The 72089-nt window shown below is 35.2% G+C and overlaps 3 long non-coding RNA genes across 4 annotated transcripts; 1 reads left to right on the top strand and 2 right to left on the bottom strand.

The window, feature by feature from the left end:
• Positions 1–21179: 21179 nt before the first annotated feature.
• On the bottom strand, positions 21180–33143 carry LOC127844774 (uncharacterized). Of its 2 annotated transcripts, XR_008032887.1 has the most exons (7): positions 32499–33143; positions 30970–31043; positions 27680–27774; positions 27267–27452; positions 25551–26329; positions 24712–24850; positions 21180–24082 (listed from the first exon to the last, which is right to left on the bottom strand). It is a non-coding gene; the product is annotated as an uncharacterized LOC127844774 (long non-coding RNA). The 2 variants fall into 2 exon arrangements; XR_008032888.1 differs by lacking the exon at positions 27680–27774 and having other exon boundaries at positions 30970–31020.
• Positions 33144–35266: 2123 nt separating this feature from the next.
• On the top strand, positions 35267–36950 carry LOC127844779 (uncharacterized). Its single transcript, XR_008032893.1, has 3 exons — positions 35267–35446; positions 35953–36349; positions 36494–36950. It is a non-coding gene; the product is annotated as an uncharacterized LOC127844779 (long non-coding RNA).
• A 152-nt stretch (positions 36951–37102) lies between these two features.
• LOC127844778 (uncharacterized) lies at positions 37103–45040 on the bottom strand. The gene is made up of 4 exons (XR_008032892.1): positions 44682–45040; positions 43185–43250; positions 38385–39274; positions 37103–37785 (listed from the first exon to the last, which is right to left on the bottom strand). It is a non-coding gene; the product is annotated as an uncharacterized LOC127844778 (long non-coding RNA).
• Positions 45041–72089: the final 27049 nt, after the last annotated feature.

Here is a 72089-nt window from a genome sequence, read left to right as displayed (position 1 = left end):
TAGTCCCTGTACAGACTACACAGGCTAATCTGGGACCACACTTAACGCACATCCATCAAGCCCAGTTTTTCCCAGAGCTAGGCTCAAATACTAGTAAACAATTCAAACTGATCCCTCAACATTGTTTCATTCATACATCGTACATTAAAACAATCACAAATAATTACTATCACACTGATAAGAAAAGAACACTAGCTGTGATTATTTGATAAAGTAAAACTCTTTGGTTGCTCACTTGTAAAGATTCCCAAATAAAAAGCAATAGATACAAAACACTTGTTGGAAATGGTGAGCTATGCAATTCATTATGAATATTAGTTACCCCATATATTTTACCGCAATGAAGAAAGTGAGCATTATACACATATTGATACAGGAAAGTTTATTTATTTACCTTATTTAAGAAAAGGTAAATTGCTGAATATGTGATTTATCAATTAAATTAAAATAGCACACCAAGCAATAATCTAAAGAAAAATATATGGATGAAAATAATACTTATACTTGTATCAAACAGGGCTAGAATAATTTGTATTTTGTAAAAACTACTGAATTGGGGAAAGGTTTAGCATTTGATAATATCTACTATTATCATTCCAAAAAATTATTGCCTAAAGGACAAACAATATACGTGGGTTTCAATTCCTCAAAATGCTCTATACAATATTTATTAATTGATCATTGCCCATGTGCATGTTATAATCTGCAATTAATACTTAGGTGACATGTTCCGTGTAAAATACAAAATGGAGCCTCGTTCTGGAAAAAAGGCCGTTATGCATGTTCGTTAATTGCCGTCCCAAATTAGACTGTGCAGTTCGCACAGGCTAATCATGGACGACACTTTGCGATAACACAAACTTGTATTTTATAAAAGACTGCCTTTAAACGCAAAATTGCATAAAAGCGTTAAGTGGCGTCTCTGATAAGTCTGTGTAGACTACACAGGCTAATTCGATACGAAACTTTAAGCATATGCATTAAGCCCAGTTTTCCCAGGTCGTAGGTCAATGTTTCAACAAGGTTCCTGTCTCAACTGACTGTGACCAGGTGTCGACTAGTTACATAGTGTTCCACCGATTGTCGTCTTGGATTTTCTCACAGACCATATAACTATGCCTTCTGTTAAGTCGCAGTTCAAATAATAGACATGTTCAGTAAGTATTTATTAACGTTAAAATATACTAAATCATTTTTGTGTTCAATGCTATACCCTCTAAAGAATGGAACGTCATTTATTTGAAGACACAATTCTCTGTATGGGCACTTGCCATGACTTTATTTTTTAATATTTCTGTGTGCATGTGGTAGGGAAAGCATTGTTGTATACTACAAATTCAGTGTTTTGCTTATAGGTTGGACTACATGAGATTTTGACAGATGGCGGGAAACCCTCATCAACTGGAGATCAGCCGGTAAAAAGGTGGCCTTAAAACAGTGACCGTTGATTCGCGTCGAGTTCTTTCTTACATACTGGATGACCTATCTTTTTTATTGTGTAAATCCATTCGGCTTGGCATGCTCTTTAAGAAAAGGTGTGGGTATGGGGGTGTCTACGCGCAAAAGTTTGACTTTATTTTTCGTTGAAGTTGTCGGTGTTACATTGAATTTGTTAAGCAAATCTTTTGGTATATTGTGACCTAAACTAACTTTAGGTAAAAATGAAAAATCATCTTCCGACATTTTCCGCCTAACCTGGATTTTCGCTAAGAATGGACTTCCTTGAAACGACAAATACAATAACATATGCCTGTATGCACTGAACAGGCTAACCCGGGACGAAACTGTACGCACATGCATTAAACCCAGTTTTCCGAAAAAGAGGCCAATTTTATGTTTGAATGTTGGGAAAGTGTACACAAATAACCATTGCAACAGGAGTATTAACTTGTAAATCCACGGATATATTTTTATGCATCTAATATACTGGTATATAAATATAAAACATAAAAAAACACATTATTACAGTCAGTTTACGTGTTCATTAATAATGTCTACACTAGCCACACTCATATAATGTCAATTGATTAGTATGTATATATTGTAAAACAGCAGTTTCATATCTCGTTTGAACAGCTATTATATACCCTGAATTTAAATCATAGTATATACCCGCAGAGATGAATTCATGCATATTGTTGTTCTCAGAGACATTCTATTTTACCTCTAACCGAATACATGTTTTTAATTGCAAATATGAGATCATAAGCTGCCGTGTATTAATAGTAACACGGCTCCTTATTCGCTGCGCACGGTGTAATAGGGTTAGTAAAATTCACTCTCATTTACTTTCCTGTATCACAGCGTGCGGGGTAAGTACAATTGCGTGAAATGAATTAATCTTATCGAGTCAACTGCATTCTCCCGCAAAATCATATAAACAGGACGAAAGTAAGGTATATTGTTTTTGAAGGCGTCATTCAAACAGGGGACAGGATCACGTGACTTTGATGGATTCCCAGTTAAAAGTTAATGAATGAAAACACACCGGTGGTGATTTTTTCAAATAACTTTTTAAAATATGTTTTATTAAGAATTTCAACTAGTGCTTAAAATAAATATTTTATGCTGCTTATGGCAATGGGAAAAACATAAAAATTACTTTATTTGATAAGCGTGCTCCTGAAAAAAGTCGTTGTGTACTGCACGGTTATGCTGCACGCAACTTGAAATGTTGTTACCGATTTCAAGCGTATTCAAGGACTTATTCTTATACCTTAAGAAATCTTTTATGCACGAAATAGTTTTACAAATGTATTGCAATAACTTAAGATATTAAAGAAAAAATCCTAACGGTGTGTTTGCATTATGTCCAGCCCGTGTGTAACTCCCTGAAAACCCCATTTAATTTGCACCCTGTTCAATGCTACTGACTGTGTGTGAAAAGCTACGGGCCTTATATAGAGCAAGATATGTGTTTGTCAGAAACACTATGTCCCCTTCTGTGCCGCTTTGAAGCTATATATTTGACCTTTGACCTTGAAGGATGACCTTAACCTTGACCTTTGACCACTCAAAATGTGCAGCTCCATGAGATACACATGCATGCCAAATATCAAGTTTCTATCTTCAATATTGCAAAAGTTATGGCAAATGTTAAAGTTTGACGCAAACACACAAACAAACAAAGCAACAAAGCAACAAACCAACAGACAGGGCAAAAACAATATGTCCCCCACTATAGTGGTGGGGGACATACAAATACATTGTCAACATGCTTTGCAAAGAAATAAAGAGTATTATGTAAGGTGAGATAATTTTCCATATAAGCTTCGAGGGTTTTCACGTGCAGTCGGCAACGTTAAAACAATAAGGTTAATGTTTGTCATGTTATCGCGTTGTATGCTGGAGAAATAAAGGTACTCGATTAAATAAATTCATGACACGGTTTCTTATTGACCTCGCACAATGTGATACAGCTTAATATGTTTAATGGGCTAACTAAGAAGCCATATAACTAATTATCTTGTCTACAATAAATTTTAAATATCTTGAATTAGCGATAACAGTTATTATGTGCATCATTAGAAAGGTATGGAAGAAGAAAACATCCTCTCTATATTGTCGAAAAAGTGCCTGGCAAAACCATCGAATAATTCAAGAAGGTATATTTGCTGCATTATGCTGTTTTACAAGAATTAATTGTTAACACATATGCCTGTTCTTTAGTGCAACATTTTAAATGTTGCTTTAAGCGCATTCTTTTCATTAGTGTATTTTAAGTTTAAGATTCAACAACTTTAATGTGCTATCTGTAACTTTCACTCCCTTTTATGTAAAAAACCCGCACCCTCCTCTTGAATAGAATATTGTCTCCGCATCTGGTGTCCCACTCGCCCCATACTCGCCTCTATTCCCAACGCCACTTCATCTAACACAGAATCATGTCACCGCGTCTCGTTAACTTCGCGCCCAATATTACCCACGCTACCTACTCTAACACATAATAACGTCACCGCGTCTGGTTTCTTAGTCGCCCACTTCTCGCCTCCTACACCTCCCCTTATAAATGATTATGCACTCGCGCCTGATGTCCTACTCGCCCATACAACATGGAGCTGGGGGACACAAGCCTCTCCGCGCTATCGTCAAACGCACTACTCATCTAATGTTTCAAATGATTTCTCACAGTGTTCCACGTCGAGCCGTTGCAGCCGGAGCCGGCGGATCGCAGTGCGACTGCGAGGTTTGCTCAGCGTGAATACCGGACTGTCGGTCATATCCGGGAGGAAGCGCCGTTTGCTGCGCGTCCGGGCATGAGGTCCGTTTCGAGTGCTTCCGGAGGGACAACAGACCAATGGTGCTCGTCCGGGAGCGGCGAAAGCGCCACCGGAACCAGAAGCGCCGCTCTTCGGTGTGTACCTGTCATAAACAAATGACCTTGTAAAGTTAACGGTCTAAAATTACAACGCATGGACCAACATTGATAAATGAACTCAATCTAACACTCTAGACTTTGTCACAGCTTAATGGGACTGGTAAACAGATAAATGAGACAGCAAATAAAATGTGGTATATTGAAAAAGATAGCATTCATGCTATTTAAACAAACGAAACAAAACATATGAATAGTTCGTTTTGTTTCTTGATAGGTAAATCAATAGCGTTTGTAACGTTTTTGTCGATAAATTGGAAAACACATGCTTTTGCCTCCCTGACGGGTTCCTTGCCCGATCGATAGTGGTTCCGAGATCAATCCTCGATGGCGAACGCGGCTTGTTGAGTTGCGATACATTTCACGAAGTGCGAGAAGGGTGTTAGTATCAATGACTGGATCAGGATCATAAACACCGGAAATTGATAAAAGTTTGTGAAATAGTCTATCGTGCCATACCCTGTCAAAGGCCTGACGAGCGTCCTGAAAACATAGATATACACTTGATCCCAGCTCCTTTGCATCGTATAGACATTTGCGAAGACTAAAGCTAGTCATTATGCAACCAAGCCCGTCCTAAAATCCACCTTGTAACTTACTGATAGAAGCGAGTATACCGTCCTTGCACCGGCTTAATAAAATCGATTCATAAAGCTTAAGCAGCGTTGACGATAGTGTAATTGCTCGGTAATTATTAAGCTGGTCTCGCCGCTTTCGCCCGACTTTAAACAGTGTAATAATCTCACCTTCCTTCAGTTTGTCAGGTCTGCTCCACTTCCTGTCTAACAACATACTCCCAGTGTGAATCGAAGTCCGGGGAGCTTGAAGGGGTGTACAGGTCTTTAAAGTATTTCGCCCACTGCTCCGTTATTTCCTCCCGGCTTCTGTACATATTCCCATCGAAGTTGATGCCACCTTCTATGTCGGCACCGGATCCCCGTTTCCTTAAGTTTACTGTCCGACAGAAACTCACTCTGTCATGTACAGAGTCATATTCGAGTTTATGGTCAAGTTCTGTCATAAATTGTTCACCGCACCGCCGCATGGCCCTCCGGAAATGTGCTTTAACCGCATTATACTCACGATATTCCTTGTGCTGTGCGCCCCGTGATCTACCAGCGCTGCATCACGCGGCACGTGACGAGCTCATAATTATGCGCATGTAGTTCCGTGAGCTCCTTTGTCCAGAACGGTTTCAAATGACTCCTTTTACGTTTAGTGGGGAAACATGTATTGGTACAATTACGCATACTGCTACACAGCACCGAATACAATTCATTCGCATCTATAGCTCTATTTGTAACAACTTTAGATAATGTTTCACACATGATTTATACTTGTACACAAAGTGACTGTGAAATAAACAAAATATGCAACCTATTTATTCTGTGTTTGTTCGTCCGTCGTTGTCTAACACCTTCAATTGTTTGTGTAAGAATAGGCGTTCATTACGTTTTCTGTAATGTAAAGTTGTTGTCATAGGTGTGAAACCATTGTTTAAGTAAATATTTAGAACAAGACAAATGAACATAGTTAATTCAGGGTACAGACTTTGATACTAGCATAAGAATGGTAATTAAATGATAAAATAAAAATAAAGTTAAAAGCAAAAGCAGATATTCACTTTTCATAAAAAAACTGCCATGTTCTGACATCTTACACATTTTCGCTAATAGATGATCCCCTAGACTAGTAAATTTAAAATCACAAAATTATTTTCCGGCTAGAGATGTTTGTTTGAAAGCAATTTTCACATAAAATATATTAATAAAAACAACACAGTTTTAGACTAAACCATTTACTTTTTAATAAGAATTGTTTGCCTCTACATGAAATCGTACAGAGTTTCGCTTATAAATATTTCCGGACGAATTTTAGCTAAAGTCACAAATTTTATTTCAGCAAGAGCTTTTACATTACATTAAAAATGATACTTTAATAAGAAATAATAATAAAGAAATAATAAATCTTTAGAAAACAAAGATATGTACTATTCAATAAAAAAAATCTGTCTAGGTATTGAATCCTATACATTTTGTTAATGGGTATATCTGTAACTATATAATTTTTTTATAAAGAAATAATAATGTCTTTTTCAAAGGTAGATATCTGATTTTCAAAGAAATTGTATATCTCGGTCATAAATCTTTAAAATTTCGCTAATTAACATCTGCGGAATTATTAACGCTAAAATCATAAAGTTTACTTCAGGCTGCGGAAATGACCTTTATAATTATCTTCGAATAATAACATTCAATAAATAAATAATTGTGTTTTAAGCAAAGGCATAACTGAAAGGATTTATTTATAAAAAAAATACAGCAAATTCGGCCTTAAACAGTACGTGAAGAATTTGACAGATAACAGCGATCTACATGTCACCCATATAAATGAAAGTCTTTCAGTGTCAACTTAATAAATGGAAATTGCAGCTATTAAGCAAAACTCGTCCCACCTTTTGTAAGCCTAGTAAGCTGATTGGGTTTGAGTGCTTGGACACACGCCGGGTCCTCACATAATACAGCATCGGCTGCGTAAAGACCTTTGTATTTTCGGAATACCCACACACGTCACGTGAAGGTTATTTAATAACAAGTTTAGATAAACCCTGGAATATTTACATGATCTGCAATGTTTTTTAAACCAGTATTTTTTTACATGCTTTATTTGATGATGGTTCTACATGTTATGTAATAAATTGGTTTAAGTAAAACAGTGCAACCATAGTTTATCTTTATTTGCTTTATAATTTATGAATGTTAATGAACTATATTCCATTACTTTCTTAGAATTTGAATTATAAAATATGAGAAAGGTACACATTTTATTGAAATGTTTTATAAATTAATGATCTTCTTACATACTCAAATAGAGCAATCTCGATGAATATGTAAGGATACCAAATTCAAGATGTTAGCTTTATTGTAAGTGCATTACCATGCCGGGGGGACTACTTGGCTATGTTTGGAAGTCAATCCAGCAGCTGTTCTCTCCCTTTAATTCTTCAAAGAAGCGAACTGACTATTTTCCCAAAATGATTCATAAAAGAAATAACACTCTTGTCTAAGCATATTGCGATTGTAAAGCGTGTACAGGTTTATTCAATATAAAAATGTTCAGCAGATCAAAAACATGTTTGCATTCTTCTCGATTGTTAAAAGGAATTGTTACGTTTATGAATGATCATAAATTAAAATTGATAATATTAAACACATCTGGAACGATCTTCAACGGCGAAAGCAATGCGTGTTAGAATTGACTTATGTTTTTGGATTATTTGTACACTATTCCAAATGCATACATAATTATTGTATTATATTAAAACATGTAAACGCAGATCTATCAGTATATGGACAGGTTTTTGCATCTGGTACAATAGTTGTTGATTTCTGTTATTTAATTTGATTTGACATTATTTGTCATTATCAATGATGTTTTCACTTACTATAATAAAAAAACATATTGATAAGTGTCAATGAGTCTCGTTCTGGTAAAACCGGGCATAATGCATGCTCTGTCCGCAAAGGCTTATCACGGGCGACACTTTCTGCCTAGAGTGGATTTTCGTTTAAAAGAGACCTTCTTTAAACGAAACATTCCTTAAAGTGAAAAGTTTCATTCCTGCTAAGCCTATGCGGACTGCACGGGTTGATCTGTGACGGCAGTTTACACTCATTCATTCAGCCCAGTTACCCCAGATTGCGAGTCTACTATACTTTAAAATTAAGGTATTCTTTTGAAAACAAATACCTTCCGAGTATTCTTACGCAAGCAATGTTAAATACACAGATATCACTGGAACAAGCACTTATTGAGATAAGTATACAACTTGATTAACTGTGAAAACAGAAGTCAATAAGTGTGACCCCTGTCTGGGGATCACAGGCCAACATACACCATGCTGTTGGTTACATAGACGCTAACAAGTGGCACATGTAAAACGTATCGTATCTCTACAGGAGACTCAAACCATTCTGTTTTAAACAGCTGTTATAAAGACCTTAGTTTACTAAAATATTTTTTAATATTAATTCTTAATCAACATCTCTTTGAAGTGTATTTAATGAGCACAAAAGACGATCAATTATGGACTTAACAATAACTCAGTTCCTACCAGGACCATTCTTGGTCTGTAAATTAATAGAGTAACAAAATGTCAAAATGTCTTCTTTTAATTGTTAATGTATCGCTCAAATGTTTTTATTTCCGAAACGGGCACCCAGCTTGAGAAGCTTAAAATTGATTTGTAAAATTATCATTGGATTTATCAGTGGATGACATATAAATGATGATTTTTGTTGCAAAATAAGTATTTGTTCCATGTGAGTAATAAAAAGATGATAAATGGAGCATAATCCGATTACGTAAACATAATATGACCATGAACGTTTTATTTAACATGTTTACGCTCAGAGCACACATATACATCGTATTGTCGCATTCTCCTTGCCTTGCATAGAGTGAAATTGAACGTTGTGCCATAGAGTTCTTAGTTTTTACATTGTTAATAACAAAGTGGTAGTGTCGGTTGAACCAGCGTGGTAAAAGTTGTTTCCGATCAAGGGCGTCTAGAGCTTAGTTGTCACTATACATAACATATAGAGGTACGTGCGTGGTTAAAATAGTTGTCGCTATACAGAGCATATAGAGCTACGTGTGTGGTTACAATAGTTGTCAATATACAGAGCATATAGAGGTACGTGCGTGGTTACAATAGTTGTCACTATACAGAGCATATAGAGCTATGTGCGTGGTAACAATAGTTGTCACTATACAGAGCATATAGAGCTATGTGCGTGGTTACAATAGTTGTCACTATACAGAGCATATAGAGCTACGTGCGTGGTTACAGTAGTTGTCACTATACAGAGCATATAGAGCTACGTGCGTTATAAAACTAATTGTCACTATACAGAACATATAGAGCTATGTGCGTGGTTACAATAGTTGTCACTATACAGAGCATATAGAGCTATGTGCGTGATTACAATAGTTGTCGCTATACAGAGCATATAGAGCTACGTGCGTGGTTACAATAGTTGTCGCTATAGAGAGCATATAGAGCTACGTGCGTGGTTATAATAGTTGTCACTATACAGAGTATATAGAGCTACGTGCGTGGTAACAATAGTTGTCACTATACAGAGCATATAGAGCTATGTGCGTGGTGACAATAGTTGTCTATATAGAGAGCATAAAGGGGTACGTGCGTGGTTACAATAGTTGTCACTATACAGAGCATATAGAGGTACGTGTGTGGTTACAATAGTTGTCACTATACAGAGCATATAGAGGTACGTGCGTGATTACAATAGTTGTCACTATACAGAGCATATAGAGCTACGTGCGTGGTGACAATAGTTGTCACTATACAGAGCATATAGAGCTACGTGCGTGGTTACAATAGTTGTCGCTATACAGAGCATATAGAGCTACGTGCGTGGTTACAATAGTTGTCACTATACAGAGCATATAGAGCTACTTGCGTGGTTACAATAGTTGTCACTATACAGAGCATACAGAGCTATGTGCGTGGTTACACTAGTTGTCACTATACAGAGCATATAGAGGTACGTGCGTGGTTACAATAGTTGTCACTATACAGAGCATATAGAGGTACGTGTGTGGTTACAATAGTTGTCACTATACAGAGCATATAGAGCTATGTGCGTGGTTACAATAGTTGTCACTATACAGAGCATATAGAGGTACGTGCGTGGTTACAATAGTTGTCACTATACAGAGCATATAGAGGTACGTGCGTGGTAACAATAGTTGTTACTATACAGAGCATATAGAGCTACGTGCGTGGTTACAATAGTTGTCACTATACAGAGCATATAGAGCTACGTGCGTGGTTACAATAGTTGTCGCTATACAGAGCATATAGAGCTACGTGCGTGGTGACAATAGTTGTCACTATACAGAGCATATAGAGCTACGTACGTGGTTACAATAGTTGTCACTATACAGAGCATATAGAGCTATGTGCGTGGTTACACTAGTTGTCACTATACAGAGCATATAGAGCTACGTGCGTGGTTACACTAGTTGTCACTATACAGAGCATATAGAGCTACGTAAAGGCTACAACAGTTGTCGCTATACAGAGCATAGAGAGCCACGTGCGTGGTTACCATAGTTGTCACTATACAGAACATATAGAACTATGTGCGTGGTTACAATAGTTGTCACTATACAGAGCATATAGAGCTATGTGCGTGGTTAGCCTAGTAACCAAATCGCTAGACAGAGCATATCAAGCTACGTGCGTAACACTAATTGTCGCTATACATAGCGCGTTAAGGCTACGTGCGTGGTTACAGTAGTTGTCACTTTACAGAGCATATAGAGCTACGTGCATGGTTACAGTAGTTGTCACTTTACAGAGCATATAGAGCTACGTGCGTGGTTACACGCTATACATGTCGCTATACAGAGCATATAGAGCTACGTGCGTAACACTAATTGCCGCTATACATAGCGCGTTAAGGCTACGTGCGTGGTTACACTGGTTGTCACTATGCAGAGCATATAGATCTACGTGCGTGGTTACACTAGCTGTCACTATGCCGAGCATATAAAGCTACGTGCGTGGTTACAAAAGTTGTCACTAGACAGAGCATATAGAGCTGCGTGCGTGGTAACACTAGTTGTCGCTATACAGAGCATTTAACGCTACGTAGGTGGTTAAAATATATGTCAATATACAGAGCATAGAGAGCTATGTGCGTGGTTACAATAGTTGTCACTATACAGAGCATATAGAGCTACGTGCGTGGTTACAATAGTTGTCACTATACAGAGCATATAGAGCAACGTGCGTGGTTACACTAGTTGTCGCTAGACAGAGCATATAGAGCTTCGTGTTTGGTAACAATAGTTGTCGCTATACAGAGCATATAACGCTACGTGCGTGGTAAAATAGTTGTCGATATACCGATACAGAACATATAGAGCTACGTACGTGGTTGAAATAGTTGTCGCTATGTATACAGAGCATAAATAGGTACGTTCGTAGTTACAATAGTTGTCGCTATATAGTGCATATAGAGCTACGTGTATGGTTACAATAGTTGTCTTTATACAGTGCATATAAAGCTACGTGCCTGGTAACAATAATTGTCGCTGTACAACTTTTGTTACTTTTGTAAATTTTGGCTTGTACATTGTATTACTACTTTACTATACAAAATGTTATAAGACTGTGTACGACGCGCGTTGAACTAGAGCCAAACTTTCTGCTTTGATATAAAGAGCACTATCTATGTTCATGTGTGTTGTCCATATGATTTACTTTTCTAACTTTATTTTATAACGATATTGTCCACTTTTGAAAATAAAATGAATTTACGGTGTTTACAAACCAACCAAGCCGAAAGTGAAACTGGATACATTACGTTTTGCGATGTAAACACTAAATATTTGTTCAGTTTAAGAAAGCGAAACGATTTCAGAAGATAAACTATCTATGCAATACAGACTATAATTCTACGTTCTCGTCCTTTCGTGCTCCTTAACTATTTATACCGCTGTACATATGCAGTACTAAATAAGTCTCAATGCATACAATTTTAACTGTGTACCCCCCCTACATGCATGGCTAATAACTACCTACCTGGATTATTAGATGCAAATTCACTTTTTACAGGTATACTAGATTATGAAAGACTGACACCTCATCTCCAGAGGCGTAGTGAAAGTATTCGGCGCCCGTGTACAATCTATAAATTGTGCGCACCACCCATCTCCTCATGAATCATTGGAATATAGCATGCGGTGCCATTGAAAAATAAGAGCACAATAGTCGATAACATAATAACACTATCACCAAACAAGGCAAAGGTCTACGACGCACAACGGACGACGCACGATGGAAAAAAAGGCGAACACAAGCGACACGATATGAAAATAATTTGGAGGAAACTAAATGTATACTTTTACAACGACAACAATGATGATATTAAGTCTTTTTTTCAACAGCCACCCAATGCGCCCATTAAAAAATTCTTCATACTTAATTGATTTTTTTCGGCCCCATGCCCTCAAAGTTGTCAATGATAGCATCAAAATCTATTGTTCAACTGTTTCCTTAGTTTAAGTGCAATATCACAGAGGCGATCTGTCCCACCGATGCCCTGAGATTTGAGAGAATTGGCTTAAGTTTGCCAAAGTAACGCCGCTCACAACTAGCTATTGATACTGAAATGGTTAAAATAATTTGCAGAGAAATGCGCAAATTGGGAAGACATCATTACCATACGACTCAATGAAAGAAATACGTTTCAAAGGTGTCGATGGTAAGGCATATTACCTCTCGTAGTAAGCTACATTGTTCAGTCCTCAATCTGGTTGAACAGTTCTTTGCATTCAATATCATTGCCAAAACAATTTGCTTAATCAAAGAAATTACGTTATCTTTCAATGTAAATGCGAAAACATCGCCACTTTATTACGGCAATATGTGAATATGTAAAACACACACATGGATTCTTCACGTGAAGATTGAGCACATTCTTACAAAATACGGCCGCATTAAATCGCCGATCTCTTCTTTATATAAAACGTTCAATAGATTGAACCTAAACCACCTATCTACTTATTCTTTACAAAACATACTTTCTTAAATGGACATTTTCACGTTCTGGAAAATTGACAAAATTAAAAAACAAGTGTTTCAGACTCGCACATTTTCGTTGTAGTTATGATATTTGTGAGGAAACAGTAATACTGTACATTCACCATGCTCTAAAATATCCAGTATAGGCATCTTTTGACGATTTAAAAACCTGAAAATTATGAAGCGCTGCAACATCGATCAAATATAGTTTTTACTGGTTCCCGCTATCATGCACTCTAAGGCAACACTTTTATATTATGTTCGTTTTTACTAAGATCCGTGGGGGGGGGGGGGGTAACTTCCTATATACGGGTATGGAGGAAAATATGGGGGGGGGGGTGTTTTTCGACTACCATTATAGATATGGGTATGGTTTTGAGCATCTAAGTATAGATATGTGTATTGCAATCAGAAATTTGCTTGTATATTAATGCATAACGAATTTTGCTTGTGTAAAAATGCATATAGATTTGCAAGTATCAGTATCAAAATGGATATGATAGATTTCATTATTGTATATAGATGGGTATAAAAAAGTAAAGTTCAGTAGAGAAAGATGCAGAAACTTGACTGTTTTTATCGGTTTGTACAATTTTGACGGACGGGATTGTGTGCATATTTTCATTTCCTGTGGAAGAATGCAGTTTGCTGGTTGACGGTAAAACGGCCTCATTATTAGGCTGTACAGATCGCCCAGGGCCCGGTTTAATGAGAGCGACCATGGTCGAGTAAGTATGGTTGTACCAGCGAATAATCGTCGTGCGACGATAACCGGGTTTAATGGAGAGCGACGATCGTCAGTCGACCGCGCGTTGTTCGACGTACTGTCGAGCGACCGCAGTCCACCCCTCACACCACGACTGCTTGTCGCTTGACTGTTCGTCGCTTGACGCTTTGTCGGCAACCAAAACCCGTGCAAAATGACTGACCACTCCGTTGTGCGAACACAGTCACGGCAACTTGCTCCTTGAACGCGACGAGTGGTCAGTTGGCGGACGACGAGCGTCGGTCGACCACTCAGTCGCGCGACTACAGTAGGATGTTGTAGTTTTTCATTCAACCGGCCCCAGGTTGGCCGATAAGCTTCGGGGCGCAGGACTTCGCCACGCCGTCTGTATCGCTTCCATTGGTTTTCTCGGAAGTAACGATTGGGGAGGCTATAGCTGCGTTTGAGTCGCAATCGCCGCGTTTGGTGATCCCTGATTTACTAGTGGCAACGGTGTCGCTAATGGAATGGGCAGTGGTGGGAGAATGTACCTCAGATGGATGCAGTTTTGACTGGTCAAAATTTCCTGGACTTAACGGGAACAGTCAACAACGTTTGAACCAATGGATCACGTTCTCAATCTTTGTGACATCTTCCCAACATTTTCGGAAAATAACTGGAATTTGCCTTTTATTGAAACTTGGGCCTAGATATTCTGTTAGCCAGTACTTAACTTTTCTTGTGTTGAAATGGGTCCGCTTTTTCAAAGGTATCGTATACAAATGGGTCTGCTTTTTCAAAAATCTTGTATAAAAATGGGTCACATTTCGGAAGTCTCAGTGAGACACCCCTACCCTAAAATTTGGGTAGTTGACCCCCCCCCTCCCCCCCGGGCTAAACTCGTTTAACAATTTGTGTACGTAGGTCGGCTTTTGTTTTGTTATTTATAAGGAATTTTTGTCCCGACTTCAATAAAATTGTTCAATGACAGAGATGTTTTAAATCATTTTGTTACATTATTTCTTTATATGAAAACCTTTATTGAAAAAAATACAGCGGTTTAACCTGGAATACCAAGTGCCGGCACCTACAATTAAGTTTGGTGGACTAGTTTGGTTGGTAACTAGTGGAAACAAACAACACTTTATTTGCGTAATGTTCATTTCACCGTATAAAAGCATTATAACCCTTGACTAAACAATGTGTCGCTATCTATTCCCGTGCTCGTCTGTGAAAGGTCATCCTCTAAATTCAAGGTCAAGGTCATTAATTTTCGTTTCAATACGTCACTTCGTCACGCCTGGTTGAATTGTTATTTACCTTCGGATCAGTATTCCACTCGATGACTTATGATGGTAGAAATACTAACGAACTGTATGTTTTGTGGCTAGAATTTGCTAACTTTACATGAATCATTCATGCACAATACAATTCGGCAATGCTTTTTTTTAATTTTCGTTTCAATACGTCACTTCACCACGCCTGCTTGAATTGTTATTTAACTTCGGATCAGTATTTCCCTCGATGACTAATGATGGTAGAAATACTAAAGAACTGTATGTTTTAGTGGCTAGAGTCTGCTAACTTTGCATGAACAATACAATTCGGCAATGCTTTTCATTCAAGTAAGCCTTACTCACAACTGTTCTACTTACGCGTGGGCCAAGCGAATGTATCACAATTGCTTTAGAAAACTAAGAAAAAGCACCTCTCTAAAATGCGTGTCTTTCTCTGGCTTTGTCTCAGAACGCGTGCATCGCTGTCGTATTTCCAGAAAGAGGCCACCGGTAAGCTCAGAACCGGTTCTTCATTGGCTGGTCCCCATTCGCTCTATCTGGAAGACTGGTGGAAGTCAAACACAAATACAATGAATCCTCTTCGGGCGCCCTCTCATGATGGCGTCTGGGGCAAATTGCCCCCCTCCCCTGCCCTTCCCTCGCTACGCCTCTGCTCATCTCCCCAATTATACTTTGTGTGGCTCATTCTCAGCACAAACCCATTCAGAGAGAAAACTTCGGTGTAAAAAGACCACTGGATTTGACAATTCTGACTGACCAAGAAAAAGACCACTGGATTTGACAATTCTGGCTGACCAAGAAATGTTATCAGTTAATATAAATAACACTTCCAGTTAAAAATACATTGTATATTAAATATGACATTGTCTTACAAAGAAAATAATACAAAGGTTGATATTTTCAATATTGACCGTTACAATTTGATACTGTTTAAGCTTCTCAGTATACTGTGTCTTAACCCTTTACCACTTAGATATGTTTTTTTAACACATTTGTAGTCCCTAAAAAAGATAAATTTATTTAAAGACCGATCTTATTGGATTAAAGTTTTAAAGGCTTTATTTCCAAAAATAGATACTGCAGCAACTCGCAGGCTGTTCTGGTTTTATGCTCTTTGCACATGGCCATTTTTACTTTGCTTCTGAGTGGGAAAGGGTTAAAATAAAAAATCCTAAATTATGCAGTAGAAACATACATATTTTTATTACCAGTTTTACAAGTATATATTCATATAGCATAATATATTTTTATTAATGGTCAACTAATTTAAGTTTACTGATAGATCTATGGTTTGATTTGAGTTTTTTCTATTGGAACCAAGTTTACATCACATTAGCTAGAGACGTAGACATCTATGTATCTGCACAGGGACCTATACAAATTTGTTTGTATAGGTCCCTGATCTGCATAAGCTAATTGCTTGTCTGTAAGCACTTTATAAATCATGGATTACAATTTTACTGAGTCAGCCTAAATATTTATATTAAAAGTGTTTAAGCAGAGATTTACATGTGTACATTTTAATTGAAGATGCAGCACGATTATAAGGATAAATGTATAAATTAATAACGAATCAATAACAAAAACAAATAGTGCATTTTTTCAGTTTTTTTGTGAAAGGATTTGAAGCAATTGTGTGTTTGTGAACTATAATTTATGAAAATTTGAATTAATAGATCAAACTTTGAATGGGCATCATTTAGTTGATTTTCTCAGACAAAACTGTTAATTTCCTATTCAGAATGTATTATTGTAATAGTCATTCTATTATTACAAGAAGTACAACAAGCTATTTTCCATGACTTTTTAATTAATAGTATTTGTAATGGCATATTTTATCATTCGACTGAATTTATAAACTGTGTTCATGCAAGCATGGACAAGGTTTCATTTTTTTGACTATTAAAAAATCATATTAAACATGAAATTTTGATGTAGCATAGGTTTTACATGCAAGTGTCTATTACACTTATAAATTATAAGGAAAAATGCCCCGCCCCTTGGAAGCCATGTTTTGCAAGCAAACGTAACCATTTTCAAACTCATCCAAGATATCATTGAGACAAATCTTCTGACCAAATTTCATGAAGATTGGACAATAAATGTGACCCCTAGAGTGTTAACTAAGTTTTACTAAAGCCATATATAGCCATATCAGGAAAAATGCCCCGCCCTCTGGTGACAATGTTTTTTAAGCAACCTTTTTAAACCCAACCGTCGTATCCAGAAAACACATGATCTGACCAAATTTCATGAAGATTGGACCAAAAATGTGACTTCTAGAGTGTTCATATGTTTTCACTGTAAACAAATAGAGAAAACTGCCCCGCCCCCTGGCGGTCATGTTTTTTCACCGATCTGGACCATTTTCAATCCTGTCTGAGATATTAATGAAACCAATGTTTTAAGCAAGTTTCATGATGATTGGGCAACAATTGTGACTTCAAGAGTGTTCACAAGGTTTCTCTATAGCCATATAAGGAATACTGCCCCGCCCCCTGGTGGCCATGTTTTCCAACGGACCAGAACCATTTTTGAACTTGACCAACATATCATTTAGACAAACATTTTGACAAGGTTACATGAAGATTGGGCATCAAATGTGACTTCTACAGTGTTCACAAGGTTTTTCTTTTTTTTAACCTATTTTGACCCAGCATGACCCAGTTCGAACTCAGTCGAGGTATCAATGGGACAAATGTTCTGACCAAGTTTCATGAAGATCGGACAATAAATGTGGCCTCTTGAGTGTTCACAAGGCAAAATGTGCACGCCGCACTACTCACGATGGACAAGAAGGGATTACAGAAGCTCACCATGAGCACGTTGTGCTCAGGCGAGCTATAAAACACCATGTGTGTCAGACGTCCCACAGATGTCATGGCAATAGGAAATTCATGGAAAATTTCACACTTGAAGGAGGTGTATGTAGAAGGGTTCGATATAAGGAGAACTTATACTGCCTTGCTATATGAGCTAGCTTTTATAGCGACACAGTAGTTTCTGCCTGATTTGGAACCGGGAGGTTCCGGGTTCGATTTCCATGGTTGTCGGGGATTTTTCTGGCTGGGTTACACAAGTATTGTTGATTTGGGGCTAATAATCCTGGAGCCAAAATTGACCCAGGTTTAAGGCCGAGGCCAAATAAGCATGATCCTGCTATACACTGAACAAGTATTGGTTCTACCGAAGAAACAGGATTGAGTGTTCTAGTAAGCTTCAGCCTTTCAGTGCAAGTTATCTAAAATTAATAACTACCCGTATTTGTTGAAATAAACATTCTGCACAGATTCAATTATTTATTTTACCTGTATGTAAGAATCTTTCCAATCCTGAAGGTCAGTTAACTACTTCAAAAGCACCATAACTATGAAAAAAAATTATTGTTTTGAATATTGCGTTCTTCAAAAATAATGCCGATGATAATTCGACACGATTAGGAATCATAAGATATTTCTAAATTTCATTTTCGCTAACAATTCCAATACCAATTCAATTGCTTTGAACACAGTTGAAAATAACACTCTTACACTGAGGAAACGTTCTACATACTATATTTCCACTGTTTTTTTCCCCAAGCATCCTAGGGATTTAAACATTTTCTCTGACTTTTGTAAATATGCAGCCATATTGATAATAGTTAAAAACGGCGACCATTAGACCAGAGGCAGATTCAAGCGATCAATCGTCTGCTGATCCAGAGTACTTAAGCAGCTACGCCCAAAAATATAGGTCATGTGATATTTGAGAAAATACTTGATGCAATAAAAGTTCAGTTTTTTACATCCATCATTTAACCAGCTACTCTCCATTAAAAGAAATGCTACCAACGGTTAAGGTCTCATTATAAAGTGTCCAACATTAAAACGAATCTGTAGTACACAACAATGCTTTTTCTACCAAATTTTCAGATGAATATTCCACCCTAAAGTCATGGTAACAGTCCTACTCGGTTACTCCTTTCTCCATAGATTCAACAAGAATAGGGCTAATCTATTCAACTGTTCAGGGGTCATTATCAAAGTGGTGTGAAACGCTGATCACTGTTAGACGTGATAACATGATGGTGGCCATATCTAATTACAAGATACTGGTGTAGAATGCTAAGAATTCAGAGGGTTAAACATTGCTCACACACTAAATGAATAATTTGATAGTAGAAAAATACAGGGGTATGCAATTTATTAGGTATCAAAAAGTTAATATTAATTAACTAAAGCACATTTTAATAAAGAGCATCGTGCTTGTATTTGAATGCTGGATTAAAATATAAAGAACAGATCAGAACGTGTACATAGTATTATTGAATTGAACAACATATTAATATTAATATTAATTAAACTATGTTATGGAAAGTATATATATACACACTTGGGGACTTTTTTAACGCATCACTTTTCAAACTTGAATATCTAAGTTATGAGTAAAGATATTGATTCAAATTTTTACAATCATTTGACTAAATAGTCTACGCAAGCTCACGATAAAATCATTCATCCGTGACGAATGGACGCTTTAGCACGTGGGGTAGGTGTGGTTCCATATTTTTGCACGTGGAAATGTTGAAACGCAATTTAATTCTAGTTTTATTTCAATTGAATTAATTTAAGTGGATTCTTACACAAGGAAAACATAAAATTAATTTACAAAACAATATAGCTTGTATGAATATTCAGGAGCGCAATCGCCCACTTTGCATTTTACAGGCTACCTTTACCACTTGCTAAAGCGTCCGATCGTCACGGATGAATGATTTTATAGTTAGCTTGCACATATTGTAGTCAAATGACCACATATGCAATTTTAAATAAAAATATTTACTCATTACTGAGATATGTAAGATTTAAAAGTGTTGCGTTAGAAAAATCACCAAGTGTAGTAAAAGGCGATATACATGTTATTCCAATTTAATTTCAATGTCACAATTCTAGGTAAGTTTTTACACATGAAAAACATAACATCAATTAAAGAAAACAATATGGCTCGTATGAATATTCAGGAGTGAAACGGCTCAATCTGCATGTTGCAAGCCGGTCAGTTATTAATACGTGTAAGTTTTTGCGTTTTACTTTTCACATTGTTATTATTTAAAGTTGTACGAGTTTGCGAAATTGACTTTTGAAGTGACGTATTTAATTTGTTAAGTTTTAGATTTTGTTGTTTTTCAATTTCAATTAAATTTTCAGGAATAATCAGATGTGTTGAATTATTCTTGGTCCAAACACAAGCCGTTCAAATTTAAGGGAGATATATATTGATCTGATTAGGTGATGCGTTAGAAAAGTCTCCAAGTGTATGCGAACAGTATACAATGATCTCAGAGCATAATTATAATTATGATATATATTATCAAATTATTCAGAAGTAAACAATTGAATATTCCTTATTTTTTCAATGTACAGCTATAAATGTTCATATAAACAAGTTGAAATAGCATAAATAGTATGGCACATAAATTTTATAGAATTCTTGTCAATTTATAATAGAAATTTATAATTTTTATAGAATGATAAGCTGCTATATACATGTATATTTAGTACTGTCATGATTGTAACCCAAACTTTTCTAGCAAGGAAATTTCATGGAAAAAACATAAATTTTTACTCCAAATACTTCACCTTTGTAATTCAGATAACAAATGTTCACATAATATACATACCGGGTAACTATGTTACTAATCAGTAAATTAAAAAACAAATTTTTTAACATCAACTTTACAAGAATTATCAGCATGGGTATCCAGCATGATATTTGCTAGTGGAGTGTTGAACTGGTCTTAAAATACCAAAATGTCGTCAACATGAATTTTCCAAATATAACACCTGGGTTCATTTATTATCGCCAAGCAGGTTGTTGTCATCCTGACAGGGGAGTGTGCTTTATGACCACAGAACAGTTAACACTAATTAGTTCTGCTGATAAGCTGATGGCTTAAATCTAGCCGTCCTGGGAGTAACTTGGTAGGGGTGGTAAGTGCCCATACATGAAATTATGTCAACCAATAAATGGTGTTGATTTATTCAGAAAGTAAAGCATATTGCACTGCACAACTGCAATATTAAGTATATTGTAACTTCGACAGACAAAACACTGGTTATAGAAATAGTGGACGAAAATAAACAAGAAAATAAACATGAGTAATGGAATGTGCTTTGTCTTATAACAACAACAATGCGAGACTATACACAATATTTCATTTAATTAGCAATACAAAATTAACAAATCACAATAACTTAAACAGACACCCGTTTACAGTTTAGAGAAACATGTACATGTTTACTATAACAAGAGCACCCAATAATGGGTGCCACGCTCGGATGCGGGTGCAGTTTTGAATGAATGAAAGCTTGTACGAATTAGTTTTTTTCAAGAGGTCACTGCAACCTTGACCTTTGACCTAGTGACCGCAAAATAGGTGTGGCGTGTAGAACTCATCAATGTGCATCTACATATGAAGTTTCAAAGTTTTAGGTGGAAGCACTTTAATTTTAGAGCAAAATTTAAAGGTTTTAGCACGACGCGGACGTCGGACGACACAACGAGCTGGCTATGACAATACCTCGTTTTTTTTCCGAAAACAACCGAGCTAAAAATACCCTTAACAGTAATGTCAAATATTGAAGATATTTACAAAAGCAATTAAAAAGAAGTCTACATAAGAGTTTATACACCCTATATCTACTAATGAAAAATGTTTATTTAACGTAAATGAAAAAAATCACACATGATTGAAGCATTTAATCTTAAATTACAAACATAGTCCAATACCAATAAGCTTGTTTGATAACATTTTTGGGGGCTAAGCATGCATACAAATTATTGCAAATTTTGTATTTTGTTTTCTATTTATCAATTTGATATATCTAAACATGACACACAATTTATACATATAAAGTCATTTTCAGTCGTTCAACAAAAGAACAAACATGTCACATGCATTCAATAAAAGTTCAATATAAACAACCACAATTTTAGGGAAATCTGTATTTAAGACATACGTGTATGCTGAAGTTTTAAACTGGAAGAATTACGGAAATTGAACCCCAGTGAATTCACTCCACTGACAGCTATGTTGACTGGTCAACGTTACACAAACTGTAACAAAACTAGTTAAATGACACAATTCTCTAATAGCAGTAGATCTACGTCAATACTTATCAAGTACTTTAAATACAAGTACAATATTATTGTTGAAATATACACATTTCATAAACGTCACATTTACACAACTTTACACATTGTGTGATCTTGCAAATGTAATTTTTCAAATAAAGTCATTACTGATGCATTTTGTTATTACACTTGGTGTTTATGTAACAATAAGTATCACATTTTACCTAAACTATTACTTCCTGAAACAAGCATATATTTTCTGAAGTGTTTATTCCACAAAACCCTTTTAGACATTCACCTATAGCCGAGTATATAGTGCGAAATAATTAGAAATGTATTTACTTGTTATGTAGAGTTGTAAAACACAATTATTATTTAACAAAATAGATATCTTTTGCAAATAATAGTACTCGCTTATATTGCCAATAGAGGCCATTGCAATTCTTGGCAATTGTTAGCATATGACATCACTCTCCCTTAATTTTAATTCAAATTTCAAGGTATTATTTTTTCTTTAGTTTATGTAAAAAATACATTTTAAATAGTTGCTAAAATTCATTCGATGAAAAACATTGCATATAACAAGGTGTTTATATTGCCTTAACTATCTTTTTCTCTTCAAAATATGTCATGCTGCATTATTTAAACAGTTTAATACGTATATGAGCATTTACACAAGAAATGTTGTTTTAGAACAATTGTTTGTACAAATAAATGTAAACAGTGAGTTTATCTTATAAAAATGGCAACATTAAATAAACAGTTTACACTGAACATACAATTGTTTCGCAGTTGCTCTATGTATACATGGCAAAACAGACCTATATACAGTGATCAGAAATCTTGGTTAAGTTACATGTGTACTCACTGATTTAAGAGGGTTGTCTAAATGTGCATATACAAATATATGGCATTATAAACTATTATGACCAAAAACAAACTTTAAAACTTACCAGCATGTAAGTATTTGATATAACAACACAAACTAACAATCATAACTTTTGCCATTTTTCATAAAATACTTTCATCTTTGTTTAATTCTCATTTACATGAAAAGCTTTCCCAATAACACAATTCATGCTCTTATCATTTAACAAATCACAGCCATTGAAATCAACCAAGTACTGGTAGTAAATACAGAATCAATCATGTTAGGTAGATTAAATGATTTTTCCCAGAATTTATTTATACATGTATTCCGATGAAATATTATGCTACTAAACAAGATTCTTGATCGAATACTGACCCGGGTGAGCCAATCGACTTATATTGTTTCAGAAAGATTGATAGACAGACAATTCCGATATTTCATAACTCTAAGCCTTTCTGAAGAATTTGTTTAAGTAGCACATCTATATTACTGGTAAAAACAGAAAACATGAACATGTATCATTACAGGAAAATACTTAAATATTTTCTCAATTTTATCCAATTTACCACCATCATTTAAACAGCGTTGACAATCTTAAAATAAAATGTTATCATTATCAGGATCAAAGTCTGTAGTGAAAGTTTCATAATACAGACAAAGACATTGGATAGACTTGTTATATGTGTGCTTATGATAATAATGTACATACTATATTTCACCAAAACTTTTAACATAAAATGACTGACAGTATCATAATTCCCATAAAACATATACTTGTGTTTTCCTTTGAACACAACTTGGCTGGTCACATACAAAACGTGGCTGTCCACATGACTTTCTGGCTTTCCACTTTAATTGTTGTGATATGTCATTCTGCCATTTCGATGTCAACAAGCTCATTTATTTTCCATCCGTCACAAAATTCAAAGATAAAACCTGTCAGAGTAAGTGCTGAACATACCAGGAGGTATGTAGAGTCTAGCACATCTTAAACAGTATATATCTCTGAGCTTCTCAGGTTTGACTGAGGAAAATATGGTAACCACTGCTGCAACAGGCTGTAATTCTGATTGGCCAGTTTTCTTTCTTCCATGGGTGTCTGATAAAAGAAAGACACATTACTGAAAAGTCAGTTTTTTATTATATTTTTGATACAGATGAAAAAAATTAACAAGCACTGCCTGCCGTAGGGTGTTAAAACATATCTGATTTGAATCCAGAGAGGAAATAATGGTCCTGAGACTATTGATAAAATAACAATCGACTATACATATTAAAGGTGAAGTGTAACCTCTTAATATACAAATACTATGGGATGGGATTTGATAAAGATAATTTTTTGCCATTCGAAAAATAGTTAATAATGACAATAAGCTGATGGCCCAAAACACGTGCATTGAGCAAGAGTTTTTATGAGAAAACTCATATCTCTTTTGTGAAGTAGGAAACAAGAGTTGGTCACCATGGTCACGGACGCATCCACATTTGTCTTGTGTCACAAAACTCCACTAATGTCATAGAGAGTGAAAAAAGTTACACAGGAGGGTAAGTTCATATGATGGAACATATCTTTGATTTCATCACATAAGACGCAATACTCTTAGTAGACAAACAAATCCGTTAGCTGATGCGAAAGACATATGGACGGACTATGTTAAATCTACATGCAACCACCCATCGCTTTAATTGGTGCCATGCAAAAAGCATGCACATGACTTGAAAACTCACCCAAGGTTCTCTATGTTCATAGACTGAGGGTCATGCACCATGGCGATGACAGAATATCAAGACGATTATTGCAGCTGATGTTTGTGCCTTGTGTGCAAATGCCTCCGGAGAAGACTCTACGCTTTGCAATCAGAGTTTTCTGGAAATAAAGTCAATCATGTGTCAAACGAGACAATACTAGCATGATTTGGACATTTTTTTTTCAAGACTCCCAAGTACTGGTTCAACCCGGCCACACTTGTGATTTTCTTAATAAGCCATAAACTTTCATATAAACAAGGTAAAATAAAGAGGCTTAACTAAAGCCTTGTGTCCACGAAGTTCCAGAGTTGGAAAGCCTCTTAAAACTTAACATACAGTCAATGCAATCACGCCAAATATTAGAAATTAGTTTAATTTTTTGTTTGTTGGTTATGACCAATTTTTTTTGAAGAGTTTTTATATACAAATAATATACTTTTTCTGACAAAAGTGGTATATATATTTGATGATTCACCAAATACAACACATTTTGAAAAAGTTGATTTACATAAGTTGGGGAAAATCACTAAGAGGTGGATATCACCTAATAGTTAAAATGGTCGCGTCCATGCAGATTTATTAGCGTCTATTTCGTATTAATATTCGCTCTATATCTCTACTTTACTCACAACAAAATTTCTTAGCGGGATCACAAAACTACAGCTCCCGCTAAGAAAATACGTGGCGAGTCAAGTCGAGATATAAGCGTATATTAATACAAAACAAATACTAATCACTTTCTTACTGTTATGGCTGGAAATAAATCGGCATTTAAAAATTAATAAAACTAGTAAAGGCTATAAAACAGCGAACCATACCAGTCTTGGCATGGACGTCGCCATCTTGACTTGCACGTGATTACCCCCCCCCTGATCACTTCTTCCTTGCCATTGATGCCATGTTGTTCAGTCATCTTGTTAACTGCAAATGACGGAGAATACTGCAGGAAAATGTTCAAAGATAGATTCCAGTTCTGTAATAAATCCGTTTGCAGTAAAAAAACATATTGAGATTTCTTTAAAGGGAAAGAGGTTATTCTTTCTGCAGACATTGTGTTTACTGAGAAAGATAGTGACATATTTAAAGGAAAATGCTTAAGACCTGTTCTGCAGTCATTTTGTTTTAAGATATAGTGGTCATCGAGTTCTCAATATATTTTTACAAACATTATTAAAACCAATAAAATACAGTTTATGGAATAACCTAAAATAATTAAAATAATAAAAATTAAGGACATAAAATAAAAAAACTGCCTCTATTTGGATTCCAAACTGGGGTAATTTATATTTGTATTCAAGGCAGTAAAAGCATATTGCGATACTATACACTATGTACCGCAATATATTGGTATAAGTTGTAGTCATATGTTTATTCATTTAAAATTGTTGCCATTTTTTTAGTAATGCAAATGAGGTCTGTCAACTTACCCACACAATCTGTGAACAAGTCCCTTTAAGATCTTACATTTTCTTACTGCCGTGAACATTTAAGCTGATGTGACCTTAAACCTGACTCCCAGGTGTGTACAGTGGTCAAGTCAAGGTGGCAGCTGATAATTTCATTGCTTGGCACCGAGTGGTTTTAGGTAATCCTCGACCTAGTTAGGAGAAGAGAAATCATAGGAAAGATAAATCAAAGCAAAGTCAAATATATCAATATATTTAGATTTTTTTTGAAACACATGTTATTTAGATATATTTTGAAACAAAAATAATGTTTTCATAACGTGTTTGAGGCAAAATGTTAAGAAATACATGTTTTGATGTTTGCCATTATTACAATAGTTATCATGCATATGCATCTGTGGTGTTAATATATTGTGCTATATAACGCTTTTACATTGAAATTAACAAATATTTTCAATAACTCCATTAGGTTTTATTTAAAACAATCCATACAGAGCGGACGGTGCAATAGACTGCGGTGCGTAGTTATTTATAATATAAGTTACACAGCCTCTGAATTCCCATGTATGATGAGATACAGAGAAAGTCCATTAATATTTGCAAGAGAGTCGTGACTGGGCCAATGATAAGTTAGAGCTTTGTCATAAAATGTCAACTAACCCTCAACCCACACTCCATGGGGTTCACACAATTGAAGTTTCATTATAATTGCCTTGAGAAATATGGACATGGTTTAATCAAATACAATACAATCCTTTAACATTATATGCAGACAAAGCACCACTCTGAATGACTAACCTTCACAAAAATGACTCCATTATTATGACTGTGAAAATTTAGTAAAATGTATGTGTGAAATGTATCCACTTCGATAAGCCTGTGCAATCTGCACAGGCTAATCAATGACTACACTCTGCCTAAACCAGATTTTTGCAAGAAAAGACTACCTAAATACAAAAAAAAATACCATTAAAGCGGAAAGTGTCGTCCCAGATCAGCCTGTGTGGACGACACTTTAGGCACATGCGTTTTCTTAGAGAAAAGCTCCATTGTAATTATTCAGTCAACAATTAAAGGAAACATTCACCAAAGGTGAGTCTCAATATAAGTTTTTTCCAAGCCTCATACATTTGAAAGAGCTCAGCAATGGCACTGTTGATTGTTGAATTGTGGGTGTTGTTGCTGCTTTTGCTGCTGCATATGTTGCTATTGAGACTGAAGCAGCAATATCTGCATGTCTTACTGTTGTGACCTCTATTTCTCTCTGTGGCACTTCATCTTTAGCTTCGGTTGTTACACAAGAGACTGACGGACCTTTAAACATGAATGAAAAGAAAACATGCAAATTTGTCTCAAATTAAACGCCACGCGTATTTCAAGTTTACTGACCAAAACACTCTTTATTCCTTAAATGTTAATATTTTCTTTTAAAACAATCTCAAAGTTCCTTAGTAGATAACAATCTAAATGGTTCTGCATTGAAAATCCTCTGAAAGTTGTTAATTGAAACAAGAGATTCATAATGGCCCTAAAGCGCTTACCTGAGTTAAACATTAAACTTTGGTAGAAGACTCGACCTGTTGCAAGATCGGAATTCAATTTTGAACTTTGCTTAGATATTGTCAAGATGAACATTCTGAAAAAGTTTCATCAAGATTGAGACATGTATGTGACTTCTACTGCGGAAACAAGGATTTCAAAAGATTAACTAGTGGATGCGTGTCACATAAATTAAAACACCTAAAATGAAAAGATAAACATTTTGACAAAGTGTCATCAAATCAACTCATAAATGTGGCCTTTAGAGTAGCAAGAAGATTTTTCTACTATAATAACTAGTGACCTAGTTTTTGGATGCACAATCCCTCATTCCAACTTGTCATTGTCAAGATATGCATTCTCTCAAAGTTTTATCAAGATTGAGTCATAAATGTGGCCTCTATATTGGCATCAAGGGTTTCTGAAGATTTGACCTGGTGACAGGGTTACATAGTTTTTGGATGCAAGTGACCTCGATACAAAATCAGCCTATATATTGTCCAGATAAACATTCTTACCATCTAATGCAAAGGCAAAAATACAAGTGACCCCTTCATATAAATGGCAGTTTTATTACGATTATTACCTTTTATATGGAACTTGATTTTGTAAAGAGATAAAAAGTCAGTTTGCTTGGTGCCTATAGATAATTTATATGTTGTTGCTCTTGATGGTCAATTTTAATTTAAGGGTTTAGCGTGAAACTGTTGTATCTTCTTCACATTTCTATATGAAATGCAATAGTTTCACACTTATTGAAATAAGATATACTGGTAAATTAAGTGAAGTGCAGAAAACTGAGTTTGCATTTGGGTTTAACCAATTTGTTACAGCTTGATTACATAGAGGATATTTGTTGGATCCGGTGGATTATCGATTTTAATTCACGAGTGATCATAGAAAATAATATTTTCACGAGTGGCGCAGCCACGAGTGAAAATATATGTTTTCTATGATCACGAGTGAATTAAAGTCGATAATCCACCGAATCCAACAAATTTTCTTTTTATTTAATGCATTTTTCACAGTTTATATACATTGTTCAAGAGTTTAACTAACGAATTTTGCTGGGATAATGACGTCATTTCGTAAAAAAAATGACGTCATTTCACAGTAAACAATGAAAATTATCGATAATTCTCACTGATAATTTTCACTGTTTGAAACAGTGAAATTATCAGTTTTAATTCACTGATATTTCTCTATAAACCACCGGAAAGCATTAAATAAATCAAAGTATTAAAGTTATAAGGGCCACATTCTGTGAAAATTGGGCTTAATGCACGTCCAGTCTGCACAGGATATTTAGGGACACAACTTTTGGCCAAGACAGGATTTTCATGTAGAAGAGACATCCTTAAACAAAAAATTCCCCAAAAGTGGAAAGTGTCGTCCATTATAAGCCTGTGCAGACTGCACAGGCTAATCTGGGGCGAGACTTAAACCAGCACGTGCATTAAGACCAGTTTTCCCAGAACTAGTCTTATTATGAATGGGCCTCATGGATGGTGGTCACAGCTGTGCCACAGTGATCCCTTTTCCAATGGCAAGGGACTTACCTCAGTTGTTTTATATATATTTATTTGGGGCTGTTATTCGGCCCCTTTTAAAATGTAACAAAATATAGATTTTTCCAAAATGAATAAAATTAACAATTGAAGGATTCCAAAACAAATATATTTTTTTTGCAATATTAAGTTCATTTTCCTAATCAGCTCTACAAGTTGAAACATAGCAAATGTAATATTGAACACACTTTTATCCCCAATATTAAAGCAATTGTTAGTAAAAACAACCACAACACCAATTTCTCCATTTTACTTAAAACAACACAGTTTTTCAGAATCCAAAGGGCCCCAGCCCCAATCCAAAAGTGGTGAAACAAGCAAATTCGTTGAATTTATATCCCCCACCAATATCAAAATTGTGACAGAGGGATAGACTGACAGACAACGCCAATTCTATATCCCTCCACCTTTTAGTGCGGGAAGAGGGGGGGGGGAGAATAATTAATGTAAATGTACAAGAAACTAAGAATAGTTGGTGAACATGGGCCCAACATGTGTGTATTATAAGTATTTGGGAAAAATCAAAAACTTACAACATAACATTTTAGGCATATATTTTATTAATGAAATGCATTTATGTACAAACAAGTTTCATTAAAATGCACAAAAGAAGTTCCACAATATGCTTCTGGACACAAAAGTTTTCTGGATGGATGGACAACGCCAAAACAATATCCTCCTCCAGATAAAATTATGACAGAAGGAAGGACAGACAAGTCAGCGACAATATGCTCTCGCTTGTTGGAGCACAAAATCTCTAACCTGTAATTTCTAAGTACAAAGATGTATACATAATTCTGGAAAAAATGCTGGTCAGTTAAGGGTTTTAGCATAGGACCTTACATGAAGCATTTGTGTAACCTTGACCCTTGCATATAGTATATTGTGAGACGTTGACCTTAACCTTAGACATGAGCCTTAACCCTAGACATGAATCTTACATACGACACACAGCAAGGAAGAAGATGGAAAAGAATTATAGAAGGTCAAAACAGAATCCACTGAGCATAGTAAAATAATGGCTAAGCAGTAAATATTTCTACAAATGTGTGACCTTTGATGTGTGACCTTGACTTGGGTCACAAACGCATAGGTCTTGCACTGCCTGATATTTGAGGACAATTACGTCAGGCCATTTTGTGAATCAATTTAGTATGGCAGAATCCTTACCAAATAAGGCATATTTAATCAAAATGTGTGATTTTGATCTTTGTGTAAGACTTTGACCACGCGCCTAGCAACCTGGATCTTATATTTGACACTCAGCTTGATACTGGTGAACAATTGGACAGTTATTACAGAATCCCTTGATGCATAGTAAAGAAATGACTAAATAATGTGTGACCTTGACCTTAGCCCCTAGCAATATAAGTGTTGAATGTGAAGCACCTCCAGATGATTGGCAACAACTATGGCAAGTTTCATGGCTCTGGCTCATGTGTTAAATAAAGATGCAGCCCTAAGCTTATATTATAAAGCATTTTTTTCAAGATACAAAGGGTCATAACTCCATTATTAACAAATAGTGTACAATGTCCATTTGGGGTGCATCATCCTCTTATCCATATACATACTCATACCAAATTTCAATGAAATCACTTCCAAGATATAGCTCCAGACACAAAAGTGCCAGATGGACTGAAGGACGGACGGATGGACAGACAACGCCAATACAATATCCCTCCGCCTATGGCGGGTGATAACAAACTATTACTGGGACTTACCTGTTGAGATGTATTGCCTGTGTTGCAGTTGGGTAACATTTTTCTCTGGGACTGAAATTGTAAGGATAAGGTCCCTGTGAACAGATAGAAAGATCTTAACAAATCCCAGAAATATATTCAATGCATTCGGAAATGGCATCAGTTACATGGACCAAATATGAAACCAAGGGGTGTTGTGGTTTAACCAAATGTTTTTTCGAAGGTTTTACCTATATCAGTCAATGACCACAAGGGCCAGGTGCATTAATCAAACAAACTCTGTAGATGACCTCTAGATTATTCTCCATACCAAATATGGAACACTTGGGCTTTGAAGTTGCAGACAAAGATTTGTTGTCCCTAAATATGTTTATGTAAAACTGGGAAATCCTAGGGCTAAGCCAGTTGATCCCAGAGACATAATTTGGTAATATTTTGAGAGGACTCACTTTACACTGTTGCACACCAAACATTAAACCTCTTGGCTATGGGTTTCAAAAACGAAGAAAACAAGATGTGTTTGTGAAACACAATGTCCCCCTATATGACGTTTGACCTTGAAGGATGACCTTGACTGTGTGAAGGATGACCTTGATCTTTCACCACTCAAAATGTGCAGCTCCATGAGATACACATGCATGCCAAATATCAAGTTGCTATCTTAAATATTGAAAAAGTATTCATAAAATAAGTGATTTGGGCCACATATATTTAACCTCTGACCTTGAAGGATGACCTTGACCTTTCACCACTCAAAATGTGCAGCTCCATGAGATACACATGCATGCCAAATATCAAGTAACTATCTTCAATATTGCAAAAGTATTCATAAAATGAGCGATTTTGGCCACATATATTTGACCTCTGACCTTGAAGGATGACCTTTACCTTGAACTTTCACAACTCAAAATGTGCAGCTTCATGAGATACACATGCATGTCAAATATGAAGTTGCTATCTTCAATATAGCAAAAGTTATTGCAAAATGTTAAAGTTGGCGCAAACAGACCAACAGACAGACCAACAGACAGGGCAAAAACAATATGTCCCCCACTACTATAGTGGGGGACATAAAAATGAACACCCAATAAACATTCCTGTGAGGTTTCATTTAATTCTTTCATGTGCTTCAGGAGAAAATGTCCCTTGACAAAAAGTTGACAAACAGAAATACATAGCAAAAGGATGGACAGCAGATATCATGGTATCCAAAATGCATCCACAGTTTCAGGCCTCTAGTAGCAAAAAAAACTGTCAAAAAACATCACTTCAATTATGTCAAAGATATCAAATCAAAATATGGAGGTTCCCAAGTTCACATGCTTTTTTAAATAACTGCAAAGTTTCAATCCCTCTTGCACAATACTTTTTTTAGCTAGGGCGGCCACACAAGTGAAAGAGATGGACGAAAGGATGGAAGGACAGACAAAATCACAGATGAGGGCAAATCTTTATACCCCCCCCCTTACCTCATATAGTGGGGACATTAATATCCATACTCTACCAAAAATTATTTGGATGACTGTGAAACTGTTTGCATAACAACCTACCTTGTAGATGAGGTAGTCTTGGCCCCTAAGCAGGGAAGTTTGGAGTTCCATGGATAGACTGGCTGTACCCTGGGGGTAAGAGCTTTACCCAAAATTCCTGACCCAAGAGCTTGCCACCTTTACCAAGCCATTGTCCTTGGATGTCCAGAAGGCCTGTTGTTGTTCAGCTGTGTAAAGATGTGTGATTGAATGGGGTCCTGTAGGAACCAGAAAATCTAGAAAATCCCGGAATTTTATCAGTTTTTAATAGACCTCTACACAAACAAGAGCTGTCAGAGGACAGCACGCTCGGCTATTCGAGTGCTTGACAGTATAACGTAATCCATCAGGGGGAAATTGTTCATATTCAATAAGGTCAAGGTAATATAGTCATATTCTAAGTGGAAGAGGACCATAATTGAAACATATTATTGATCCCTTATGTTTTAAAGAAGTTGTACTTCATAGACGATTCTGAGTTCAGGTATATTTTCTACAATCTCTTTAACATTTGTAAAGACATAAAACAAACTAATAAGATTTTATTTTAAGTTTGATAGCAATAGCTTGGGTGGGATGGTTGGACAATCCTTCCAAAATAAAGTAAATAAATATTTGTGGATTTTTTTACTATGTTTCAAAGAAAAAAAATCTTTTTGGGTGTGGGGGGGGGGTTGGGTGGGGGTAGAGAGAGGGGGTATAATGTGGGTGTGTGGTCATTTATTAGATGATCTTTCAAAAATAAAAAAAAGGAAAAAAATATTTTTTTTTTTATTAATTTTTTTTTTTTTGGGGGGGGGGGATTCTGGGGTGGGGCGTGGGGGATGGTTTTGGTGGAGTCATTGTGTTATGTCAGGTAAGTGTTGTTATGTCAAAGTATGAATCAAATCTGATCCTTAATAAAGAAGTTATGGCAATTTAATTAAAATTTATTAATTTGACCTTGAGTCAAGGTCAATCAAAGGTCAATGTCAAATTTAACTTGCCAGGTACAGTACCCTCATGATAATTAGAAAGTATTTGAAGTTTGAAAGCAATAGCCTTGATACTTAAGAAGTAAAGTGGATCCAAACACAAAATTTAACAAAATATCCCAAGTTACGAAGACAAAAAGCGCCATAATTCCATTAAAATGCCAACCAGAGTTATGCAACTTGCCCTGTACAGTTCCCTTATGACAGTTTTCCAAGTCTGAAAGCAATAGCTATGATACTTAAGGAGTAAAATGGACCAAAACACAAAACTTAACCACATGTTTAATTATCTAAGTATAAAAGGGGCCATAATTCTGTCAAAATGCCATTAAGAGTTACATAACTTGGCCTGCACAGTCCCCTTACGATAGTTAGTGAGTGTTGCAAGTATGTAAACAATAGCTTTGATACTTTAGGAATAAAGTGAACCTAAACACAAAACTTCACCAAAGTTTCAATTTTCTACATATAAAAAGGGAACATAGTTCTTACAAAATGCTTGATATAGTTGTCTGCTCTTGATTATAGATTGTGGTCATGTTGGTCAAGATGTATGAAAAATATCAAAGCAATATTACAATGAACATAGAAAATATTTGATGTGGTACGCAAACTTTAACATAGATTTATCAATAGTATGCATATTCTAAGTGGAAAAAGAGCCATAATTCTTACAAAATGCCTGTTACAGTTGTCTGCTCCTGTTTATAGATTGGGGTCATGTTGGTAAAGAAGTATACTCAATATGAAAGCAATATGTTAAGGGACATAACAAATATTTGAGGTGGTACGCAAACTTTAACATAAATTTATCAATAATATGCATATTCTAAGTGAAAAAAGGACCATAATTCTTACAAAATGCTTTCACTTCTTTATATTGATAAAGTTGTCCGCTCTTATTTATAGGTTGGGTTCATGTTGCTTAAGAAGTATGCAAAATATAAAAGCAGAATCATTGAGAGAATGGACATGAACATTTATTTCATGACCATTCAATTAACAAGTTATATGGCTGACCATATCCCAAAGCAAAATATGTTTTTTTTTTAAATTCTTTGAAGAAAACAATATCTTCTAATCTGTATAAAAATACTATAAGCTAAAAGGTGTAATTGCATTCTAGTCAAACAAGAATTTGTTATCATTGTGACAAAACTATCACCCAATGGTGCAAGTCATAATATGTCGCATGATGTTATAGATTGTCTAAGTGTTGTAATTTTCAGTGAAATATGATACAAAATTTAGATGCACAACCTCATATGAGAATGAAAATACCTGAAAGTTTGAATGCTGAACGTTGAATTTGTAAGTGAACACCCACAGGCCACAGACATTTACAAAGACCGACAGACATCCATCCAAGGTGATTCCTATATACCCCAATCATCACGGGGGTATAATTAATAAATATCTTCAGGGCATATTCTTACTCCAGCGGCATATTTGTATACTTAAAACTTGGACAGGTGGTTAATTTTAATTTATAGATATCCTTATTTAAAAATAAATGCAGATAATTATTTCATAGAATGTTGACTGCATTTCAATGATTGTTAAAAAAAATTAACCAGCATTTAATAGGCATTTTCTTTAATTTATGCAAGGGGAATTTTGTAAATATACATGTGGAAAACAAAACAAAAACCTTTTGGTTTAGAGGCTGAATTTTGGCACAAAAATGTATGAAAATATGCCCTGACCCTTTATGATTAAAACTGATATCAAATCAACTCTTATATGTATTTATTTACTCAGTTTGACCAATTTACAATTTAACAAGAGTTCTGCGGTCGGAGATGACCGCATTGAAGCCGGATTTTTTATTTAAATGACAGGAAAGTACCTTTCGTGTTTTTGTCAATGCAATACTTAAATTACTGAAATATTGTTCAAAGGTCAAAATGAAATGTAAGTACTTTTCAAGGCATGAGCAAACCTTGTGTTATGTTTTGAATGCATGCATATACATGAACAACAATAACATTTAAGGTCACAAATATGAACTTGAATTGACAATTAGGAAAGTTTGATCTCAATTTTTTTATTAGCAAATTAGTAACATATTGTTTGAAGTTTCCATCAATTTCATTATCAAATGTATACCAAATGTCTAAGCATACCAAAGTATTAACAACTTTAACATATTTACATCCAAGGTCACAGTGACCTCGACCTTCAAATGAATGACCTTGAAATGACCAGTGGTCATCTAAGTGTGCTTGCAAACCTTTACGTCAAGTTTGAGATTCTAGGTCCAAGCATACCAAAGTTATAACAATTTTAAATTTTAACATTTTAACATTGAAGGTCACAGTGACCTTGACCTTCAAATGAATGACATTGAAATGAGCAGTGGTGATCTTCTAGTACTGGCCAACCTTTATGTCAAGTTTGAAGACTCTAGGTACAAGCATACCAAAGTTATAACATGGAATAAGAACTTTAACATTTTTACCTACCAAAGTTATAAGAACTTTAACATTTTTACATTCAAGGTCACAGTGACCTTGACCTTAGAATGAATGACCTTGAAATGACCAGTGGTCATCTAAGTGTGCTTGCAAACCTTCATGTCAAGTTTGAAGACTCTATGTCCAAGCATACCAAAGTTATAACAATTTTAACATTTTAACATTTAAGGTCACAGTGACCTTGACCTTCAAATGAATGACATTGAAATGACCAGTGGTCATCTTCTAGTACTGGCCAATCTTTATTTCAAGTTTGAAGACTCTAGGTACAAGCATACCAAAGTTATAACATGAAATAAGAACTTTAACATTTTTACATTCAAGGTCACAGTGACCTTGACCTTCAAATGAATGACCTTGAAATGTCCAGTGGTTACTTACTAGTTCTGGCCAACCTTCATGTCAAGTTTCAAGACTCTAGGTCCAAGCATACCAAAGTTATAACAACTTTAACATTTTTACATTCAAGGTCACAGTGACCTTGACCTTCAAATGAATGACCTTGAAATGTCCAGTGGTTACTTACTAGTTCTGGCCAACCTTCATGTCAAGTTTCAAGAAATAGGTCCAAGCATACCAAAGTTATAACAACTTTAACATTTTTATATTGAAGGTCACAGTGACCTTCACCTTCAAATGAATGACCTTGAAATGACCAGTGGTCATCTGTTAATCCTGGCCAACCTTCATGTCAAGTTTGAAGACTCTAGGTCCAAGCATACCAAAGTTATACCATGAAATAAGAACTTTAACATTTTTACATTCAAGGTCACAGTGACCTTGACCTTCAAATGAATGACCTTGAAATGACCAGTGGTTACTAACTAGTTATGGCCAACCTTCATGTCAAGTTTCAAGACTCTAGGTCCAAGCATACCAAAGATATAACAACTTTAACATTTTTTATATTGAAGGTCACAGTGACCTTGACCTTCAAATGAATGACCTTGAAATGACCAGTGGTCATCTGTTAATCCTGGCCAACCTTCATGTCAAGTTTGAAGACTCTAGGTCCAAGCATACCAAAGTTATACCATGAAATAAGAACTTTAACATTTTCGAGCACGCCGCCACCCCGCCCGCCCGCCCACCCGCCCGCCCGACAACATCAATCTATAAGCCGAGATTTTTTTGAAAAAAATCCGGCTAAAAACACAAAATTCCTGATCAGTAATAGGAACTTTTCTACAGAAAGGTCAGCAAAAAGCTGATGTAACGTGAACTAAATGTGCAACTCTAAACTCATTAAAAACTGGGCTAAATGCATTTATAGCGTAAAGAGTTGTTCCAGATTTGCCTGTACAAACTAATCAGCCACGACACTTTCAGCTTTTATGGAATTCTTTGTTTTAAGGTATATTCGGAAAGTGTGGTCACAAATTAGCTTGGGCAGACTTAACACGCTTTTGTGGGTAAAACACTTGAGGCACATGCATTAAGCCCTGTTTTCACAGAGCGCAGCTGAAATACTTCCTGTTTTTGTTGCTGCTGCTGCCATAACCAGAGATTGTGTGAGTCTTGACGCCAAAGTCACCACCCTGAACCGGGAATGTAGGACAACGCTGCTCCTCAGGCATCAGGTTCATATTATTGGAGAGCGATATATGGAGGTCAGTCACTTTAAGAGGCGAGTCACTCAGCGCCTGCTCTATCTGTGGATCAGATTGTTTCACCTCGAGTGACTCGTCGGGATGAAAGTTGAACTCACCAAGGCTCAACTGTTTGAAGTGTTGATTTAGCGCCTTGTGAGAAGATGTTAAAAGGTGGCGTGCTGAATTTCCTGAGCGAGTTGTTGTATAAGTGGATTGGGATTGCCTAAACATTCATGATGTTTGTCTTGTTTGCTTATAATGTTTTCTGCAAAGGAAATGGAAAGTAAACTAAAAATAGTGTTTTTAGTGGCAAACGAATATGCCTTGACAATGTATGTTGAAACACCTTACTTAACACTTTTTAATGCAACACATTGAGTCTATATTTTATATTTAGGATTGCATAATGATTTATTTTTCGCCAGTTAGCACTCACAATAGCATTGTTATAATGAATAACGCGCAGCAACATGTTAAATCGAAATTTTGGGGTTTTAAACAGTGAGGAATACATGGTAAAGTACATTTTGTAGCAAGTTGCCATATTTATCTGTACATTAAAAAACAGGAATAACTTAAGCACTTTTAGACGTGACACTATACCCCTTAAAATATGATGCAATACAACATTTTGCTAACGAATACTTAAAAATTTAGAATCAGTGCTAAAAATATTAATTGTACTTATGTTCAACTTATAGAGCTGAATAAGGAAATGAACTCAATGTCACAACCTATTAAAAACAGTATTTGTTTTGTCAAACATTTAATTGGGAATTAAGCCAGTAATTATCGAAAAATATGGAATAGACTTTTTGAGATTAGGAATGCTTTGACCAAATAAATAACACTGTAAGGTCTCACCTGAAGCTCAAGATGCAGAGATGACATTCTAGCCTCGCTGATATTGCTAAGAGCCCAGTTTGAGTTCTACCTAACATCGGGTTGAGAATCAAAGAGCATATTGGACCACACAACAAAACTGCTGTCATTTTTCAACGCCTTCTCAAGCGCCGACTCAATGCCAGGCTGTTTAGGATTGGAGTGGGAAGTTACAAACCCTGATGGGTTCACCTTTAGCACCTTGTTTCAGCTGTTGGTCGAACTTCCCGCCAGAGGCATGGCAATGGAAGCTCTGAGTGTTCACAACAAAGTCGGTGGTGCCTTTCTTTGTTAGCAACTGCGTCAAAAGTGCGTTCTCTTTGGACAGTTTGGACACCTGTGAGGACAAACCGGGACTGTCCGTAAAGTCACGACTGTCCAGGAGTATCCCAGTGGTAAGCATACGCTTCTGACTAAAACTCTACAAATATTCCTTGATTTTCTCTTGTTACTTTCCGTTGTACTGTTTGTCCCAAAAAGAATGGAACGAGTTATCCAACTTTGTATTTATCATGATATTAGTTGTGAAGTCCAACATTGAGAACTGACCGTACATGTTGCCATAACTGCTGCAATAAGGCCTTGTGTCTGTAACGGTTGTCCCATCTCCGGCACTCGGGTCTAACAAACCAATCAGGCTCAAGTGCGGATCACTCGACACGAAAATTGTGGTTGTTGAGAACCATGTGTGAAAACTCTTTGTGCTCAAAATTTTCTATAGGAGGAATTTGTTCAACGATGCTGACCCTTTGAAGCTGGATGTCAAATGGGAGAAGCTAGGGGTCAGGGGAGTGGTCGTGCTTGACTTGAGGCTTCTGCAGGCCTGGCTGGTGCCGTTGCCGTACCAACTCTATATCAAAACCGGGGCTCTCCTGAAAACATGGGAAATATGAACTTATAAAAGTAACATTATTTTTGTTGATTTTAAGGGTTGACTGATCCACAAATTTATCACAGACAGAAAAGTAACTGACACAAATTCATCATTTATTTTTCTGAACTGAGAAATCCACAAAATAAACTAATGTGTCCGTAAAAGTCTTTTTGACCACGAAATTTCGGATGAATATATATACGAGTTTACACTATACAAACAAGTAAAGAGGATATTTTACCTTAAGTACATTCATACTTTTCTTTTCCACCTCATCATTTTTACATTCTTAATACATAGGGGATACATAAGCAGGTCTTTTCCTGGCGTATTTATGGGTATGTGAAATGGACCCATACGCAAAGCGTTTTTCTTTCTTTAACAAGGGCTGTTTGTAAAACATGCATGCCCCAAATATGGGCTGTCAGTTGTAGTGGCAGCCATGGTGTTAATACGTTTTTTGTCACTGTGACCTTGACCTAGTGACCTGAAAATCAATAGGGATAATCTGCCAGTCATGATCAAGGTATCTATGAAGTTTGATGATCCTAGGCCTAGGAGTTTTCTTGAGACATCATTCGGAAACAATTTTACTGTGTCGAGTCACCGTGACTTTTGACCTAGTGACCTGAAAATCAGTTGGGGTCACCTGCAAGTCATGATCAATGTACCTATGAAGTTTCATGATCCTAGGAGTAAGCAGTCTTGAGTTATCATCCGGAAACCATTTTACTGTGTCCGAGTCACCGTGACCTTGACCTTTAACATAGTGACCTAAAAGTCAATAGGGGTCATCTGTGAGTCATGATCAATGTACCTATGAAGTTTCATGATCCTAGGCATAAGCATTCTTGAGTTATCATCCGGAAACCATTTTACTGTTTCGGGTGAACGTGACCTTGACCTTTGACCTAGTGACCTAAAAATAAATAGGGGTCATCTGCAAGTCATGATCTATGTACCTATGAAGTTTCCTGATCCTAGGCGTAAGTGATCTTGAGTTATCATCCAGAAACCATTTAACTGTTTAGGGTCAATGTGACCTTGACCTTCGACCTAGTGACCTGAAAATCAATAGGGGTCATCTGAGAGTCATGAACAATGTACCTATACAGTTTCATGATCCTAGGTCTAAGCGTTCTTGAGTAATCATCCGGAAACCATTTTACTATTTCGGGTCACTGTGACCTTGACCTTTGACCTAGTGACCTCAAAATCAATAGGGGTCATCTGCGAGTCATGATCAATGTACCAATGAAGTTTCATGATCCTAGGCGTAAGCGTTTTTGAGTTATCATCCGGAAACCATTTTTCTATTTCGGGTCACCGTGACCTTGACCTTTGACCTAGTGATCTCAAAATCTATGGAAATCATCTGCGAGTCATGATCAATGTACCTATGAAGTTTCATGATCCTAGGCCTAAGCATTCTTGAGTTATCATCCGGAAACCATCTGGTGGACGGACATACAGACATAAGGACGGACGGACCGACATGAGCAAAACAATATTTGTACTGTGTTGAGTCACCGTGACCTTTGACCTAGTGACCTGAAAATCAGTAGGGGTCACCTGCGAGTCATGATCAATGTACCTATGAAGTTTCATGATCCTAGGAGTAAGCAGTCTTGAGTTATCATCCGGAAACCATTTTACTGTGTCTGAGTCACCGTGACCTTGACCTTTAACATAATGACCTAAAAGTCAATAGGGGTCATCCGTGAGTCATGATCAATGTACCTATGAAGTTTCATGATCCTAGGCATAAGCATTCTTGAGTTATCATCCGAAAACCATTTTACTGTTTCGGGTCACCGTGACCTTGACCTTTGACCTAGTGACCTAAAAATAAATAGAGGTCATCTGCAAGTCATGATCTATGTACCTATGAATTTTCATGATCCTAGGCGTAAGCATTTTTGAGTTATCATCCGGAAACCATTTTTCTATTTCTGGTCACCGTGACCTTGACCTTTGACATAGTGACCTCAAAATCTATAGGAGTCATCTGCGAGTCATGATCAATGTACCTATGAAGTTTCATGATCCTAGGCCTAAGCATTCTTGAGTTATCATCTGGAAACCATCTGGTCGACGGACATACAGACATACGGACGGACGGACCGACATGAGCAAAACAATATACTCCCTCTTCTTAGAAGGGGGGCATAAAAAGAGAATTAGGCATTCGATCACCAAGTGTGGATTAAAGTGTTCACTGGTGACACCACATGTCTGCACATGTGTAGATACAGTTATAAAGACAAGGGCTGTTTGTAAAACATGCATGCCCCCCATATGGGCTGTCAGTTGTAGTGGCAGCCATTGTGTGAATATATTTTTTGTCACTGTGACCTTGACCTTTGACCTAGTGACCTGAAAATCTGTAGTGGTCATCTGCCAGTCATGATCAATATACCTCTAAAGTTTCATGATCCTAGGCCTAATTTTTCTTGAGATAACATCAGGAAACCATTTTACTGTTTCGAGTCACTGTGACCTTGACCTAGTGACCTGAAAATCAATAGGGGTCATCTGCCTGTCATGATCAATGTACCTATGAAATTTCATGATCCTAGGCGTAAGATTTCTTAAGTTATCATCCGGAAAACATTTTACTCTTTTGAGTAACTGTGACCTTGACCTAGTGACCTGAACATCAATAGGGGTCATCTGCCAGTCATGATCAATATACCTATGAAGTTTCATGATCCTAGGCCTAAGCATTGTGTAGTTATCATCCGGAAACCATTTGACTATTTTGAGTCATTGTGACCTTTCCCTTTGACCTAGTGACCTGAAAATCAATCTGCCAGTCATGATCAATGTACCTATGAAGTTTCATGATCCTAGGCGTAAGCATTCTTGAGTTATCATCCGGAAATCATTTGACTATTTCGAGTCACTGTGACCTTGACCTTTGACCTAGTGATCTGAAAATCAAAAGGGGTCTTCTGCTAGTCAAGATCAATATACCTATGAAGTTTCATGATCCTAGGCCTAATTATTCTTGAGTAAACATCCGGAAACCATTTTACTGTTTCGGGTCACCGTGACCTTGACCTTTGACCTAGTGACCTAAAAATAAATAGAGGTCATCTGCAAGTCATGATCTATGTACCTATGAATTTTCATGATCCTAGGCGTAAGCGTTTTTGAGTTATCATCCGGAAACCATTTTTCTATTTCGGGTCACCGTGACCTTGACCTTTGACCTAGTGACCTCAAAATCTATAGGGGTCATCTGCGAGTCATGATCATTGTTCCTATGAAGTTTCATGATCTTAGGCGTCAGCATTCTTGAGTTATCATCCGGAAATCATTTTACCATTTTGAGTCACTGTGACCTTGACCTTTGACCTAGTGACCTGAAAATCTATAGGGGTCATCTGCCAGTAATGATCAATATACCTATTAAGTTTCATGATCCTAGGCCTAAGCATTCTGTAGTTATCATCCGAAGACTATTTGACTATTTCGAGTCATTGTGACCTTGACCTTTGACCTAGTGACCTGAAAATCAATCTGCTAGTCATGATCAATGTACCTATGAAGTTTCATGATCCTAGGCCTTAGCGTTCTTTAGTTATCATCAGGACACTATCTGGTGGACGGACAGAAGGACCAACAGGCCGACATGTGCAAAACGATATACCCCCTCTTCTTCAAAAGGGGGGCATAATAAGTGCCTTATGATTAATATGTCTCAATTATATTTCAATAAGATCTAAAAAAAGTATAGCATAATATGATTTTATTCTTTTAATATTAAGTATTAGAAATATTTATATTAAATTTGTTTTTCTGAAATCAATGGACTTATCGCACGAAAAAAATAAAAATCCAAAAATTGCATTTTTTCCCAAATTGGCCATGAAAAGGCCTGATAATTAAAACGTCTTTGTTACCTTCTGTGTATTCAGGTCATCCTTGTCCACCACAACCTCAGCATCCTTGTCCTGACTCAGCAGCGACTGGAGCAGCAAAATAGCTTGATGTATTTCTTGTATGTATATTTAGGACTCACACAAATTTATATAAATGTAATGAAAATCAATAACAGATGTTCAACAGCATAAAATATGGCAAATTAATAAATCTCACATCAAGTGTTACCTTTCTGTAAACATTGCGTAAAATATAAATATATACTCCTCCAAAGATTACTTAAACAACATTTTATTTAAAAAATATTCATCCATATACATTTCTTACATGGCATGCACAGGTGGTTAGCGTGTGGCTATGCTATTAATTAGTGAAAACATCATTTTGAATGATAAATAATCATATTATAACGAAAAATTAACTTTTCTGAAAAAAAATATTTCACTATCAAATATATATATGTCTTGCAATATTTTTACAAATGCTGGGTTAACTTTTAAGAAATAACACGATACACAACACGCATGACCCAGTCGACAGTGATCATGTATTCTTTATGAATGAAATCTCCAGTTGTAAAGACACACCTCCGCATTGGACCAATGAAATCACTCGTATGTTTAAAATGTCAGTTAGTTGAAATGTATGTAAACAAAGGTTTCAAACGGCGCTGGACAGTTAGTCTTGATGCAGAATGTAACGACAAGAACGGTAATAATGTTTTTTCATACGTTTTATTGAATTGTGGTATCGAACTACATGAACTTTATAGGGAAGTTGCCATTTACTCCGTGAAGATTTCAGTCTTAAAGACAGCATGATCACTGTCAACTGGGTCATGCGTGTTGTGTATCGTGTTATTTCTTAAAAGTTGACCCAGCATTTGTAAAAATATTGCAAGACATATACATTTCCAGAAAGGAAATTCATTTCTGCGTTGAATAAGACCAAGATCGTGAAAATCGCTGCAAAATTGATGAAGATATGGCTGTTCAAAGCGATGCACCCCGTTTTGGGCTGATTTTGAGTTGCATACCTTGTTATATATATATTTGATAGTGAAATATTTTTTTTCAGAAAAGTTAATTTTTCGTTATAATATGATTATTTATCATTTAAAATGATGTTTTCACTAATTGATATCATAGCCACACGCTAACCACCTGTGATGGCATGGTGTTTATAGAAATGAAAGTCTAAAAATAGCCTCAGTTGCTATGTACATGTGCATCTATGTACAAATATGAAATTTTCATTTGAAATGCTTTGTTTTTTCATGCACAGTTTACAAGAACTAAATGTTAGGACCATAATGACACAAATGATATGACAACATAACATATTATGCATTAGATCTAATGTTCTAACAAAACCCCTCACATTGTGTAATCAGATAACAATATGTTTACATAAATTATTTGTATCTTTTAGCTACACACTTACACTACTATGTTCGTATGCTAAACAACACATTGTAATTGAAATACTAATCACTAATTACAACAACTAATACATACATGTACACACTATTCCACTCTTAACACCAGGATGGTGTCGTCCCACTTCTGTCCCACAATGATGGAGGATGTAGTGCTGCTGTAGCAGACTGACATTGGACACCACACTCCATCCTCCTGAGTATCCAGCGTAGCCAGCTTACTCTCTCCCTCCCAGCCCACCTGTAGTACAGAGTAGGGCAGGTATCCACAGACCAGCACCTGGCCTGCAGGGGTCACATGTAGACCACGTGGGCCCACTAGTGCTGGGTCTGTGTATGTAGCCAGGAGTGTGCCATCCCTGGCCAGGGTGAGAAGCTCGTTGCGCCAGCTGCTGGTGATGTACAGCCTGTCTCCTGTGGGACTCACAGCACACTTCACTACTGCAAAACAGAGTAACATCAAGATATTGAATTACTGTCAATGTTAAATAATCTTATTAAACATACTGCAGTGATATTGTATTACGCATATGTTGCTATAAAGAGGCCTTTACACATCTAAAATATATGCATACATTTCAATGATTCAATAGTCAAGTGTGACATTAAACTTCAGTAGCAGAGCTATTGTGTTAACGTTTTGACATGTTGAAGTGCGACTGGTGAGTTAGATATGAATTGAATCAAAACAATTACACAGATGGAAACAATTACACATACTGAAACAATTGCACAGTTCTATCAACAGGTAAACATATTGTACATGTACAATCATTTAACAACCACAAAATTAAGACCAGGTCAGAAAGTGTCTCTTTCCCAGGAACTCAGTTTCTATTTATAGACATGCCATGTAGTGACGGTCAAAATACTTCATTACTCATGTTTATAAATCAATATTTCAGAATCTTCTTTTGGCTACAATGTACTGTAGTATTCAAGGGCACATTTGAATTATATAACAAATATTTCATAATACATCAGCAGGTTTTCTGCTATTACATCTGAATTTTATTTTATTATCATCTCACAAGTATATAACTATAATTTATAAGATTTTTTTTTCAAAATAATAAGATAATGGCCTAAAGGGTCAATATTTGTTGATTAAAAAAATAAATACCAAATCGGTTCATTTAGTGGATAAAAATTCCCAAATTTGTCATTGTATGGATTTAAAATAAAACAATTTGACTAGACATAATATGAATGTTATCAAGATGAATTCACCATGATTTTTACCTCTATAATAAGGTGACCACTCTTCATAGAGTCTGCAGAGCTGTTTGCCACTCAGTGCGTACTTGTACAGAGCCCTACCAGAGCAGATAAACAGTTCTCCCTGATTGCAAGCGATACCTGTACATCCATGTTGTAACTCAAGCTTCCTACCAAGAGTGAGCTGGCTCTGGGTGACTGTAATAAACTGGACATTATGTGTGTTGCTATCATCAAACACAGCCACTGCAAACTCACTGGGTGTGATCTGACACATGTCCCATATATGTTCAGCCCCACCACAGTGACTCACCACCTGGTACTGCTGGTTCAGCAGCTTGAACCTCTTATTATTCCCGTCTGCGACCAGCACCTGCCCATCAGTCAGAACACACATGCCTGTGATCCAACATACACCTGAATCACTTGGTATTCTCACATTGTGCTTAGCATTACTCTGGACATTAAACGCCTTGCCTGACTTTCCCAGCAGAGTCAGTGCCTGCTGTATTATATGCTTACATTTTATGCTGGCTATAAGGCAGAGCTGCTTATGATCTCCAATTTTCTGAACAATTTCATGGAATTGTGACAAGTCATTGTGAACACTGGTGCATTTATGAATGGAACTTGTAACTGACCCTTTAATGCTTATAACTTCATCTTTCATCTCGTTAAGTTCCTTCGTAGTAATATTATCAAATTCATTCACGATAGAGAGAACACTCCTACACATCTCTTCTTTTAAATATTGCTCATTTCCGCCTGATGTACCCACAGAATTATTATCACATTCATCTATATAAGTATTTAAATTGCCACGCATTTGCTCTATCATAACTGCACTATGTTCCTTGTATGTTCTCTGCAATGACTGAATGCTGGCCTTCTGACTGATTTGCAGGGTTTTAATTTCCCCAAAGACAGTTTCCAGCTCCACTGAAATCCCCTCCAGGCCAGTGGGCTGCGAGTTGGCCAGCTCCGAAATCTGGGTCACTTTACTGCACTGGCTGAAATAAACAATTAATACATGTACATACCAAGGAATAGTCAGTGATATTATGAAATGCTTCAAACAAGTATAAAGTGTTAAATAAAAACATACATAGACAATAAATTAACGCTTCTTGGGCTTAATATGGGGGTATATAGATTTGCACTTTTCCATCCATCTGTATGACTTTTTTGTCGTATATAACTCAACATGTATTCCTGCAACTTTACAAGTACAGTAACCAGGCATGTGAGCTAATGCTCACCTCTATATTTTGTTTTTGTTGTTTTCATCATAATTGTAGTAGTGTCTCCTATTTAGACAAAAAAGACATTCTAAAATATGTGTAAAGTGTAAAATATACAAGGGCTTGTAGTGGCAGCCATTGAGTGAATACGTTTTCTGTCACTGTGACCTTGAACTTTGACCTAGTGACCTAAAAATCAATAGGGGTCATCTGCGAGTCATGATCAATGTACCTATGAAGTTTCATGATCCTAGGCGTAAGCGTTCTTGAGTTATCATCCGGAAACCATTTTTCTAAGTTGAGTAACCGTGACCTTGACCTTTGACCTAGTGACCTGAAAATCATAAGGGGTCATCTGCGAGTCATGATAAATGCACATATGAAGTTTCATGATCCTAGGCATAAGCGTTTTTGAGTTATCATCCAGAAACCATTTTACTATTTCGGGTCAACGTGACCTTGACCTTTGACCTAGTGTCCTGAAAATCAATAGGGTTCATCTGCAAGTCATGATCAATGTACCTATGAAGTTTCATGATCCTAGGCATAAATGTTCTTGAGTTATCATCCAGAAACCATTTTACTATTTCGGTTCAACGTTACCTTGGCCTTTGACCTAGTGACCTGAAAATCAATAGGGGTCATCTGCCAGTCATGGTCAATGTACCTATGAAGTTTCATGATCCTAGGCATAAGCGTTCTTGATTTACTTTTAGTATCATCCGGAAACCATTTTACTATTTTGGGTAACCGTGACCTTGACCTTTGACCTAGTGACCTCAAATCAATAGGGGTCATCCGCGAGTCAGGATCAATGTACCTTTGAAGTTCCATGATCCTAGGCCTAAGCAATCTTGAGTTATCATCCGGAAACCATCTGGTGGACGGACATACGGACGGACCGACATGATGACTGCAAAACAATATACCCCCTCTTCTTCGAAGGGGGGCATAATAGTATTGCTAATAGAGGACTAACACTTTACATAAATATTTATCATTGTGTAATTTTACCCACATGCATAGTTTGGTATGTCTTTTTCCAACATACCCAGAGTTATGGCCCCTGTTTAGCAAAGAAATCACATTTAAAATTGTGTTGTGAGTAACTCAAAGAGTACAGCTGATAGAGAGATTAACTATTCTTAAAGTTTTACCCACCATGTGAAATTATGCACCTTGATATTTTTTTAAGTTTTTTTTTTACATAAGAAGAGTTATGTGACAGTCCCTTTAACCAAACGATAATATTTTTTCCATTGTGAGAATCGTTACTCAAATAGAGGGATACTTCTACAGTAACATAGTAATCGTCAGGTTAACTTGTGCAACTTTTAAGACATTTGTGCAGTTGTGGGACAAATTGGATTGTAGAGGTATCCATGCACTCAGAACAATGTTCTAGTTGTTTATACTGTTTTCAATTTTAATATTGTAAACCTTGACCACACTATCAATAATAACAAATGCACGAAAAGAGGCATGACTTATAATTTATGTATATTCCTAAACATTATTAAATAAGCCATCGATGAAAGTCATTATATTGTTCACAACCACCTGTCTTAATTGGATTAAAAGTCAATTAATGAAAGCATTTAATAAGGGCAGTACTGTGATATATGTGAAGAATGTCCAATTGTCCTACATGTACAGTGTTTTATCAAAATTGAAAATCTGTTTAAACAAGGGCTGTTTGTAAAACATGCATGCCCCCCATATGGGCAGTCCGTTGTAGTGGCAGCCATTGTGTGAATACGAATTTTGTCACTGTGACCTTGACCTTTGACCTAGTGACCTGAAAATCAATAGGGGTCATCTGCGAGTCGTGATCAATGTACCTATGAAGTGTCATGATCCTAGGCAAAAGCGTTCTTGAGTTATCATCTGGACACTATTAAACTATTTTGGGTCACCATGACCTTGACCTTTGACCTAGTGACCTCAAAATCAATAGGGGTCATCTGCAAGTCATGATCAATCTACCCATTAAGTTTCATGATCGTAGCCATATGTGTTCTTGAGTTATCATCCGGAAACCATTTTACTATTTCGGGTCACCGTGACCTAGACCTTTGACCTAGTGACCTCAAAATCAATAGGGGTCTTCTGCAAGTCATGATCAATCTACCTATGAAGTTTCATGATCCTAGGCATATGCCTTCTTGAGTTATCATCCGGAAACCATATTACTATTTTGGGTCACCATGACCTTGACCTTTGACCTAGTGACCTCAAAATCAATAGGGGTCATCTGCGAGTCATGATCTATCTACCTAAGAAGTTTCATGATCCTAGGCCTAAGCGTTCTTGAGTTATTATCCGGAAACCTGCTGGTGGACTGACCGACAGACTGACAGACATGTGCAAAACAATATACCCCCTCTTCTTTGAAGGGGGACATAAATATTGTTATGATTGGTATTACAGGTACTAAAACTGACTGCGACACCTTTATACATGTAATTTCATGTTATAAGCATCTGTGACCTTTGACCTCTTGACCTTAACATGGATTTACCTCTAAATCTTCTTCCATGTAAAAATAAAACATGTTGCATGGTTGTAAGTCAAAGCATTCCCTAGATATCATGTGGAAACAATTTGTCTACAGACCAACTGACAAACTGACCAAAGGACAGATGCAAAGCAAAATAACCCTTCTTCTTAAAAGAGGGTCCTCTATTTCTAAATAGAGTCTCAGCATGAACAATCAAGCCTGTAATGAGTGGCTTATGACATGCAACCTCATGGTCTACTATGTCCCAACATGTAGTGCTGTTATTTTACCTATTGTGATTACTTTGCTTTTGTTGTTGTCACATGATCTATTTGTGGAAAAGAAAAGACGCCATTGTAAATTGTTTTAAAGGAGGATCCAGAGATTGGTCTATTGTTTATTTATATGTGATATTGAAATACCATACAGTAGCAAGCCTACTGGCAATGATGTTTATTTTACATTGGGATATATGAATAATAATTTTGCAATTTACTTTATACTACACAACATAAAAATTACAACTTTTTTAAAAATTTGTGGAAAATATACTTTTATTGTATTCCCATTATTTGCAAACAAATAGTTAAATGGCAGCAAAGCAAGAGCCAATCGCTGTTCATGAGCTATTTTCACATTCAAAATGTTAATTTCCTAATGTTAATGAAATCCAAGATACAAAACATGTTTATGATTATATTACACACATTTTTTACAGTATTAAATGTGTACTGAATATTGAACACAGTGGACTGCACATTTTCAACAAATATACACACATTTACTTTTCTAAATTATTCAATAAAAACAAAGGTTTAAGTATTGTTGTGTTGTTTTTTTCCTTAAAAGTCACATAATATCCACCGCATGAAATGTTTGTAAAAAGTTTATGTATTTTAAATCACATAATAGTGTTAGTAGATTAGAATAACCTGTTTTTTGTTTATCATACCTCTACGTCACGATTTTTAAGAAATAATGACGAAATCGCTAAAAAGCTGCAGTTTAAGCAGGAATTAAGATGACTTTTGTCGTTTGACGTCATGAGCACCCGCACACTTAATATTTGCAAAAAATGTGTTTTTTTACTGTTTGTGTTGCACTTTATGTTTAAAATATATGACATCTTGGTATCAAATTGTTTGTTTTGTTGAAACTGATTCCATTTTACTAAAAATGATTACTTTATAGCTGATTCTGAGTAATATGACCATCCTCCACACATGACTGATATAAGAACTTCCTGTTGACCATGATATAAATAGAGAATATATGGCTGGTGACTTTTGATATCAGATGATATCAAAAGTCACCAACCATATATTCTATTTATTATGCCACATTTAAGTAAATAAGAAAATATTAACAAACAAACGCTTAATTTGATTGATATACGGTAGTAAATTATGCAAATTAGTAGCAGCCTGATTACATCCGCTAGCGTCTATGCATGTTTACACATAAAAAAATAGTTCTCAAGTAAGCAAAAAACAATAAAATTTAAACGCTCATAATTTAACTAAATAAAAAAATTGAAGCAAAAAAATCGATACTTACAATTACAATTTCTGCACTAAAAACGCATTACCAATATTCTTTATAATAACACATTCGATATGTACATGTACTTCCAAGTACACACCAACCGCTATTTTCAAAGCGAATGTGTAGAGTGAAAATCTCAAACAATAAAGACAATAACTAAATGAAACTGGATTTTAACGTAGTGCTCAAATTGGAAGTGATAAGAGTGATTTATTTTTCAACTTGTCCATCTCCGTAGTATACGTTTAGTAGTGAGATGTTAACGGTTTCGCTGGGAAGTCAAAGTGGGTGGGGAACGTGACTGCTTGTGGATTTTGAACTTTCTAAGAAAGCTGCTTTTGTGCAATATTCAGCGATTTTACAAGCTGTGTGTTTGGAGTCGCGCACTGTTCACAGTTGTGAAAAATGGGTGGTGACTATTCAAAATTGTGAAACATGAGTCTCGCATTGTTTAAAAATCAGATATCAGTCGCAAACTATTGAAAATTGTGAAAAAATGGGTCGCGCAATGTTGAGTATTGTGAAAAATGGTTCGCAATGTTGAAAATTGTGAAAAATTAGCCGCTCAATCTTGAAAGATGTGGAAAAATAAGTTGCACACTGTTCAAAATTGTGAACAAATTAGTTGTGAATGTTCAAAATTTTGAAAACAAGGGCTGTTTGTAATACATGCATGCCCCCCATATGGACCTGTCTGTTGTAGTGGCAGCCATTGTGTGAATACGGTTTTTGACACTGTGATCTTGACCTTTGACCTAGTGACCTGAAAATCAATAGGGGTTATTTGCGGGTCACAATCGATGTACCTATAAAGTGTTATGATCCTAGGTAAAAGCGTTCTTGAGTTATCATTCAAAAATCATTTTACTATTTCGGGTCACCGTGACCTTGACCTTTGACCTTGTGACCTCAAAATCAATAGGGGTCATCTGCGAGTCATTATCAATCTACCCATGAAGTTTCATGATCCTAGGCAAAAGTGTTCTTGAGTTATCATCCGGAAACCATTTTATTATTTCGGGTCACCGTGACCTTGACCTTTGATCTAGTGACCTCAAAATCGATAGGGGTCATCTGCAAGTCATGATCAATCTACCCATGAAGTTTCATGATCCTAGGCAAAAGCGTTCTTGAGTTATCATCCGGAAACCATTTTACTATTTCGGGTCACTGTGACCTTGACCTTTGACCTAGTGACCTCAAAATCAATAGGGGTCATCTGCAAGTCATGATCAATCTACCTATGAAGTTTCATGATCCTAGGCATTTGCGTTCTTGAGTTATCATTCAAAAACCATTTTACTATTTCTGGTCACCGTGACCTTGACCTTTGACCTAGTGACCTCAAAATCAATAGGGGTCATCTGAAAGTCATGATCAATGTACCTATGAAGTTTCATGATCCTAGGCCCAAGCGTTCTTGAGTTATCGTCTGACAACCACCTGGTGGACGGACCGACAGACGGACCGACAGCCAGACCGACAGGCCGACATGAGTGAAGCAAAATAACCCCCTCTTCTTCGAAGGGGGGCATAAAAATAAGTTGCGCATTATTCATTTTTGTGAAAATATGAGTCTCAAACTGGTCAAAATTGTGAGAAAAAAAATTAGTTGCTATAAACTGTTAAAAAATGAGAAAAAAAAATAGTTGCTTACTTTTTAAATATTGAACATTTGCATCGCAAATTCATCAAATTTGCGCAAAAAAAGCCATTTGCTAATGAAGAAAAAGCCTCTAGTCTACAGAGGTTTTCAGTTTAAAGAAATTCTTAATTATTTTTTATCAGCCATTTCATATGCCTGTTTTATTAGTTTTTTGATAATGATATTGTGTGCCTGTCTAAATTGTAATTTGTTCAAGTTGTGCTATAAAAATGTTATTTTAATCATCTCTATTTTGACATTTTGTCTCATGTTGGGTTTGTAAGATTTTATTATACAATATAGTTTTTTTTTTAATTTTATTTGCAGAAAGTTGCAACCACACCTTTTATTGGTTCATGATCATTCTCCCAAGTTCTTGGTAAAACAGTTCTAGCCTTATCAGTTTAACCGTGTTAATAAATGTGTGTACACTGCTTGGTTATAAATCTTGTATTCCTTTCTTTAACTTCTGTGATCATATTCCAGAGACATCTAATTTAATCCGATTGTTTATATTTATTTAAATAAATGATATATTTGAAAATGTATCACTTTATTACTACAGAAAGTATTACTACAGAAAGTATTACTACAGAAAGTATTTATTTATATGCAAAGAGCCAACTAAATGTTTGAAAACGTTGAAAGTCAGATAATTGTGTAACTTGAAGTGTTTCTGGAATATAGATTTGGCATCATTAAAATGAATTTATACCCAATTCAAAAGCAGCTGCTGTAATGGGACATGTAAAAAGATTTTGTGTTTTTTTTAAGTGTGCCAGTAAATGCCTTAAAGTGCTTATTTTAACCACGGCATTGCAGAAATGATAATGCAGCTGTATTTTCAGTACAAGTCTACACCATAAGGGCATTTTGCTCCCCAATGTATACTGAAGTGTTCTTTGATTTTATTTTTATGACACAATTGGAAAACTTATTTTTACGATCTATAAACAAGTCCCTTTAAGCATGCCCTACAAGTTTGTATTAACACCCAAATAATACTTTAACAAATACGGTAATACTAGTATATGGACTTTCCTTCAGTATCTTACTATTCATAAAGCCAACACAAAGTCTTTGAGGCAACATACTATTTTATTTTACTGTAATAAATCAAGTACGTGTTGGTCAGTGATAAACAAATTATGCAAACAGGCATTTCAAGAAAAACATATGTACATATATGTTAACAGTTTTTCAAGTAACTCTATAACAAGGTCATTCCTGTTAACATGAGATTAAACAGTGTTTGTTAGCCAGTCATTGTGTGAGCACATTTCACATTACAATTTCATTTATTGTTTGTTTATTAATCCTGCACAAGTGGAGGTTGTAGATTGGTCAAGTATGTGCATATCTTGAACAGTTTAGAGACACAAGGGGCCATTGAGATAGGAATGTTTCCTTGAAGTATCCGGAAATTCTTAATCCTTTCCATTTGTCGCTCAACGTGTATCCTGCACATGCCAATGTCTTTAGTGAGAAGCATGTCTTTCTTGGAGAATGGCTTATTGGCTCTTTTGAACGGTGGTATAATTAGTTTGACTGCTTTTGGTGTTGTCAAGTCACTTATTGTAAAACCTTTATCCACCATTATAGCATCACCTGCAGTTAACAGCTCTAGTAAGCCACATTCCTTTGTAATCTGCTTATCACTTATGCTTCCACACCATAAATCAGATACAAAAGTCACAACACCATTTGGGCTAATGCCTACTAGCGCCTTGTAAGTCATGTGTGATTTATAGTCACTGTACATTAGGGACTTAAGTTGCAAAAAGCTAGGGACTTCAGTGTAAATCTCAGTACAGTCGACAATGATATGAGTATCTGGAAATTTGTCTTTGAACAATTTTGGCATGTTAGACTTTATGACTTCTATACTTGGCCATTGCACTAGGACAGCAAGTTGCACGCTCAAATAGTCAATCCACCGGTTAACAATGTCACTACACTGTGATTTCGACAAACAGAATCGAAAGGCTAAATCTTCAATCAGAAGTCCTAAGCGCAGTCTCATTAAAACCATGAAGAACTCGTTTATCACTGACAAGCTGCACGGTCGACCTCCTTGATTCGTAGTGTAGCTAACTTTCCTTCATGAGGTCTTTTCTTCTGCGCCGTTCTTTATTTCGTCAAACACAGCTTGAAAATGTTCATTACTGAGTATACCTGTATAAAAGCACAACTGTCCATCTTTGTCTTTAACATCTTAGTACGTTAGCAACGGCAAGGAACACTGAATGCCAACTTCACATGTGTGTGTTTTTGTCTGTGTTGAACTGGTTGTGTACTTTTTTATAGGATCAGTCTCTGTTTGTGTACTTCCGTACCTCATATTTGGTTCTGCCTGAACATACGCAGCCCTGAAAAAAATATTATTTATTATAATTATAAGTTATAAATCATTTGTCAAGTAAGTCTCTAAAATATATTTAGCGCTGCAGGAGCTCATTACTGATGATAAGCCATTGAAAACTAATATTCAAAATTTAAGCTGATAACCTGTGTTAATTTATTGAGTTGTGTTCTAAACAAAGTATTTATGCTCATTCAGCAATTTATTTATTTTTAATTAAAAATGTAACCTATAGAAAAATATAATTATATTTATTATTTAATTATACTACAAGTATGTACATATGCGCCTATGGCCAGTTTAAATATTACCTTGTTCCAGTTTTTTCAGGCGCCAATACAGGTAATCCACAGTAATCGTGTAGGTAGGCTGAAACGTCCATGATGGTCTCTATATCTGGTACGTTGAAATGCGGTCCGGGTTGGTAGTTCTCATCATCGTCAGACTCAATTGTGAGGAAAGCATCGTTGAGGCTAAAATCATCACTGACATCACTGTTGTTGTTACAGTCAGTGCTCTCAAGAGACTGTAAAAATAACAATCAGCAAAATAAAGCCTAAAGTATACCTCTATTAAATATAATAAATGTACATGCACTGCTGGTGTCCAGTTAATCATAATGCAGGGAAAATGTGTGTAGTGAAAATGAAAAACGTTTATTTACATATTTGAAAATGGAGAGAATCGGTAAAAAAGTCCCTTTAAGCTAAACTGTACTTTGAAGAAATGTCCAACAATTCATTGTTGAGTAACTTACTGTTGTTGGGAATGTCTTTGTGTCTCCGCTTTCTGTTGGAAACATCGATGACAACGGATTATTTTCAGTTGGCCCTCTTAATCCAACAAAGTGCTCGCTGCACAGAAACTTGTTGGCATTCCACTTAAATGTTCTCATCACGGTCTTACATCACTGAATCCACACTCGTTTTAAACATTTATCCTGAGGAAATCGATGCATAGACACATTTCTGTCATCAATTATCATGCCTCTATAAATTCCTTTACAAAAACAACAATATTATCGAGTCTTTCTTGCTTTCTTTTTCACTGCGTCATCCATTGTTTTTGTTCAAATCAACCCAACTTATTACTTTTTTTGGAAAGGTGAAACTTTTTTCAACAAATTTATTATTGAGTAAAGTGTTTTTATGTTATTGTTTTATCTTTGAATGTTATAGATCTTATTTCAAATAAATAGTCTAATAATATTTTATAATTTTTAGATTTAGATTTTTATTTTAAAAGTAGTTGTGCAATGAGTACTTAATTATGTTTTTATAAAGGTTTCTTTATTTCATTTTCAGGTTAACTAGAGTACTACCCCGGCGAAATGTTGTTCATGATTTCATGAACACTTCAAGCCAATCAAGAACTGTTCATGAACGGTTCTGAAAAAGTTCCTTATCTTGGTTCATGAACTTTTGGACATGAACTGTTCTTAAGACATGTTCATGAACTGTTTATGAATTATTGTTGAACATTTCAAAGTTCACGAACAGTTCTTCATCTAACCATAAATACTTAGTGATGAACATTTCATGCACAAGTATTTCTAATGACTTTTCTGAGACAGACTTTAAGGATCCATCATGAATAATTCATGAATTCCTTTGTGCTAGATGTTTCATACATATTTTTGAAAGTGTATTGAAATGTCTAGCATACAAATCTTGTAGATTTGTGAAACCTGTGAAGTTAGTATGAATATGCATAGTACTTTCACCACTGTAAGTTAGTGTTCTTGACCTGTTCTAGAGAATTTTAAGAACATTTGTAAAAGAACTGTTCAAGAACTGCCTTCAGGAACACTTCAATAACTTTTTAAGGACCTTTCCTGTTCTTGAATTATTCTTAAACTATTCTTGAACACTTTAAGAACTTTTTTGAACAACATGTTTCCTTCTGATGTTCTTAAACAGGTCTACACAATGTTTTTGAACGTATAATGGACTTTTTAAGAATCCAATATGTTCTTAAAAGGATCTGTCATTGTTCTTGGAAGACTTAAAAGACAAGTTTAAGAACGTTTTAAGGACATCTTATTTCAAGAACAGTTTAAGATGATATCAAGATCTCAATGTACATTGCATTGCTGTTTTTACAAAGAAAGAATATTGTGTGCACAGGAAGTTGAAACGGAAGGCACATGGTTTATGTTATATTTGAAAATGTAAGTATTTAATAAATTACCGGCTGAACTGATCAGCCATTGGTTCCATTTCAAGTTCTTTGGCACTGTAAGTGTAACCATTTCAGGGAAACCATTGATTAGTAAATGATTCTTGAACTGAAAATGAGACTATTCATAATCTTTTCAATACATGAATTATTCATGAACATATAGTGCAAAGTTGTATTATAAAATTTAAAGAGTATTATCAAACCACTTGTATCTCAGTTATTAGTGTTATATTTAAATTATTGTTATATGTTGCTATCAATATGTTAAGTGCTAATACAAGACTTGTTTCTTCTTACCCTGACCTGTTTTAGTAACACTAATGATAACCTTTGCATAAATTGACAAATTCTTGTTCATGAATAGTTCATGAACACTTCATGCCACCTCATTTCATGAACTTTTGAATAACTATGGTTCATGAACTATTCACTTACAGTTCGTGAACAGAAAATGAGCCGTTGAAAAATAGAAGGAAAATGTTCATGAACTGTTCGTGAACAGCAAAACCCTGAAGAATTTTTCAAGAATTGTGTTGTTCATGAACTGTTCAAGAACACTTCATGCCATTGATGTTCATGAATAGTTCATGAACATTTCATGCCATAATGGTTCAAGAATAGTTCATGAACACTTCATGCCACATGGGTTCAAGAATAGTTCATGAACACTTCATGCCATTAGGTTTCAAGAATATTTCATGAACACTTCATGCCATTAGTGTTCATGAACAGTTCATGAACTAAAATTTCAAGAACTTTTCACAGACGTGGCTCATTTTCTGTTCACGAACTATTCACGAACAATTCATGAACTCAGTTCACAAACAGTTCATGAACTGTTCACGAATTATTCGTGAACTGCAGAACAACATTTCGCAGGGGAAGACTACCAATGTGGAGACAGAACCAGTTTTAAGTAAAATTATGATTTCAGACACTTTAAAATTGAATAGTTCATGTATTATAAGATATCATCTGGCAGGTTTTGACTAAGAAAGAATCTTTATATAATTTAGAATTTTTCTTAAAAATTGAATTGTTTATGTATTATAAGTAATGGCAGGTATTGACTAAGAAAGCATCTTCATTATTTATAATTTTTCTTTGTTGACATTAATTTTTTGTGTATGATATTCACTTTTTTGCCTTGCTATTTAGAGAGTGACACAAAAAAGAACACATTTGCATCTTTAAAGTATAAGTTGTCCTGAATTCTTCTTTTGATCAAATCTTTCATGTTTATTTTTTTTATTAAAACCTATTAAGTTTACTTTTGTTTCTTTTTAAGGGAAGCATTAGTGAGGCCCAAATTTGTATTTGTTTTATTTTTCCCATAGATGAATGCTCATTTCTTTCATGCTTTCCATTTTTTATAAACTTAAAGTTTTTATTATTACTTACTAGTTATGGATTTTCTGAATACAATATGAATGGTTCAGTTTGTTTACATTTTAACGACATAAGCGATATTCCTCGCCTCCAAAAAAGTAGTTCTCAGTATGGGCGGAACTTAGCAAACATTGAACGCTGACCAAAATAATGGTGAACCCAAATGTGGGCGGAGTTAAAAAAATTGTTTTAATGGGCAGAGCTTAAAAGATCATGTCAGCGTCTCCAACGTAAATGTGCAGTAGTGGCAAATACAAAAATATATCAGGCAAAGTTATATCATGCAGGCAGATATCAATGCGGTGGTAAGATAAATAGAGAATTACAGGTTACTGTCCCTTTGTTTTGTAATATATCAAGCGTCGCAGGCTTAGAATTATATAACGGCGAGGCTTGCCGAGCCGTTATTTTATTCGTGCCGAGCCTAATATATTACAAAACGATGGGACAGTCAGCGATTTTCCTCCTTCTTTATGAAGTACCGGTAAACGGTACTTTCCCAATCGAGCAAAAATTCCCAATCGGCATCTGAAAAAATCCCAATCGGCGTCCGAATTTTTTCTCAAAATAATCGAAAGTTTCGTAACAAAACCCAACTTTCGGCGAGCGAACAAAGGAAATCGTATAGTTGTGTGTAACCACGCCCTCGATTAATATCTGGTTTTATTATTCAGCGCGTTCAATCAATAGAGTTGTTACTGTTTGCGGTTCTTTTGTCAGGCAGCCAGCGTACTGTTTGACGTCGGTTTGAAACCTTATCGTAGTTTAAAATGCCCTCCAGCACTGCCTCTGTGGAAAGGTTGTTCAGTCTAATGAACAATCTTTGCACGACCAATCGGAACCGTCTATCACAGGACACATTGACAGCTCTAATGATGCTGTGCAGAGAGGGATGCCAGCAACTGAGTGACGATCAAACATCAAAGATTGTTGTAATTTTCAAAACAAGATGTGTTTGTGAAACACAATGTCCCCCTATATGACGTTGGACCTTGTAGGATGACCTTGACCTTGTGAAGGATGACCTTGACCTTTCACCAGTCAAAATGTGCAGCTTCATGAGATACACATGCATGCCAAATATGAAGTTGCTATCTTCAATGTAGCAAAAGTTATTGCAAAATGTTAAAGTTGGCGCAAACAGACAGACAGACCAACGGACCAACAGACCAACAGGGCAAAAACAATATGTCCCCCACTACTATAGTGGGGGACATAAAAATGAAAGCGAGAGACATTGCTTTATAAGCGATTAAAACAACTAGTAATTGATTTTGTGTCTTCTATATAATATTTTGTTATTTATATCAACTTTGTTACTTTAAGAAATGGTCATTAAGGCATGCCTGCAAATGATTATTTTAATGGGTAATGTTCAATTTAGTTTGAACTTTATGATGTATTCAATAAGACCCAAATTTCACGACGCGATTTTCCCAATTTAAGGATTTCACGACTCGATTTTTCCCAATTTTGAGGTTTTCACGACTCAATTTTTCCCAATTGGACCGGTACAGGTACTTTTCCCAATTGGACAAGGAAAATCGCTGACAGTAACCTGTTTTTCTGTTTATGATACCATATTTTCCTAAAAATCTGAAAAACAATCCATTTTTTATATTTAAAATGTACGGATCCCCGCTGATTTTGCTAATCTGGCTTTTACACGATGACATACATGTAACAACGGCGATGGAAAAGTCGAGGACACGAAGAATAGTTTAGAGAAAAATAGTTGTTTTTACTACGAATGGGAAGAGTGCACCCGCTTTAATTATAAACATCTTGAATTGGAGATCAGGAATGGACTGCAGCGACAACATTTATTGTTTGATTAAGACACATTTTTTTAAACACATTTAAATAACACTATTACATCCCCGTCATGCAAAAATTGGTCTTATAGCATATTTGGCCAGCGTAGCTCAAGATTTTGTGATATCTCCTGAGTATCCTCTACATAATGCATATCCTGAAAAGACTGCTGGACTGGAGCTATGTTACAACCTGAAGTGTAATAACGACCTGAATTGTAATAAACTTTATTACATTATTACAATTGCGTGACAACCTGAATTGTAATAACGCCCGAAAGTGTAATAAACTTTTTTCTTGCTTTAAAATTGCATCTGGTCACATTTCCAAACACAGATTATTGCAAAATATAATGCATACATGGATATAATATATATATTAATAGGGTAATACGAATTATGAATAACAAAAAAGTGTTCTCATACAACCTCAATTGTAATCAAGTTATTACATTATTACAATCGCGTGTCGACCTGAATTGTAATAACGCCCGAAAGTGTAATAAACTTATTTCTTGGTTTAAAATTGCATCTTATCGCATTTTTAAGCACATATGTTTGCAAAATATAGTGTATATATGTATATAAAAATGTATCTTAATTAGGTAATACGACCTATGAATGACAAAAAATGTGTTCTCATACAAAAACAATTGTAATAAAGTTATTACATTATTACAACTGCTTGTCGACCTGAATTGTAAAAACGCCCGAAAGTGTAATCAACTTATCTTTTGGTTTAAAATCGCATCTTATCGCATTTTCAAACACAGAATATAGCAAAATATAATGCATATATGTATATAAAATATTTATTAATCGGGCAAAACGACCTATGAATGACAAAAAAGGTGTTCTCATACAACCTCAATTGTAATAAAGTTATTACATTATTACAATTGCGTGACAACCTGAATTGTAATAACGCCCGATAGTGTAATAAACTTTTTTCTTGGTTTAAAATTGCATCTGTTCGCATTTCCAAACACAGATTATTTCAAAATATAATGCATACGTGGATATAATATATATATTAATAGGACAATACGACCTATGAATGACAAAAAGGTGTTCTCATACAACCTCAATTGTAACAAAGTTATAACATTATTACAATCGCGTGTCGACCTGAATTGTTATAACAGCCCGAAAGTGTAATAAACTTATTTCTTGGGTTAAAAGTGCATCTTATCGCATTTTCAAGCACCTATGTTTGCAAAATATAGTGTATACATGTATATGAAAATGTATCTTTATAAGGTTATACGACCTATGAATGACAAAAAATGTGTTCTCATGCAAACTCAATTGTAATAAAGTTATAACTTTATTACAATTGCTTGTCGACCTGAATTGAAAAAACGCCCGAAAGTGTAATCAACTTATTTCTTGGTTTAAAATTGCATCTGGTCGCATTTTCAAACACAGATTATTGTCAAATATCATGCATACATGTATATAAAATATATATTAATAGGGCAATACGACCTATGAATGACAAAAAAGGTGTTCTCATACAACCTCAAATGTAATAAAGTTATTACATTATTACAATTGCGTGACAACCTGAATTGTAATAACGCCCGAAAGTGTAATAAACTTTTTTCTTGGTTTAAAATTGCATCTGTTCGCATTTCCAAACACAGATTATTTCAAAATATAATGCATACGTGGATATAATGTATATATTAATAGGACAATACGACCTATGAATGCCAAAAGGTGTTCTCATACAACCTCAATTGTAACAAAGTTATAACATTATTACAATCGCGTGTCGACCTGAATTGTTATAACAGCCCGAAAGTGTAATAAACTTATTTCTTGGGTTAAAAGTGCATCTTATCGCATTTTCAAGCACCTATGTTTGCAAAATATAGTGTATACATGTATATGAAAAAGTATCTTTATAAGGTTTTACGACCTATGAATGACAAAAAATGTGTTCTCATGCAAACTCAATTGTAATAAAGTTATAACTTTATTACAATTGCTTGTCGACCTGAATTGTAAAAACGCCCGAAAGTGTAATCAACTTATTTCTTGGTTTAAAATTGCATCTGGTCGCATTTTCAAACACAGATTATTGTCAAATATCATGCATACATGTATATAAAATATATATTAATAGGGCAATACGACCTATGAATGACAAAAAAGGTGTTCTCATACAACCTCAATTGTAATAAAGTTATTACATTATTACAATTGCGTGACAACCTGAATTGTAATAACGCCCGAAAGTGTAATAAACTTTTTTCTTGGTTTAAAATTGCATCTGTTCGCATTTCCAAACACAGATTATTTCAAAATATAATGCATACGTGGATATAATATATATATTAATAGGACAATACGACCTATGAATGACAAAAAGGTGTTCTCATACAACCTCAATTGTAACAAAGTTATAACATTATTACAATCGCGTGTCGACCTGAATTGTTATAACAGCCCGAAAGTGTTATAAACTTATTTCTTGGGTTAAAAGTGCATCTTATCGCATTTTCAAGCACCTATGTTTGCAAAATATAGTGTATACATGTATATGAAAAAGTATCTTTATAAGGTTATACGACCTATGAATGACAAAAAATGTGTTCTCATGCAAACTCAATTGTAATAAAGTTATAACTTTATTACAATTGCTTGTCGACCTGAATTGTAAAAACGCCCGAAAGTGTAATCAACTTATTTCTTGGTTTAAAATTGCATCTGGTCGCATTTTCAAACACAGATTATTGTCAAATATCATGCATACATGTATATAAAATATATATTAATAGGGCAATACGACCTATGAATGACAAAAAAGGTGTTCTCATACAACCTCAATTGTAATAAAGTTATTAAATTATTACAATTGCGTGACAGCCTGAATTGTAATAACAACCGAAAGTGTAATAAACTTTTTTCTTGGTTTAAAAGTGCATATGATCGCATTTCCAAACACAGATTATTTCCAAATATAATGCATTCGTGGATATAATATACATATTAATAGGGCAATACGACCTATGAATGACAAAAAGGTGTTCTCATACAACCTCAATTGCAATAAAGTTATAACATTATTACAATCTCGTGTCGACCTGAATTGTTATAACAACCCGAAAGTGTAATAAACTTATTTCTTGGTTTAAAAGTGCATCTGATTTTATTTCCAAACACAGATTGTTGCAAAATATAATGCATACATGGATATAAAATATATATTAATAGGGCAATACGAACTATGAATGACAAAAAGGTGTTCTCATACAACCTCAATTGTAATAAAGTTATTACATTATTACAATCGCGTGACAACCTGAATTGTAATAGAGCCCGAAAGTGAAATAAACTTTTTTCTTGGTTTAAAACTGCATCTGATCGCATTTCCAAACACAGATTGTTGCAAAATATAATGCATACATGGATATAAAATATATATTAATAGGACAATACGACCTATGAATGACAAAAAGGTGTTCTCATACAACCTCAATTGTAATAAAGTTATTACATTATTACAATCGCTTGACAACCTGAATTGTAATAACGCCCGAAAGCGAAATAAAAAAAAAAATCTTGGTTTAAAATTGCATCTTGTCGCATTTTAAAACACAGATTATTTCCAAATATAATGCATACATGGATATAAAATATATATTAATAGGTAATAATAATACACGGTTCCATGTCCGATCTTAATAAATTATTTCAAATAAATTATTTATTAAGATCGGACATGAAAATGTGTATTATAGAGACAATGACCGAGTATTATGATAGTTTAACAGTTAACTGTTCCCGAGCGAGGTTCCCGGCTTGCGCGATCATTTCAATAAGCGAGCGGGGAAACAACGCACTTCCGTTGCATTTTAAAATGGCGAGTGGCTTACCTTGTTAATAATTATATACATAGTCGAAATATCTTTTTTTAAGAGGACGTTTTGTTGGAAGATTTTTATTGATTTAGTATGTGTATGCATTATAATAAACAGGTTTATAAAAATCACGGCTGCAGCTGCATTAAAAAAAGAAGTCACGACGTATAGTCGAATGATTGAGTAATTGCCATCGAGCGCCTGTGGTCGTTCCAGCAGTGGAATCGCTACCTCACTTTAAAGTTTATCATGGTAAGTTCGCGGTCAGTGTGTATGTATGTCAGAGTTTATTTACAGGTCATCGCTGCGTCTTCACGACTGCCGTATGTGCTGACCTATACTCCAGTTCTTGGTCAGTACAGGGATAGTTATATAATATAGACGGTATCGCGTGAACTAGGTGAACTGGAATTTTATTTAGACCTGTAGTGCGTTCAGTTTCAGCGAACGTTCGCCAATGATCGTTCGTTTCCGATTCGGTCTTATTGAACGATAAGTTCGGCGCGAACGTTTCAAGATGGCGGCTCCCAGAAAATTGATTGCGATTTTGATGGAGGAAATCGCGAATAACAACATTGTATCAGAGGAAAGGTCGTCGGAAGACTAAATAACTGACAATTTCATAATACAAAACTATAAATACCCGTATTCTTTTTTAGATTAAGACTTAAATAAAAGATATTTCAAAAATAATAAAACCTATAATAGTTTTATTATAATTATAAGTGGTGTGGATGCGAGTGTTATTTTTCATTAGCGATCGAAATTTAGTGTAAGAGGTGCATTGAATCAGTTATAAAATAAAGCCCTAAAATAGCGCAATACATTACAATCTTCAAATGTAGTTGTAATTTTCTTTTACATTGAATGAATTTTCGTTTCGTTTACATTTAATGAAAATATTAATAAATTTTAGCATTCAAATGGAAAAAAAAACACATGCATATTTTGCGAATTGAACTGTCTTTGAATGTACATGTATATTGAAAACTCTTTTGTAGTGATAATGAGCGATACAATTCTGGCATTTTATTATACCATAAATCTATACATTTATTTTACCCAAGCATTTTATATCCATATTATGATCAAACGCGATTGCTTGCTTTCACGATGATGTTTCGAACACTGCAGTAACGCACGATATTTAAACGTTATATTTGCAAGTACCCGTTATACGTTAATTGTGTAGCAGTAAATTTCCACCATATTTTTAATGTATTGTTATTATTAAACACTTTATTGTTATGTTTAAACAGAGACGTAGGTCTCTGGTTTAAACTGGCTAATATATATATATATACTTTATAGTTCCTGTTGATCCATTTCGGACAAATGTACGTCTATTCTTAAAATATGTTCAAATATTTTATTAAAGCAACTGTAAAGTTTTTGGCTTGACATGCCAATAGATGGCATGGAGGTATCATAAATCGTGTTTAATGATCAGACACATGCGGTCTATGACCCCATACAGAGATATACAAGTATAGGTCCCTGGGTTTATGACACCCTGTTCTCTTAGTAATTGTCTGGACAGTATCCGATCATATCGAGATAATCGGTTTGTGATTAACAAAGGGGCAATTAAACACTGGGTGGTTAAAAATGCTGAAATAAAGAGTGTCAACATTGGTGTGAACACTTAAATAAAACATTTACATGTATCAAGAGGATGTAGTTAATCTGTAACAAGGTAAGTTTTTACAGACATATAGGTTCAAATCAGTTTCTTTATGTTGATTACATAAAATCAATCAAATTGTTGTTTGTTTTCGTCCTTATTTGTGTTCGTTCATTGGATTCTATTTAATCTGAAAGAATTTCAATTTCTGAGTATTTTGTTGTTCTTAAACAGGGTCGCGAATATGAATGAAACCTTATCACGATGCGGTTTATCAAACGCAAACAATAGCAGAATGGCCGCAGTGTTGACGGCCAATATTTGATCACGCGCAAACTTGACGTCATTATCGGAATCCCCAAAACCTCCTATACACTTTGTTTAAAATTCAATTCATTCTATGTACTACAAAAAATTGAAAAAAATATCGAAGTTACACTGAACAACAACGACAACTTATATGTCCGCCATCTTGGTTTCGCTAGCGAACTACCTCCCGAGAGGGTTCGCTTCGGTTCGCGAACGTTCGCTGCGAACCGAGCGTTCAATAGCGAACGTTCGCGACGGTTCGCGAACTATAGCGAACGTTCGCTGTAACTGAACGCACTACTGATGTTAAATGAAGATATTTGCCTATATAATTATGGTATCTTAATAATAGATTCTTAATGTGCTTTCAACATAACCATGATAGATATTATGTTTTATTAATTTAACAAGAATTATCCCACCATATTGACCAATGTCTTAAGAATAAGCGAGATGATTCCCGGTACTGTTAATAATGGAATCAAATAGCAATGCCCGACAAACCACTAAACAGGGTTGTTCGAAGAATGCGCGAATAAATATTAAAAATATGTACGGATACTTCGCGTGTGGCCGGTTGACTAACATGTTTTAATTTCACTTCCAGTCTTTTTTTTGTGTCTATAGATATATGATCAGCAATATGTAATAATGTAAAATAAACTTCGAAAACTACGCGTAACATCACGTACTGCGTGAAATGCAGCTAAGAACTGCACAGAAAAAGACATATGCTATATTCGATTTCATTCATTAAACTCTTTAATTTCCACCAACTCCAACCACAATCAACGCCGTATATCTTTTTTTTAAAGATATTTCTTGTTTATAGATTAAGAAGGAAAACGGATTAGGTTACGGTATCACGATCGTCTCGATTACTTATTTTAAAAAAAATGAAAGAAAATGCCTTTTTAGGTCTTGAACTCAATAACGAATTGAAATATTGGTTATACATATTTATTTTATTCAAGGTTTAATATAATACATACTGAAGTGAGTATTGATACCGCGCGGTTTATTTGTCATACCTGAGAAATGTACGATGGATTCATAATTTTGAAAACACTAGGGATTTGTTTGTAGTTAAATTATATTTAAGTGTGCAACACCAAAAATAACAAAAACAATTGTGAACAGAACAGGGTTTTACATATTTATTTATTTATTAATTCATTATGATTCATTCATTGTTTTATTCATTCATTCATTCATTTCTCTGTCCGTCCGTATGTTCGTTCGTTCGTGCGATCGTGTGTTCGTTCGTTCGTTATTTCATTGATTGATAATAAATAAATAAATTAATACATAAATACATAAATAAATAAATATATAGATAAATAAATAAGCAAGCGAGCGAGCGAGCGGACGGACGGACGGACGGACGGACGGACGAACGAACGCATGAATGTATGAAGGAATGAATGAATCAATGAATCAATTTTATTTGTAATAGTTAATTAATTCATTCACTCACTCACTAACTCACTCACACACTGACTCACTCACTTACTCACTCACTCACTCACTCACTCACTCACTCACTCACTCACTCACTCACTCACTCACTCACTCATTCATTCATTCATTTATTTATTTATTTATTTATTTATTCATTCAGTCCACCGTACGTTTGTTAGTTCGTTCGTTTGTGCGCTTGTGCGTTCATGCGTTTGTTCATTGGTTCGTTCATTCCTTTATTTATTAATTTAGTAATTAATTTTGTTTTGAACTTTATGCAATTCTTTTCTTTATAAATATATGTGTGTAAAAACATACTACACAAGAAAATGTTTGTATAAAAAACGTTCCAAATTGAAATACCGTCAATAACTAAAAATTATATATTTAATAGAAGCGCGATAAAACCATCCCGGTCATTCATTAAGATGCTTAAAAGTATTAAATTGATACAATTATTTGGCATAATGTATGTCTATGTTCATGTGTGTACATTCAAAACTTGTTCTTATGTAGAAGTCTTAAGGGAAATATCATTTGTGAAGTAATATTGGTGCTTTTCACAAGTTTAAACTGTCAAAGACGAGAACATATTTCAAGGCACGTTATGAAAGAACTAAGTAATTTATGCGCAAATTCGGTTTCTAATTTACAGCACATACTGCATGTGAAATAAATATTCGCTAGCGAAATATCTAATGGGACAGAGACGCAATTATATTATATTCCTGTATACGGTTTTTAGTCTGAACTTATCTGTTCACCTTTAAGTAAGACATAAACTGCCTCCATGCTATGCGAATTAATTTTTTATTATTTATTTAATTGTATTTGTCGTCCTCATTAAACTCGCGGTGTTCTTTGTTTCTTCCAGAAAATCAATTCTTCGACTTTGATGTCGTCTATACTCTTCAATTTAAAAGTCAACGGCGCTATTTTCAGATGTTTATTTCAAAATTGGAATCCATGCTATTTTGCATATGCTGTATAAACAATACCCCCAATAAAACAGCGGAAGTCTGCACTGTGTATTAGCAACCCGCTGCGGTGATCCCTTTCTTATCCTTGTGAGCGTCAGGTTATCACACACAGATCAGAGATCGGCCGGTTCCCCTCATAACTTAGTCTGACTTAAATTTTCTGTCGTAAAGTATTGTGGTTATATTTTTCATTAAGAAAACGCAAGAAGTCATAAATGTATGATTAAAATGTGTGGAAAGACAACTGCGTCTTTACAACAAAATATTTATCGCTTCCATTATCGTAGTTAAGGTATGTTAACAACTATTTTAACAATTAATGTAATTTCATATCTTAAAAATAAAGACAGCCACACCTGAGTTAATTTATATACTTTTTTATATAAATTGCAACATAGAAAGGGTCAGAAAAATAAGCCGTGACATTTGTTTTCGAATTTTCGTATTGCGTAACAATAGAAATAACGGTTATCACCACTATTAAAAGCGGCCTAATCATATTTAGGGTCCGATTAACAGGAAATTGTAGCATGACACACCCACATCAAAAACCCTGTTAACACGAGATGTCATAAAGTACCCAAGACCCCCCTCCTGCTGCTACGAAACGATCATTTTTTAACCTTCATCCATCATTTATTTAATCATTGTTTTAACGTGGCAGCATTAACATAATATGCATATTATATAATATAAAGTACAAATAATCATAAAAAATATATCAAATAAGAAATAAAAATAAAAAAATAAAAATGATGATGATGATGATGATCATGATCATAATGATGATGATTGTTATGATGATGAACATGATGATGATGATGATGATGATGATGATGATGATGATGATGATGATGATGAAGATCATGAGGACGATGATCATGATGATGATGATGATAGTCTACAGGCCTTAGAATCAAATAAAATTATTAAATAACGAACGAACGAACGAAGTAACGAACCAACCAATGAATGAACCAACGAACAAACCAAAGGACAAAAAACGGACGGACGGACGGGCGAACGAACAAACAAATAATAAATAATTAAAAACATAAATCATTAAATAAATAAAAATGAATGAGTGAATGAATGAATGAGTGAATGGGTTAGTGAATAAATGAATAAATTAATAAATGCAAAAAATGAATAAAAAAATCAATGAATAAATGAATAAATGAGTAAATGAATAAATGAATAAATGAATTAATGAATTAATGAATGAAAGAAAGAAAGAAAGAAAGAAAGAACGTGCGAACGAACGAACGAACCAATGAACAAATGCACGAACGCACAAAAACGCACGAACGAACGAAAAAACGAAAGGCCGGACGGACTGAATAAATGAATAAATAAATGAATGAACGAACGAACACACAAACAAACGAACAAACGAACGAACTAACAAAAGAACGAATGAGCGAAAGAACGAACGAGCGAACGAAAAGAACAAACCAAAGAGCGAACAAACAAATCAATGAACAAACGCACAAACTCACAAACGAACGCACGAACGAACGAGCGAACAAACGGACGGACGGATGAATGGATGAATAAATGAATAAGTAGATAAATAGATAAATGAATAAATGAAAACAAACGAATCCCTAGTGTTTTCAAAATTATTAATCTATCGTACATTTGTCATGAATGACAAATAAACCACGCGGCAACAAGATTCAATTCAGTATTTATTATATTCAATCTCAAAATGTTCCGAATTCCTTAAATAAAATAAATATTTATAACCAATATTTAAATTCTTTATTGAGTTCAAGACCCAAATATGCATTTTCTTGCATTATTATTTAAATAAATAATCGAGAAGGTCGCGATACCGTAGCCTATTCCGTTTTCCTTCTGTTTAGTTATAGAACTTACAGCAAGGTTATCTATCGAAATGTTATGGCGTTAGCCTCTTACCCCATTCCAAATGGTATGATGGTAATACCATTGCCTGTCCGTACAACGTAATTCCGTTAACCTAAGGCCTGTTGAACAGAACAACTCGAGTCGTATCGGGTGAGTTACAACATTTTAAATAACTCTTTTGACCAGTAATTCTTTTCAGCTCAATTCAACAGTGAAAAATGCATCTTATATCACTTTAAACCAAGAAATAAGTTTATTACACTTTCGGGCGTTATTACAATTCAGGGCGACACGCGATTGTAATAATGTAATAACTTTATTACAATTGAGTTTGTATGAGAACACCTTTGTTGTCATTCATAGGTAGTATTACCTTATTAAGATACACTTTTACATACATGTATACACTATATTTTGCAATAATATGTGTTTGAAAATGCGATAAGATGCAATTTTACACCAAGAAATAAGTTTATTACACTTTCGGTCGTTATAACAATTCAGGTCGACAAGTAATTGTAATAATGTAATAACTTTATTACAATTGAGTTTGTATGTGAACACCTTTTTGTCATTATAGGTAGTATAACCTTATAAATATACATGTTTTATATACATGAATACACTATATTTTGCAATAATTTGTGTTTGAAAATGCGATCAGATGCAATTTTACACCAAGAAATAAGTTTATTACACTTTCGGTCGTTATAACAATTCAGGTCGACAAGTAATTGTAATAATGTAATAACTTTATTACAATTGAGTTTGTATGTGAACACCTTTTTGTCATTATAGGTAGTATAACCTTATAAATATACATGTTTTATATACATGAATACACTATATTTTGCAATAATTTGTGTTTGAAAATGCGATCAGATGCAATTTTAAACCAAGAAATAAGTTTATTACACTTTCGGGCGTTATTACAATTCAGGTCGACAAACAGTTGTAATAATGTAATAACTTTATTACAATTAAGGTTGTATGAGAACACCTTTTTTTGTCATGCATAGGTCGTATTGCCCTATTAATATATATTTTATATACATGTATGCATTATATTTGACAATAATCTGTGTTTGAAAATGCGAAAATATGCAATTTTAAACCAAGAAATAAGTTTATTAAACTTTCGGGCGTTATTACAATTCAGGTCGACACGCGATTGTAATAATGTTATAACGTTATTACAATTGAGTTTGCACGAGAACACATTTTTTGTCATTCATAGGTAGTATTACCTTATAAAGATACATTTTCATATACATGTATACAATATATTTTGCAAAAATATGTGCTTAAAAATGCGATAAGATGCACTTTTTAAACCAAGAAATAAGTGTATTTCACTTTCGGGCTCTATTACAATTCAGGTTGTCACGCGATTGTAATAATGTAATAACTTTATTACAATTGAGGTTGTATTAGAACGCCTTTTTTTCATTCATAGTTCGTATTGCCCTATTAATAT

Source organism: Dreissena polymorpha, chromosome 9, assembly GCF_020536995.1.
Source record: "Dreissena polymorpha isolate Duluth1 chromosome 9, UMN_Dpol_1.0, whole genome shotgun sequence".
NCBI classification, from domain to species: domain Eukaryota; kingdom Metazoa; phylum Mollusca; class Bivalvia; order Myida; family Dreissenidae; genus Dreissena; species Dreissena polymorpha.
The sequence above is the reverse complement of the archived record's forward strand: the minus strand, read 5'-3'. Positions and strand labels throughout refer to the sequence as shown.